The 72,089-nt window shown below is 43.6% G+C and overlaps 1 protein-coding gene across 1 annotated transcript; it reads right to left on the reverse strand.

The window, feature by feature from the left end:
* Nucleotides 1–26,533: 26,533 nt before the first annotated feature.
* LOC113021494 (actin-related protein 2/3 complex subunit 1A) lies at nt 26,534–50,801 on the reverse strand. The gene is made up of 10 exons (XM_026166252.1): nt 50,684–50,801; nt 50,130–50,260; nt 44,919–45,023; nt 31,040–31,262; nt 30,820–30,927; nt 28,630–28,836; nt 28,404–28,479; nt 27,920–28,110; nt 27,218–27,308; nt 26,534–26,699 (listed from the first exon to the last, which is right to left on the reverse strand). The coding sequence occupies exons 2-10, from the start codon at nt 50,191–50,193 to the stop codon at nt 26,694–26,696; spliced, it is 1,071 nt and encodes a 356-aa protein (XP_026022037.1). The 5' UTR covers nt 50,194–50,260; nt 50,684–50,801; the 3' UTR covers nt 26,534–26,693.
* Between the last annotated feature and the right edge of the window lie 21,288 nt (nt 50,802–72,089).

Below are 72,089 nucleotides of genomic sequence, written 5' to 3' on the forward strand. Positions count from 1 at the left end.
CCTTGAACACCGTGACAAACATGCTGCTATATGCTAAATAAATAAGCACAAATGTGTGTTAGGTTTTGTTTTATACATGCATGGATCTCCAAAAGGTAAACTGTCATGGATCACGGCATAGTTCATTTATCCATGCAGTGTGGCAAAGAACTCGTGGCACTGTGGGAGTGTTATTGATATTGATTACAGCCTTTGACTTGTCTGTATATCAAATTCAAATTTTATTTGTCACGTACACAGTCATACACAGTACGATATGTAGTGAAATGCTTGGACAACTGCTCGTGACCTAAAGAAAACAAAAAAGGAAAAGGCTATGAATAAGATAGGAAATAAATATGAAAAATTAAAAAGGGTAAATTTAACTAGGAAGGAATAAAATATAAATTAAGGTTAAAAATGAAATAACTGTACAACACAAATTAGAATGAAGGGTAAATTTAACTGGGAAGAATAAGATAAAATATATAAATTAAAGTTGAAAATAAAATAACTGTACAACAAAATACACAATACACAATATAGAACTATATAAGAATGTATGAAGAAATCTAAATATAAATAAATATATACACAATAACAGCAGCTGTACAAGTATTAACTGGAAATGAAGAATATAGTGACCAGTGTTGTGCAAAACCAAAGTCCAGAAAGTCCAGTGTGTGTGTAAGAACTGCATGTGTGGGTCAGTACTGTGTGGTGGTGTGATTGAGAGACCGTATCGCCTGCGGGAAGAAGCTCCTCCTCAGTCTCTCTGTGTTGGTCTTCAGGGAGCGGAATCGCTTTCCTGACCTCAGCAGAGAGAACACTCTGTTGTTGGGATGGCTGAGGTCCTTCACGATCTTCCTGGCCTTGGTCCAGCACCGCCTGCTGTAGATTGAGTGCAGGTCAGGGAGCTCGGAGCGGATGGTGCGCTCAGCTGACCGCACAACCCTCTGTAGAGCTCGTCTGTCCTGCATGGTGCTGTTCCCGAACCAGGTTAAGATGTTTCCCGCCAGGATGCTCTCTATGGTGCACGAGTAAAAGTTCCTGAGCACCTTGGAGGGCAGTTGGAAGTCTCTCAAGCGTCTGAGGTGGTAGAGACGCTGTCGGGCCTTTTTCACCACGGTGTTGATGTGACAGGACCATGACAGGTCCTGCGTGATGTGAACTCCGAGGTATTTGAAGCTGTCCACTCTCTCCACTGGGCACTCGTTGATGACGGGGGTCTGGTAGTTCCTCTCCTGCTTAGTGCTGAAGTCCACTATCAGCTCCTTTGTCTTACTGACGTTTAGAAGGAGGTTGTTCCTCTGGCACCAGTTCTCCAGATTCCTAATCTCCTTCACGTAGGCCGTCTCGTTGTTATCAGAGATCAGGCCCACCATGACGGTGTCGTCAGCAAACTTGATGATGGTGGTGGAGCTGGTAGTGGCCACACAGTCATATGTGTACAAAGAGTACAGCAGGGGGCTCAGAACACACCCCTGGGGGGCTCCAGTGCTGAGAGTGGTGGAGGCTGAGACATGTCCGCCCATCCTTACTGCCTGTGGTCTGCCAGTTAGGAAGTTGGAGATCCACTGACACATAGATGAGCTGAGTCCCAGATGCTCCAGCTTGGTGGTGAGTGTGGAGGGAATTATGGTGTTAAATGCAGAGCTGTAGTCTATGAAGAGCATTTTAACATAATTCCCCCTTCTAGTGTCCAAGTGAGTGAGTGATGTGTGGAGGAGATGAGAGATGGCATCGTCTGTGGAACGATTTGGACGGTAAGCGAACTGTAGTGGGTCCAGTGTGTCTGGTAGTGAAGAAATGATGAAGTCTCTGACCAGGCGTTCAAAGCACTTCATCACTACTGAGGTGAGGGCTACAGGGCGATAGTCATTGAGAGAAGCAGGGTGGGGTTTCTTCGAGACAGGAACAATGATGGACTCTTTGAAGCATGTGGGGATCACCGACTGAGATAAAGAGATGTTGAATATCTCAGTGAACACAGGAGCTAGCTGGTATGCGCAGTCTCTTAGGATACGACCTGGGATGCCGTCTGGTCCTGCTGCTTTCCTGGTGTTCACTCTCTTGAAGGCTCTCCTTACTTCATGCTCGGAGATGACGAGCACGTTTCCGGTGCTGGCAGTATCTTCCTGTCTGCAGCCGTTAGCGCCGCTAACACTAGCATTGTTGGAGACCTTAGCTGCAGCCTCGAAGCGAGCATAGAAAGTGTTCAGCTCGTCTGCCAAAGTCACGGCCGCGTTCGTCATACCGGTTGTTGGTGTTTTATAGTCCGTTATTGTCCTTAGTCCCCGCCACAGGCTCCTAGAGTCACTCTGTTGGAGTTGTGACTCTAGTTTCCTCCCGTAGCGCTGCTTTGCCTCTTTCACCGCCCTCCGCACGTTATATGACGTTATATGACGCGGCTTTGTATATTGGCATTTGTGCTTCCCATCTTCCTCTTCACAATACCTCATAGGTCTTTGATGGCATTGAGGCCAGGTGAGTTGGCAGAACATTCATAAATACTTTTGGCACCATGGGCAGGTGCTAATCCTGCTGGCATCTCCATAAATCCTGTCAGCAGATGGAAGTGCTGACCAATCACTACCAACACAAGCAAATGACATAGGACTCCAAATCATCAGAAACGTCTCACTGGACTTCAAAGATCTTGGATTCCACTCTTTGTCCAGACTCTAAGGCATAGGTGTCAAACTCTGGCCCGCGGGCCAAATTTAGCCCGCGGCCTAATTACATTTGGCCCACGAAGCCATACCAAATTACTATTAGAGCTGGCCTACTGGTATTATACAGCTACTATTGTTTAGTATTAAGCTTTGCTTGTTCCATATTCAGTTTTTCAGCAAAACGTGTCCATAAGAAAAGATTCATTCTTATATCTGGAGGAATAAATATATTTAATAAATATTAATGTTAGCCCGCGACCTTGTTCCAGTTTTGAATTTTGGCCCACTGTGTATTTGAGTTTGACACCCCTGCTCTAAGGCCTTGATTTAAAAATGCACAGTAGTACAAAGTCTTGCTTATCTGTTTTTTCTGTTTGCCTTCATGTTCAGCTCTCTTCAAAACCATGAGTCCCATCGTGGCACCAATTAATCCACATAATACCATGTGAATACACATGGTAGTTTTCTAAACGAGACCTGTCCACCTTCACTAAAAATGTGCTCCCAAAAAGCAAACAGGCATTGGTTAATTCTCCACAGAGTAGCTCCACTGAGCTAATGAGTTTACCTTAGTGGGATAAGCCAGCTGTCAGATAAGCTTATCTGCTGATGCTTTAGGAGGTATGTTTTTAAATGTGTTTTTGATTTGACCCAGTCAGTTTTTGTGGTCTACTTTATACTCTATATTCTATATTTTCATTGTGTTCTTCATAAAAGGATAATTATTGCATGCTCTTTGGATTACACTGCTGTTGTTATCTAGAATAAAACTGACAAAGTGAGTTTTATTGCTATCATTCATCATCCTCAGATGACAGTTAAGGCAAGTCTGAAGTCCGTGACTTGTCATCTAAAGAACATTTCAAGCTCAAGTGTCAGTCATTACATGATCACACAGCCATTTTCAGAGGAGGCAACAACTCACAGGAGAAAACTTTTTCTAGTCGTCCAAACTAACAACAGGCCCTGTGGCAAACTCATGGTCTGGAATAACTGTCTTTCCTCGTTTGTTGACTGTGACCATAAAGGTACCTGTTTCTTTATAATCTCTCTCTGTTTGCTGTCTTCATACAGCTCTCTCCATTTCTCTCACTCTCTATTGTCCCCTCTCAGTCTTTGTGCTGTCGAATTAAGTATGTCAAGACATAATTTCAGACACCATCCCAAATGTGTCCTCAATCTGCAAACATATTTTAAGATGAAATCTTTAGAGCACAGACTGTCTGCAGGCTGGATTTAAAACATTACTAACACATACATACATACATACATACATGCATACATACTGTTATGGCCCGTCTAGGTGCAGCCAGACCACAACATAAAGGGTGATCCATCCCCGTCCAGCCCCAAGCAGCACGTCACACACTTAATATTTTGTGACAGTGATTTATTTACAATAAGTGCAGTTAAACAAAGGAAGGGAGCATCATAACTTCAGGGTGAACCCAAGGCCAAAACAACAAACAAAAGTAACCTATCTCAGGAATAAACACAACTTACCTTCTCAAAAGAACTAAACCAAACAACAATCACTTTCCTCCCTGCCTAACAAAAACAGGAGAAAACTGATCAAACAAAAAGGCGGCCCACCCCTACATGCTCTTACATTAACCAACATGGTAACATAGTGACACAGTGAAGGGTCTGCTGGTTGGGTTGGGCTGAGGATGAATGAAGTGGCAGTCCCCGGCGCTCTCTTCTTATCCGCTGCCTCCCGGTCCTCAGCCAATCGGTGCGAGCCATCCACCCTGGATGCACCAACCACGGAGGAGCGCCTGCACACTCAAATTTACATATGATTATGATCACAGTCGTAACATGCCCTTTCCCAAGAATTAACATTACCCCCAAAATGTTTCATTCAAGGAGAAAGCCTCTAGACAGAGTATCAGCCAACACATTCTCTTTCCCTTTCTTGTAATTGATCTCCAAGTTAAAATGTTGCAATAACAAGGACCAGCGCATAAGTCTTTGGTTGGAGTTGCACATTTGGGAAAGAAACACTAGTGGGTTGTGATCGATAAACACCTGCACAGGCAGCACACTTGACCCGACATAGACCTCAAAATGCAAGGAGTAAGGCAAGAGCCTCTTTTTCAATGGTGTTATAATGGGCCTGGTGTCTGTTAAATTTTTTTGAAAAGTAGCAGACGGGATGATCTACGCCGTGACCATCTTCCTGTAACAGAACAGCGCCTGCACCACACGAGCTGGCATCAACTTCTAGTTTAAAAGGGCGCTCAAAATTCGGCGCAGCTAGCACTGGTGCACTGCACAACAATGCTTTGGCAGATTCGAATGCCACCTGACACGCTGGAGACCAAATAAAAGGCTTTAAGGGGCTAACAAGATCAGTTAGGGGACTAACCACATCAGAAAAATTTCTGCAAAACCCTCAATAAAAACCGGCCATTCCTAAAAAACGACGCAGAGCTCTTTTTGTCTGCGGGACAGGAAAATCAACAATGGCCTGTACTTTCGCAGCAACAGGGCGCACTTGCCCCTGTCCGACCTGTTTCCCTAAATAAATAATGGTGGCTTTACCAAACTCACACTTAGAGAGGTTTAATGTGAGAGAAGATTCACAAAAACATCTGAACACCTCAGAGAGCGTTTCCAGATGTTCTGACCATGTTGGAGAATAAATGACAATGTCATCCAAGTATGCCTCACAGTTCTTCACTCCAAACAATACCTTCTGCATCAGACGTTGAAATGTTGCAGGTGCGTTTCACAACCCGAAGGGCATTACAGTGTATTGGAGGAAATGATCTGGAGTTACAAACACGGAGACTTCAGAAGCTCTGGGGGTTAACGGGACTTGTCAATACCCTTTTAACAGGTCTAATGTAGTGACGTATGTAGCTGAGCCGACACGATCAATGCAGTCCTCCATTCTGGGGAGAGGGAAAGAATCCGGTTTTGTGACTGCATTAACCTTTCTGAAATCGGTACAGAAACGTGGGGTGTCATCTGGTTTAGGCACCAAAATACAGGGTGAACTCCACACACTGTTACTGGGCTCAGCTAACCCATGTTTATCCAGGTATTCGACTTCCTGTTGCATTAAAATCTGCTTGGTTGGATTTACTCAATAAGCATGTTGCTTTATTGGCTTATCAACTTCCACAACGACATCATGAAAGAGCGCAGATGATCTGCTGAGGATGGTCAGAGAAAAGCAGCAAATTAGCTTCAATCAGATCAAGGATATCTTTGCGGGCGGAGTCTGACAGATGCGACAGAAACGATTCTAAGTTCTCTAACACTTCTGAGTTTTGCAAACGGGCCAACGGCATACAACTGCTCTTGTCAATCAAGTCATCATCTTGCAAAACATACAATGGTGGTGCCGAACACACAGAGACAGGCGCAATGGGAGAGGTTTTTTCAGCTGCCACATCCTCTCTGGAAACATAGCCTTTAAGCATGTTAAAGTGGCAAACACTCAGTTTTCTCTTTCATCAGGAGTTTTTATTGCATAGCTAGTGTCACTTATCTTTTTGTCCACCTCAAAGGGACCGGAAAACTGAGCATGGAGGCTAGACCCAACTAAAGGAAGAAACACCAGAACTTTTTCACCAGGAGCAAAATGTCGGACCACCATCTTTTTATCTTTTTGTCATACTGGGCTTTCATGTTGCCTTGAGTTTGTTCCAAATTGTCATGGGCCAACTGACATGCACGGAAAAGACGCTCTCTAAAACTGCAAACATAATCTAACACGTTATGTTCGGCTTGCTGCAACTTGGATAACCACTTTTCTTTAAGCAGTCGCAGGGGACCGCGCACAGTGTGTCCAAAAACTAAGTCAGCCGGACTAAATCCAAGGGATTCCTGAGTGGTTTCTCTAACAGCAAAAAGCAAAAGTGGAAGTCCCTCATCCCATTCTTTACCGGATTCAAGGCAGTATTTGCGCAACATGGTGTTTAGGGTTTGATGAAATCGTTCCAGTGCACCTTGACTCTCTGGGTGATAAAGGCTGGACGTTTGACGTTTAATTTTTAACTCCTTCAAAACCTGGGCAAACACCTTTGACATAAAGTTTGTTCCCTAATCAGTTTGAACAACTCTGGGTAACCAAAGGTTGAAAAGAATTTTGTGAGGGCTTTCACAACGTTCTTTGCCTTTAATGTACGTAATGGAATTGCCTCTGGAAAACGAGTGGAAGCGCACATTACCGTTAACATGTACTGGTGGCCTGATTTTGTTTTTGGCAACGGGCCCACACAGTCCAACAGAACTCTCTCAAACAGCTCACCCAGCGCTGGAATCGGGTGAAGAGGCGCATGCATGCATACATGCATACATGCATACATACATACATGCATACATACATGCATACATACGTGCATACGTGCATACATGCATACATGCATGCATGCATACATACATGTGTCAGGGTTCCTGGATCGGTGACCCAGTGTTTTCAGTTTTGTTCATGTTCAGTTTATTTTTCCACTTCCATGTTCTCACTTCCTGCTTTACCTGTGTTAGCTCGTCTTGTGTCATTAGCCAGATTATGTTCAGCTGTGTACTCACCGGTTTCTCCCACATCTCACGGTCAACAAATTTGGCGTTGTTAGCTAAACCTGCCTTCTGGGCCCTATTTCAGGAAGCCGGTTTAGAAAACTCAGAGTTAAAAATGATACACGGGGTTGAGTAACCCCGAACTGTCCAACTCGTAATATTCGGTTTCAGAAAGGCTGATAACAATTAGTTCAGTCAACGCGGAGTTGCTTTAACCCCAAATTAAGCGCGCGCACGAGGATACATAAAGCCCTGATTAGTGGAGCACAGATTAAGCGAGTCACCATGGAGACGGAGGGAAAGAAGGCGCGGTCAATGTATCTTACAGCGCTTGAGGCTGAAATTCTGATGGCAGCATATGCTGATAACATGCAAATTTTGCGGAAAAAAAGTAACACAGCCTCAGCTGCAAAAGAAAGAGAGCATGCATGGCAAAACATAGCCAACAGAGTCAATGCGTGAGTGTTAATTTAAACATTGATCGAGGGATTTCCACCCATTTAACACGTTATTTTATTATATTTTATTTTTTATTTTATACATTTTATTTTGTGCTGTGATTTGAGCGCAGGTGCAACCCAACAGGCCCCAAACGTTCCTGGCAGCAAGTAAAAATGAAATATAAAAACTAGAGATGGACCGATCCGATATTACGTATCGGTATCGGTCCGATACTGACCTAAATTACTGAATCGGATATCGGAGAAAAATAAAAAATGTAATCCGATCCATTAAATATCACGAAAGCACCTCACAAAACTTGCAACACGCCGTAACTCGCCTCAGAACGTTAGCACGTCGGAGCAGTATGCATCACGTGATAGAGCGGCTGTGGCATGCGGGACCTGTCGGTGGTCTGGATAGCATGTGGAGCTTCGCTAGCAACCCGGCATTTCATCTCCGACAAAGTTATCCCGAGAGAAGTAAAGCAAGTGTGTAAGTCCATCTCTGAATGTTTGTAAAGCATTCCCACGTTAAGCTTAACAAGCGACTGCCTCTCGCTCTCCGGCTGCTACTTCAATCATGAAACTGCTTAATGATCAGCTGATCGGCTTTTCTGTCTCGAGTCCGTCTCTCTAGTTTGTTTTTGGCCCACTTTGCGCCAGAAAGAGGAAACCAGCGGCTGAACAACAGCAGCACGTTTAAGCTTGATAAGCTGTTGTTACAATTTATTTAATATTACTTTCTACACCAGGATCTTTTTCTACGTAGCTGACGCTGGTAACTGTGCAGGGGCGGATCTAGCAAAGTTTAGCCAGGGGGGCCGATAGGGCATTAACTGGGAAAAGGGGGCACAAAGACAGACTTTTCTTTCTTATTCTCATTTAAAATGTCTAGCTTTTAATAAATAATTATCTGACACCCAAAGTTTTAATTTGATGTAAAATGAATAGAAGTCAATTACTGTATATAGTGACTATTAAGTCTAATATATATACCCTAGTAAGCTATAGTACTTTTTCCTTTGGGAAGGTACCATCTGTGCAGTCTGCAATTTTGTTGAAGAAAGATGTTGAATCTATTTAATATTTCTTGAAAAATAATTGATTTCTGTGCATTTTTTTCACACTGCATCAAATTAAGGTTGATTACGTTGATTAAGCATCATGAGGTGGAGCGTGAGGGGTGGTTCCCTATTTTTTATTTATTTATTTTTGTTGTTGCTGGGAGTTGGAACCCTATTAGTTAGGTTGCTTAATATTTACGCTAAGTACTCTTTAAAATACCAGAATAGGGAGGATGGTGTAGGTCTAAGTTTATTAGATTGATCAGTATTGCTGAACTATGAAATATTTTTTTTGTATACAGGTATAACAGAATAGCTTTAGTGTAGTTGTTGTTTTAAACTTGAGTATGAACTTGCAGACTTGCAAAATGCAGCAAGATATTTAAAAAACAGTTTTGTTTATCAAAAAACACTATATCGGATTCATATCGGTATCGGCAGATATCCAAATTTATGATATCGGTATCGGTATCGGACATAAAAAAGTGGTATCGTGCCATCTCTAGTCCAAACAGGTAAGGTGTAATTGTATTATGAGCCATAGTGCTTGGTCTGTTTGTCCCATGTAAATCAATTGCAGTTAGAGGCTACATTAATTTCCCCTCTGTAAGCACTTATTGAAATTATCTGAGCACATTACAAGTACATATTTGCTTACTCTGTATGCTCAAATGTGACCCGTTATAGCCAACAGAAAAAAAGTGGAGGCCCGAAAAACAGGTGGGGGTCCTCCACCACCACCACTCACAGAGCCTGGCCACTTGGCTTCCACATTTGTGATAATGTTGGCAGCATCACATATGATCTTCACAGTGCAGAGAACACAAATTAGCATCCATTACTATAATGAAATAATTTGTTAGTTTGAAATGCTACAGGGAACTATGTACCTGTACATTAATGCTGTGGAAAGACTTCCTGTTCACATAGTCTCCTTCATTTACTGAAGGAGCAATGATTGGAATGTGAGTGCCATCTATACAGCCAATCACGCCTGGGAACCCTGAGAATAAATGTAAAATTTAAGTAGTAGTTCAAATATCACCACATCATGAATTAAATTTTGGTCATCCTGATACCTGCAATTTTGTGGCATCCCTCTTTGATAAATCTTGTGGGTCTATGACCGGGGAACACCACAAACGAGTGCAGGAGACGTTTCAGTGCAACTGTAACATTCCTGACTGCCCGACAGACGGTAGCCTTGGAAACGTGCTCAGCGTCACCAATATTATACAGAAAGCTCCCGTTTGCAAAAAACCGAAGTGCAATACAAATAATATGCAATGAACTGAGAGGATGTCCGCGATGTGTCACATGAGCAATATTAGGCCTGAGGATGTTATTCAAATAAATTATAGCTTGTGCTGAAAAACGTTCCTCTAGCCCTCGTGTTATGTTATTAGGAGCTGGGGTGTGTATGTGTGGTGTTTTGTGTTTGCTTTCCTTTTTCGGCACAGTCCGGTGGGGTGATGATTCACAGGATCCCGGCACACCTGCGGTGAATCAGGTGTCATCATCAGGAGTGTTTAAGGAGCTGCGTGGCCGACGCCTGGCGTCAGAGTATTGTCACTTCCACGAGTGGTTAAGTGTTTGTAAACTCTCAAGCTTGGAGCCAACGACCTGCCCATTATTCATGATTCATTTCCTTGCCTGATTTCCTTTCCATCAACCTGCCATACTGCCCGCCCCCCTGTCTGAGCCCCTGGAGATTGTCCCCGTCCTCGGTCAGAACGGAGATCTGTCTCACCCACCTGTACCACACTCCGCCTTCGCGTTACGTGCCTCCACCTCCGATTACGGGAAACCTCCACCCGTATTTCAGTTTATGCCAAGTAAGCTTTCCAACTCTCATTTATGCAAATGTTTTCACTGTTCTGTCCTCCTCACTTAGATTGATCAAGTTCGCTGCCAGTCTTTCCAGCATGCCCCGGATCTATAAATACACTTCACTGCAACTCCCGTGCAGTGGTGCGTCTGTGTGTTCTGCTATCTGAGTCCACCTTTTTAGCTACCTAACATTTATTTGCTCAGTGTATTTCTTGAGGGGGGGTAGAGGCCCTGACATGCCGAGCCACAGTTTCCAAAACTGTCTGCCACCTTCTGGTGGTGACTTGGTTTAGATGGTAAGAGAAGATGTTGGGCAGAACGGGTGTACCCAAATGTATGTTTCCCTGTTGGTTTCAAGGGTGTGCTCCAACTATAGGCGGATCACACTTCCCAGCCTCCCCAGAAAAGTCTATGCCAGAATACTAGAGAGGAGAGAGAGTCCTTTAGTCGAATCTCAGATTTATGAGGAACATTGTGGTTTTCCAGCGTGGATTTGGAGAAGGCATGTAACTGTGTCCTGTGGGGAGGTGCTTAAGAAGTATGGGGTTCTTGCCCATTGTTATAGGCCATTCAGTCCCCACCCGTAGTACTGCCGGCAGTAACTCAGACTCATTTTATTTTTGGTTTGTAGTAAGTGTGAAGTGTCAGGAAGTCTCCCCGTCAGAGACCACAGTTCTCAGCCAGAAAAGGGAGGGGTGCCCATTCCAGGTCAGAGATAAGTAACCACTCCAAGCCTGGGACTTCAAGTGTCTCTGGGTCTTGTTCATGAGTGGGCGTAGAGTGAAATGTGAGATTGACTGATGGTGTGAAAAATGTAAGAAACTCCTAAATCCACAGTGATGTGGATACTGCACCTAATTTTTGTGAGAGAGTGCTGAACATGGAAGTGGATTTACTCGTTCCTACCATCACCTACCATCACCTGTGGTTATGAGCTCTGGGTAGTGACTAGTAGAATAAGCTGCCTCCATTTCCTCCCAAAAGAGGAAGTGGAGATAGCAGGAAGTGCATTAGTGTTTCTAAGAAAATAAAAAGTAGAATAATTCAATATTCCTTTTATGAAGTGAGAAAATATTGTCATAACTGTCTTAAGTCAGATGTAGCAGTAATTTTAATCCAAAACACACCATGTTTCATATAACTGCAGAAAACAAATCCTGACATTTATTTCATTTATTTACATTCTGGATCTGACACGTACACACCGCCCTTCATACTTTTTACTATAAAGATCTGAGTACTTTCTCCAACATTGAAAAAGTCCCACTTTGCTGATCAAGTTGTTTTAGATGGAAAGAGAAAGGGAGATCAGCCCATTCTCCCCTGTTCTCCATGTCTCAGCTGCTGCTTGCTGTCTCTTTCTAGTCCTGTTCCTGTCCCAGCAGCCCTCCCACAGATGATTTACAGCAGGGGGTTTATCAGTCTGTCCTGGACACTTGCAGTTCTCAGACAAAGGAAATCAAATATGTGACGAGTTGCGGGCAAACACAATCAATGAACTTATAATTACATGTATGTACTTTGTATTAATTATTCATAAAATCGTAACAGGAAGGACTCATCCAGGCTGGAGAAACTAATCAGGAAGGCGGGCTCTGTGGTCGCCATGAAGCTGGACACTCTGGTGACAGTGGCAGAGAAAAGGACACTAAAGAAACTGCTGGACGTTATGGACGATGCTGGGAATCCTCTGCACACGGTCGTAAACAATCAGAGGAGCCTGTTCAGCTTCTACCAAAGTCAAGAACCAACAGACTTAAAAACTCCTTTGTCCCACACACCATCAGACTGTTTAACTCCTCACTGGAGGGGAGGGGGAGGGGAGACAGGAGGACAAGGGAGGGCGGGAACAACTGAGTTGTGGTGCTTTTTTACACTGTGCAAGATTAGTTTTTTCTTATATTCGACTGTGCAATAATCACTGTGCAATATACTCACTCGAATGTGCAATCCTATTTATCCATATTATATATTCTGTTTTTATATATGTGTATATGAATGAATGAATGCTTCATTGGCCATATGCAGGTTGTCCCACAGAGGAATAGGACCTCTGTGTGTATATATGGTGTATTTGTGCGCACATCCTTACTCTCATTCCCCTTATTGTATCTGTAACATGCAACTTCTGTCGGTGCTGTGCTACTGGGGGAAGCCACCCGAGGGATTAATAAAGTTTCATCCAATGCAACAATACTTGAAAACCTTCAGACCTCAGAATTAGGGAGACATTCAAAAGGACTGTTGGGGGGGGGGGATATACATATACATACATATACAAAAAACTTGAGTTTTACAGTGTTTATTTATCGGATAAACACTTATCGGCCTCCACAATGTAGTGGGCCGGGTCCTCCGAAAGCCGGAAGTGAGCGACTGTAAAATTGGGCGGTCTAGCCTTAGGAATTACATCACGAGCTGTCTTTGGAGTGAAACTCTGCCGTCTGCTCCTGGCTATCTAAAATATGACCAGTTTATTCAGCTGTGTGAAAACCCCGGAGGAACCCTCCCGAGGGATTAATAAAGTTTTATTTAATCTAATCTAATAACTTTAATCTGCGCCAAACCGATTTATTCACAAACAAATAAAACACTGAAAAAAGCTAAAAAACAAAACAAACAAAACATTTTTATCTAAATGACTTATCATGTTTAACCTTGGGGGGTTTGAAAACGATGTGCCGGGAGTTCGCTGTTCTCACAGCTACATTCTCGCCTGAAAACATGTTAAAAGTTTATTTTGCGACCCAGAAAGAGAAATAAGACTAATGTTAAAACTAAGTAGCTGACGCCATTGTTGGAAACTGGAATTGGCTGAGCCGTGCTATGAATTCTGGGATATTGTGTTTCAATTTTGTTGTCCGGGTGGAAAATTGGGAGAAATTCAGGAGAATGGTGGCGCCGGGAGATTTTTGGGAGGGGCACTGAAATTGGGAGGGTTGGCATGTATGATCCTAACAGTCTCTGTTGGTGTACTCTTCCAGCCCTGTGCAGTCCCAGGTGTCAGAGCAGACCATACATGCCAACCCTCCCGAGAATTACGAATTTCAGTGCCCTGCCGAAAATCCCCTGTCTTGTTAATCCTGATTCGTCCCTGCTGTGTTCCCAGCTCTCTCATTATCTCAGTCTCTCTTTGTCACAGCGTTAAGTCACTTCTCCTGGTCCAGTGTTTCATACCCCTAGTTTATATACTATTGTTCTGGTTTTCAGTAAGTTGTGTTTTTCCTTTGCGTAAGCTTTTGTATTCTGCTCTTCAGCCTACATAAAAGACACCTTTCTTCCTGGTGTTTCCAAGCTAGGAATTATTTCTACAGAGACTGTTTATACCACGTTTAATGACATTATAGACTGTTTTCATCCTGCTCCTTCTTCTTTCTCTTTTCTTTTTCTTTTCTTGCCTGTCCCGTTTGGCTTTTTTGCATTAGAATTATTGTCTAAAGGCAAAGAAAGATGCCCAACGGATTTACTTTACCAAACGGACCATCCCAGCCTTGCCGCATTGGTCCATTTGATTGACCTTTGCTTTTATTGTTTATTTGATTTTATTTTCACTTGCTACACACGGGACAGACATGACAGGGGGAAAGAAAAACAGCGGGGAAGAGGAACGGTGATAAAGGGCAAAAAACAAAAACAGACAAAAAATACATCTATCAATCAGCTGGATCACCTGTTGAGAAAGAAAAAAGAGAAAACAAGCAGAAAATGAGAGCAATACAATAAACAACATAATCGCGATGATCTATGTGAATATAACAGTAAATACTAAATATTAAACATTATTGTGCAGCACGTAAGATCGACAGCGCACAGTGTGCTTTGAGGTAGGAGCCAAAAAGGGTGTGGGGGGGCCACAGCCCCGTCCTCCAGGGCATGAAGCTGGTATGGAGGAGAACAAGACTCCAGACATGCAGAGGCCCTCACAGCACAAGAGACCAAGGAAGACCAACAGAGGGGCAATCATCCTGCTCCTTCTGAGCGAGTTATCACTACAGGGACTGATTAGCAGCTCGGACGGTGTAAACAGTGTTTCGGAGAAGCAGCCTACCCAGAGGCTGAACCTGGGGCCTCTGGACCCCCGCAGGTTTTGCAGCCTGTCCAGTCATCATCTGCCACTGCTGAGAGCTCAGCAGAGCCGTCCCAGCCACCTGTCTCCACTGGGAGCTCAGGTGAGCCAACCTAGCCTCCTGCATCATCTGCTGGGAGCTCGGGCGAGCTTATCCAGCCAGCTACAGACTCCTCATTACTGTCAGTGCCTGAGAAGTATCCTGAGCCGGCTGTGCGTCCTGCACAGCTACAGCTAGCTCTGTCTGTGCCAGAGGTGTCCACATCGCGTGGTCCAGCTCCATCTCCACCAGAAGTCAGCGCACCCTGCTAGGTTCTTAGTTTGCCAGTTTCTAGCTGTTTAGGTTTTCTTTTCTTTTCCCCTGTTCGTATTATTTGAGTTTTGATATAGCATTAAAGCTGCCTCCCTGAGTTCATCCCTTTGTTGCTCGTGAGTCCTGTATTTGGGTCCTACTCCTGCCTGCCACAGCGTTATACAACAGCGAGAGCTGCCAGAGGACTGTCAGGAGCTGGGGTCACTGTCACAGTCATTTGAAATGACACAAGGAATATTCGATAAAAGTAGTGAATCTACATATTGACAATAGAAGATCATCCATGTTTCAAAGACCCCTTAAAAATATCTGCACTTTTTTTGTGCATGAAAATCTGAGTCATGAAATGCTGTTTAAATGAACTGGAACTGGCTGTACTGTAAGAAAATCCAGAGAAAGAGACCTTCTTTGTTTGAGTCCACATAATAGCGATCTCAGCTGACATACTATAGTTTCAACCAAGCCAGAGGCAGAGTTATAGCTACCAGAGGAAACCATAGAGTTCACTTCTGTGAGTGCACAGTGTACTCTGCAACAGTGGATTATTATCACAGTATCATGTGGCTTATCTTACAGTATCACAACTGCTTAGTCATACCTGTTAGAATACTATATACTACACTGTACCTAAGTTACAACACAATCTTTATTTTTATTAACAGTTCACCCTAGACCCATTAACAATGGCCTGTAATAGTATACTGTTATAATATATTTCAGGACACTCTGAGACCTCAGTCAGTATTATTTCTGAAAAGTGTCAGAAAAACAAACACAGAAAGAAGAAGGAGCAAATTCTCAGAACTTAGAGATTATTAGAGAAAACAATATTGATGCCTTTGCTCAGGTGGCCTTTGTTCTGGAAGCAAGTTCAGTTTAGGTGAATGTCCTACAAAATGCAGACAAGGACCACAGGATCACAGCATCCCCATATGACTCCTCTTACACTTAAGGACGTTGCATGAACGACATGTAATCTTTTTAAATTTAGAAATGTCAGGATTTTTTTTACAATGTATCCACATCAAAATAAAAACATATAATAGGACATTCTCTGTGAATTAAAAACAAACGTTCCACTTTATATTTATGGGGCAGTCTGGGTAATGAGCTACCAGAATTATCAGTGATTTTATATATTAATTTCTTATATTTTAAGTTCAAAGAGCAAACAGATTTCTTTCATTAACCACAGCAGCATTTCTTTATCATGCAGATAAACTGAGACATGGGGCGATCGTGGCTCAAGAGTTGGGAGTTCGCCTTGTAATCGGAAGGTTGCCGGTTCGAGCCCCGGCTTGGACAGTCTCGGTCGTTGTGTCCTTGGGCAAGATACTTCACCCATTGCCTACTGGTGGTGGTCAGAGGGCCCGGTGGCGCCAGTGTCCGGCAGCCTCGCCTCTGTCAGTGCGCCCCAGGGCGGCTGTGGCTACAATGTAGCTGCCATCACCAGTGTGTGAATGGGTGGATGACTGGATATGTAAAGCGCTTTGGGGTCCTTAGGGACTAGTAAAGCGCTATACAAATACAGGCCATTTACATATAGTTTTGTCATTGCATTTCTTATTCTCATATTGAGCTATCTGGGGATTAAATGTGCAGTTAAGCTACTTTACTGGTGCTGGCTCATCAATAGAGGGCGCTACAGCACCACTCCCTTAAAAATGTTGTGAGAAAAAAATCTGTTGCAATCAATTAATTATGAAAATACAACATACATAACAAATAAGTACATTTTGCTTATACAGAATGTGTGGTTGCCTGATTTGTGTGGATTATTAATTTGCAAGAGTTTAAGACTTAAGCATTTGTTTCAATGTGTGTTTTTTTTCCTGACCTTTGAGATGCTTTACATTGTTTGACCTGTCAGCCTGAAGAGTAGACATGGTCCCGCCCTTCTGTAGGCCTACAGGTGCAGTAGGCCTACAGAAGGGCGGCCTACTGCTGTGTCTGGTGGCCGCCAAGGGTGGAGTCCCTGGCAGACCGATCCCCACACTTCTCTACATTTCCGGACATATCCCACTGAAAGGAGGCCCTGGGGCAGACCCAGGACATACTGGAGAGGTTATATCTCTCAGCTCATCTGTAAACGCCTTGTGTTCTCCCAGATAAGCTGGAGGAGATATCTAGGATAGAAGTTGGTTCATAGACCTAGGTTCTCTGGTTGGAGTGCAGGGTTGCAAAAATTCAGTAAAGTAAGGTGGAGCCTAAATTCAATTCAATTTAATTCAATTCAATTTTATGTAAACAACGCCAAATCACAACAACAGTCGCCTCAAGGCGCTTTATACTGTACAGTAGATCCTACAATAATAGATACAGAGCAAAACCCAACAATCATATGACCCCCTATGAGCAGCACTTTGGCGACAGTGGGAAGGAAAAACTCCCTTTTAACAGGAAGAAACCTCCAGCAGAACCAGGCTCAGGGAGGGGCGGGGCCATCTGCTGTGATTGGTTGGGGTGAGAGAAGGAAGACAGGATAAAGACATGCTGTGGAAGAGAGACAGAGATTAATAACAAGTGTGATTCAATGCAGAGAGGTCTGTTAAATCTCCTAAGCCTAAACCTCTCAGATTCTTAAAAACAAGGAATAAAATGTTAAACTGTGTGTTCACATACGTGTAAATTTGACTTTTTACACTGGCTTCCAGTTCATTATAAGATACAGTTTAACATTTCCTTCCTGTGAAAAGTTGAGCTGCTTCTCTTTGTATGACCTGCATTCAACAAAGTAATGACTGAACAGAGCCAACATATAAAGAATTACAATAGTCTCTGCGAGCGGTAACAAAAAGAATGAATTACCCCAATTACAACAAAGTTTCCTTGCAACCGGGTGACAGTAAGTAACTGAAGACCAATGGTCACTGAAGAAAGGAAGAAGGAAAATAAATGTTTTAATTCAGTTCAGTTTTATTTATATACCACCAAATCACATCAAGAGGCTGTAAGGGAAAGGTGTGGAGAGAAATAGGACCCAAGTGCAGACACTGACAACAAACTTAACTGTGAATAAGCTTTCATCTGCGGTGGGGACAGAAAACAAAAACAGAACATGGCAAAAACTAAACTAAACCTAAACTGGGAGCACCTACAAATAGACACAGAGGGATAATGGGGGAATGGGAAACAATAGGGGAACATAGCAGGGAGTAATCAAACATGACGAGACCAAGACTGAAACTCTTCAAATAAGCCTCTGCAGATGATCTGTTAGCTGTTTGACAACTACTCTTTCAAGGATGTTTGATATAAAGGAAGGTTGGAGATTGGCCTATAATTAGCTAAGACTGCTGGGTCTAGAGATGCTTTTTGAGTAAAGGTTTAACTACAGCCAGCTTGAAGGCCTGTGGTACATAGCTGATCATTAGAGATAGGTTGATCATATTTAAGATGGAAGCATTAATTAATGGCAGGACTTCTTTGAGCAGTTTTGTAGGAATGGGGTCTAAAAGACACGTTGATGGTTTGGAGGAAGTAATTATTGAAGTTAACTCAGAAAGATCAATTAGAGAAAAAGAGTCTAACTTAACATCAATGGTACTGAAAGTAGCTGTAGATAATATTACATCTGTGGGATGATTACTGGTAATTTTTTCTCTAATGATAAAAATTTTATTTGTGAAGAAGTTCATGAAGTCATTACTAGTTAACGTTAAAGGGATGGTTGGCTCAAAAGAGCAACCAGAGAAACCTAGGGTTGTTCTTATTTTCTTCAATCAGTGACGAATAGTAAGATGTTCTGGCTTTGTGGAGGGCTTTCTTAGAAAGCTCTCCTGAGCCCAGACTTCTTGTTGAGAAAAGGGTGTCAATAGCATTCAGAGACCAGCTGATCAAATCCATAATTCTCTTTTAGGTTTTAGAGACCGACTGTGAGAGATTGTTCCAGGGAAAGTAAAAACACAAGACAAGACAAGGACACAAGAGGCTAAGCAGGGAAGCTAAGGGGAAGGAGGAGAGGAGAAAAGTGCGACCGCCTTCGCCGAGAGCCAAACGTGTTTCAGGGCTATTGCTGTTGCATCATCCACTGATCGATGGGGACAGTATGCAAACTGGAGGGGGTGTATAGTGTCTGGGACCATGTGATTGATGTGACGACTGGTGTGAGTGCCACTGGCCTGAAGTCATTCAGAGTGGAGGTGTCTGGTCTTTTGGGAACTGGTATGATGATAGAGGATTTAAAAATACGTGGGAAAGTGACAGGTTGAAGATGTCAGAGTACACACCAGCTAGTTGTTCCCCACAGGCCTTCAGTACTCTGGGAGGAACTCCCAGGGTCCCACAGCCTTGCAGGGATTCCCCTTATTCAGAGCTTTCAGGACCTGTGTGTGTGTCACCTGAAAGACGCTATCTGTGGGGTCACAGGAGGTCTTTGATGGAGCGTCTGTGTTCACTCTGTCAAACCTGGCACAGAAGGTGTTGAGGCTGTCTGGAAGGGTGGTGTCTCAGGGGTCTGTGGTTGTTGTGGTTCCCCTGTAGGTTGTGACAGCTTGAATTCCCTGCCACATGCTGCGTATGTTGTTGTTGAGGTATTAGCCTTTAAGCTTTTCTGAGTGGGCCTCTTTGCTGCTCTGATGGTTTTTGCAGTTAGTAGCAGGCTCTCTTTTACTCCACCTGATTTCCTGCCTTGAAGCCCTCCCTCCTCTCCCTGATTTTCAGTTTAATGTCTCCATTAAACCAGGGTTTTGGTTGGGGACCCTACGCACAGTCCTGGGAGGGGCACAAACAGACGTACACCAGTTTGTGTAGTCGCTCACAGTCTCTGTGTACTCGTGGATGTCGTTAGCTGTTCCTTTGAAGATGCTCCAGCCTGTAGCCTCTAAGCAGCCCCGCAGGCTGGCTTTTGCACTGTCAGTCCAGTTGTTAATAGTCCTGACTGTGACGGGCTTCGTCTTGAGCTTTTCGTTGTAGATGTGATTTATTTCCCCTGGTGGAAAGGTTACAAACTGATGCAGTTCAGGCATATTTTTCTGGAAATGACAACGATAAAAGTCTCCCAGAACAATTCAGCCAGGGCCAAGTCAACATGTTAATTTTCATGCTCATTTATCATGTCGTGCAGCCCCCTCATCTCAGCCTCCTTATATCCAACACTCACAATGATGCACTCCAGTTCTCCAGGCAAGTAAAAAGGCCTTAACCTCACAGTCAGAAATTCCACATTTTCAGGGCAGGATTTTGAAGTTATCTTACAGTCAGTACACCATGATTGCTTGACGAGGGCGGCAATTCCTCCGCTGCGGCTCTTGCCGGTGCCCGTACAGCTTTGGTCCACTCTGAACACCATATAGCCATCTGGTGATATTGCCGTATCAGGTGTCCTCTCCCCCGGCCAGGTTTCACAGAAACACAGTATGGAGCACTCCTGAATGTCTTTTAGCTTGGATATCCGAGCATGGAGTTTGTTCATTTTCAAGACTTAATTTTTGCAAGAAGCATGATTGATTGATTAAACCCTTTATTTGTCACTTGCAGTTGCCTGCCACAGTGAGATGATCATGGTGGTCATGTTGTTTAGGACGAACAGAATATCCATCACTGGTTCGCAGGTGTATCAATTTCCTGTTGAAGAGCCGTGAGCTACGCCAGGATCTTTCCCACATTGCGTTGCATAAGAACGGTGTTAGTACTCACAGCTCGTCCCAGCCCTTCGATCATTGCAGCTAGCCTTGTGGGGTTTTGAACAGCTGTAACTGCTTTCTTCAATTTCCGATTAGCCAGGGCCAAGCCAGTTCCAATCAGCACGAACCCAGTTATCATGGTTCAGAATAGGTAGATGTCTTTGATGTCCTCAATAGACAGTCCCGCTAGGGACACTTCTGCCACCATCCATCTGGTTAAGACATTTAATTTTTTGATCTACGCTTGTGCTTTTTGATTTCCTCACCATTTTCATAAATTCACACCTGTTGCATTTGATTTCAAGAACGGCTAACATGTATGATTCAATAGAAGAAAATGGATTCGGTATATTGTAAATGACAAAACACAGAGTGTTGAACAAAAATGTGAGATGAAGTATTTCACTGTTTTAAAAAGAGGTTATGCTGAAATGGTCATGTGAGCTAATAATAAATCTAATTGAAGTGAAATTGCATAAACTGAATGAAACACACGATATACTCATATGTACTGGAATTATTGACATGTCATTGTAACAAACCACGGCAGACCCGGTGACATTTTTATGCTTTTATGCATCGTTTATTAAATCTCACACAGTTGCTGTTCACACCACAGCTGCAGCCAACCCCCTGCCAGCTCAACATACCAACAACAACCACGACAGACAAAAAGCAAAACTTTTTATGCCGGTGAGGCGTGACTGTAGATGCCATGCAGTGGCGCCGCAGACCACGCCCTGCCAGTCATATTTAAGTACAGCATAGAAAAGACGGAAATGGAATGATATGTTAAAACTTTTCTTAAAGTGTTTATGTGAAAAAGTGGGAGAAGGAGGTGATAAGGTGTGGCTGGACCAGTGGCGTGTCTAGAAAATTTTTGTTGGGGGGGCCAGGTAGGGGCACAGATTTGGAGAAGGGTGGCAGATGTAATTGGCAGATAATGTTTAAAAAAAATTCTACCAACCGTTAACCATAATTCAATAATCCTATAAACCTAATAACCAAATGCGCTTTTAACTCTTATTAGAATGAGATTTTAACCACTATGGTGCAAAGTTTTTAGATACTGCGTTGATAAAGTACAAGAGATACAATCAGTCAGTGTTTACTCAGCATTCAAGGACAGCAATATTTGCATAGTATTTTTACTGACATATAGTGCACATATGTTTTGGGCAAAAACATTTTTGAATATTAAAATACGAACATTTGTAACAAACAAATTAGCCAATGCAAAACTTTATCTGCCTGTTAAAAAAAAGAAGATAATCTTCTCACAAACTGGTGTTTGATTTTGAAACAGGAAAAAAGTGTGGAAACAACTGAAAAGACTAACATTTGAATAAAACCTGACAGCAAGTAAATACTTTCTATGCTGCCTTATGGTAAACTTTGGTAATATTGATAAAGAACAACACTGGCTGATGATGAAATACAGTCAGCTGGCATGGTGACACTGCCAGTATAACCTGCAGGGCTGGACTGGGACAGAAAATTGGGCATTTTTACTACAGACCAGCCCACCAGGTAGTAAAGCCATAAAGACTTTGAATGAAAACAAACCCTGTTGTGACAGTGATGTACAGTCTTGTTGGTATATGTATGATTTCTATACATTTTACGTCAGATAAAAACTTTGGTTGTAAGATTTAGATAATTATTTAATAAAAACTAGGTATTTTAAATGAGAATAAGAAAGAAAAGTATTTCTTTGTGCCCCCTTTCCCTGTTAATGCCCTACCTGGCCCCCTGGCAACACTTTGCTAGACCCGCCCCTGCACAGTTACCAGCTGTCAGCTGCTTAGAAAAGGATCCTGGTGTTATTTGTCTCTCAGAAACAGTTCATAACTTCAACTCATTCATGTCACCTAAAAGGTAAACCTGTTTCTCCATCACCTGTTCAGCTCTGATGGTTCAGTAAGGACATCTCCTGGTTTCATCCTCATGGTTCCCTCTCACCACATATCTAAACCGACATCATGACCAGCAGCTTTACAGCTGTGGCTCCAGCAAACATCAGCTGATACTAGAAATTAATATTAAATACATTCTAACAACAGCTGATCAAGCTTAAACGTGCTGCAGTTGTTTAGCGCGACATCCGCTGGTTTCCTCTTTCAGCGCAAAGTGAGCGATAAACAAACGAGAGAGACGATCAGCTGATCATTGATCAGTTTCATGATTGAAGTAGCAACAGGAGAGGGAGGGGAGAGAATGAGAGAAGAGGCAGCTGTGCAGCATAAAGACAGAATAAATCCAGCTTTGTGCCTTTTTTCCATTCTAGCTGAAGTTCGGGACAAACTGCGTCTCTTCTCAGCTCAACACGAAACGTGTAATATTTTCTCTGAATGAGGGATCATTCCATTTTTTTAAGGAGCCGTTGGCAACTCTACTAACCTTATGAATAAAATAAAGTTCACTATCAGTAACATCATAGCACCCACCCAGCTGTATAAAAACTCCATCAAGCTGGCTAGAACGCAGTATGAGTTATTGCAACTGACAGTAAAAAGTCAGCAACATGAAAATAAACTCCACCTAAACTTGGTTTATATCTGACCCAGATAGACTGCAGGTCATAACTTCTTACCTGAAGTTCAGTTCACCTGACACTCGGACTGGTGGCTGCCTCGGGGCTCTCCTCCTGCCTCCCCTTCCCTCATCCACCTGTTGCCTCTGTGGAAGCCCCGTCATAGCCACCACCAAACAACGGAGTTATTTCTACACATCGACCTGCATCTGGCCAATCCACCACCTCTCATTGTTCATGCCATTACAAAAAAAATAAAAAATAAGTCAAATAAGCCCGATGGCCAGTCCAGCTATGTTAACCTGCAACCAAATCTGCAGCTCCATACAGCAATGTTACGACTTAGATTATATCTTATAACTCATAACTCTTATGTTAGCTGCCCTCAGTAGCATACTGTCTGAAATATTCCACAGCTGCAATAATTCTTTAAGTGTTATTTTTTCCTTGGGATTCTAATTTCACCGAAGTTTACTAAACTCAACAAACTTAATATTACTTACCGGGACATTTATTCTGTCCTCATTTTCTTTCACCGAAAAATTGTTTCCTGCAGTTCTTTCGCGCTTGGCTCTCCTACCTTTGCTAACGTGATGCGCATAGCGCAGAAGCGATGCTGCATTCACTTACACTCGGATATCTGAGCGTCACCGTGAAAACATAATCGGACATTTGATATTTGATTGAATTTTATTGTTTTGCCTTTGGGGTGGCACCTGGGGTGGCCAGTCTGGTTTGGGGGGTGGCCTGTGCCCCCCCATGCCACCCCGCTGGACACGCCATTGGGCTGGACATCAAGTGATTGTATGTCCAGAGAGGAGGGGGGGGGACATTCTTGTTTTTGCGATGAAGCAGAAGATTTGGCTCTGTGGTGACTGTAGCTCAGATGGTAGAGCAGGTGGTTCGATTTGCCTGCGTGCACCAGTCTCAGTGGGCAAGATACTAACCCCAACATGCTCTCTGATGCTTCTATCGGAGTATGCATGTGTGTGAATGGTACATAGAAGCACCTACATAGAAAGAGCATAGAAAAAAAAGTGCTTGAGGGAATAGGCGACTGAGGGATTGTGTAAAATGTAAAGCTCAGAGTAGAAAAGAGTTCTATAAGAACCAGTCCATTTAGCATGGACACACTTTCCTGTAGCGTCCTCTCTTGCTGCAGTTATATCTTGTCACCTCATTACTTGATTTCCAATAGTTGGGGAAGCTGGCACATCTGTAGCATGCCGTCATTCAGCAGGTGTTTGATGTAGGGTTTTGTGTGGTGATTGCTTTTACATCTTCTGCGTAATGGTCACTGGATCAGTGTCCCAGTTATTATCCACCGTCAGGTCAGTTTGCTGACTTTTAATGGCTTCAGACTGCCTTGCTGTGTTGACAGCTTTGGACTGCAGAGTTAAGTCTTTATCCAGCAGCTCAGATAGGCAGGTTTACTTCAGTCCTACCACTGTATGATGTCTGATAAATTTGTCATGCAAAGCACTATAGTTGCTGTTTTCAGCCAAGGCATACAGTCCAATAATAAAGGTGTCTAATGTCTCCATAGCTTGTTGAACTCTGTTGAATTTACAGTAGCTCTCTTATACATCACATTCTTTCAAGGTACAAATTACAACTCATATGTCTCTTTTACTGCGTTGTACTGTTGTTATTCTGCCTTTTAGAGAATTTGACCACCTAACATCATAAAATACAACAAGGTGACCTGTTTAACATTACATTACAATGACTCGTCAAGAATGTCTCATTTCTTTTAAATACCTGTTGCATTAACTCCTCTCACCTGGAGTGTCCTCATGCTTCTCCTCACACCACTGCAGGGAAGGACTAAGACTCTAAGACAGTGCATGGAAAAGACTTCTGTCTTTTTTCCATGCACTGTAAATGGTCCTCAAAGTGTGACTCAGGTAACACAGCCTTATGACATGTTAAGAAGTGTTGGAAAAGCTGGTTTGTCCTTTGGTTATAAGAATTTGAAGAACTCCAGGGGAACAGTGGTCTCCATCCTGATGTCCAGAGGCCTCCTTCTCTTCCTTGGACTTGGACTGGAGGCCTGGTCATTTGTCACCAGATGTTGGTAGGGTAGAAGAATGCTCCAATTTGGAAGAAATATGGAGCTGTTAATGTGTGGATGAGTACCCAAATCAAAGGCGATGGCTTTCTCCATTAGAAATAACTTTAATTTCAGTTTTATTGCAGGTATTTCAGAGGTCGGTCATCCAGACCATGGAGAAGAAAAACCCTCCCACAAAGACGTAAAATAAGAACAGTTCGGGGCTAAGGTCAAAGGTTTATCTGCCTCTTACTATTGGCTGATAGTGAGACTAAGATCATTGTTTGTTTTTTGACCAAGTGGACATCTAAACCAATGAAATCAACCATATATAGATAAGACACGGAAGGGGCCTGTTTGGAGGCGTGGTCCCACTCCTGAAATTCAGATAATTTATCTCCAATTAAACAGTTCTCAAATTTAACTTCATATCTGAGTGTCTCTTAGTTATAGACCTGGGCGATCGTGGCTCAAGAGTTGGGAGCTCGCCTTGTAATCGGAAGGTTGCTGGTTCGAGCCCCGGCTTGGACAGTCTCGGTCGTTGTGTCCTTGGGCAAGACACTTCACCCGTTGCCTACTGGTGGTGGTCAGAGGGCCCGGTGGCGCCAGTGTCCGGCAGCCTCGCCTCTGTCAGTGCGCCCCAGGGTGTCTGCCATCACCAGTGTGTGGATGTGTGTGTGAATGGGAATGACTGGATATGTAAAGCGCTTTGGGGTCCTTAGGGACTAGTAAAGCGCTATATAAATACAGGCTGTTTACCAAAGACCTGTCATTTAGTCTCATTCTTTTCCATGGTTAGAAATTAGTCACCAGAACATCCCCACTTGAAGGTATCCAACTAGAGTGAAGGTAATTTTCTAATCACGCGACACATGATGTGATGTCAACATTGGTGTGAGACACCCACAACACAGCAAGCTTGATGGTCCCATGCAACGAGAGTCCAGCCAGTATTATGGGGCCTTAATAACCGTATTACCTATAACTCAACAGCTTATTCACTCTCCCTGTCTGGAAACCTGTGGGCTCTCCTCAGATCCCTCCGAAGTTTCTGTTCTGGAACTCCCTCGAGTGAGATAACCAGATGTACCCAAAACAGTTTAGCAAGTCTTCCACACTTTTCCCAGTCCCAGCTACCATTGTTTCTCCTCACTCAAATGAGCTTCTGCTTTAGTTCCCACAGTCAGTTTTGCCATACCAGTCTCCTGTTTGTACTCAGTAAGTTACACTTAGTCTGTAAATAAAGCTTTTAAACTTCTGGTGTGCTGGGTCTGAATTTAAAGTCCAGTTTGCGCCAAATACATGACCGCAGGTCTAAAACCCTAAAGTCAAGGAAACCAGCCGTAACACAGGATTAGCTACACTGGCCTCCATATGTACTGGCAGAGTAAGTTATGTAAAGCACAGTGGATCCACAACAGGCAATACATTACCCATTTATTTTAGTAAACAATTAGTTTTTTGTCAAATATCACAAATCACATGTGCTAACAGCATTTCCCAGTTACTGGAAAACACAGATGAATGAATGAACCAAGGATGTGTTTGATCTCTGACTCAGCTCAAGGACAAATGTGGAGTCAGGGCTGCAAAGGAGAGCAAAAACAAAAGCATATTAGAACATATGAGCCTTTAAGATGTGAATGACACACAAGGATCATCAAATTATGTGTTTCTTGTTCCATTATAGCTGATGGCTAACACTGAGCACAGAGATCCAATACACCTGAGTGTATTATCAGTGTGGATCTCCATTAATACTCTCAGGCATGAAATTCATATTTCCCAGCCTTCTAAGGTTTATATAACTCTTAGTAACAAATTTAACAATTCAAATTTACATTCAAGTGCAGCGACAAATCACTTTGAGTGTTTTGGAGATCTGAAATCAGAAAACTGGTCTGAGCCTGTAATGTGAGATATTTAAGAAACATTGGTAAATTTGCACTAAATGTGTGCATCCTACTTTTACTTCATCGAGAAGCCCGACTTCAGTGAGCTGAGCTTGCTCAGTTTCTCATCATCAGAGCGATTCAAAAAAGATTGTTTCAAAAATAATTACTACATCCACTTCATCTTTTTGTATTTTTACTGAAGACAGTACCTTAAAATCCCAGATCACCATAGCTCCATCCAGACCCACGCTGCTGTACTGCACAACTTTGGCTTTGTCCAGTGATACAATACGCAGCTGCCTGCAGAGCACAAAGTAACAGCTAAGAAAGGAAATGACAACATAGGTGAAAATATTTGGACAGACAAAATGTCTGACGCGTACTAACAGATGCTCTTCTGTGAGCAAAGTGAGATCAACGGGTATTAATGATGGTTTTAAAATCAGTTTCCATTTTAATTTGTCAGTTCACTTGAATTGTATTTACATAGCACCAAATCACAACAACAGTCACCTCAGCACACTTTACTTTGTAAATAATAGAGAGAAACCACAACAATCATATGACCCCCTAGGAGCAAGCACTTTGGCGACAGTGGGAAGGAAAAACTCCCTTTTAACAGGAAGAAACCTCCGGCAGAACCAGGCTCAGGGAGGGCCTGTGATTGGTTTGGGAGCCAGAGATTAATAATAACTAATGATTAAACAGAGAGAGGTCTATCAACACATAGTGAGTGAAGAAGAAACACTCAGCTTTGGAAATGTTGGCAGAAAATAAAGTGGGTGAGAGCTGTAGGATGACAAATAGTATAAAATATTTAAAACATGCTTCCTTCACTCAGTTGTTTAAGAACAGAACCTCCTCAGCAAAGGTTATTGTGCCTTTTCAAATTAAAAAGCAGTATTCCTCACGTGATGCTGTTTTGATGAAGTGCGTCCAGGTCACCGATTTCCTCGTCAGTGGCCTTTTTGTCCAGGTTGCGAAAGTGTTGCATTGCTGACATATTCCCTTTGGAGGTCTGCTTTGGGATATCAAGCTTCTTCACAAACTCCAGAGAGCGTGGGCCCTTATACGTGTACTGGTAGGGGCAACAGTCATGTCCCTGGGTGCAGAAAAAGCACAAAATAATATCTGATCATTTCGGATATTCGGTTTTTCAATGTGATATTGTGTGACCAATGGCCATGGAGCAGCAAAGCTCAGACACAATTTAGTATAATTTTTTTTTGTTTTATTTGTCAAGGCTTCAGTTTTGTCTTTCTGTCTTGAACATGAACATGCCTTTCACATGACTCACAGTCATTTAATCTATTGATAATATGGAGATTTTACATCTTTACACAGTTGAATAATTTTGATTTACACAGACAAACACATGGAGCGGGGCATAGTTACCGCAGCAACAATCTCAGTAGGGCTGATATAGAGGACGCTCAGCAGTGGCAGGCTGTCACTGGTCAGCTGGATTACCCTAACAGGCGAACAGGTGAAATGATATAAGGTCATGCACCTGTGGCACTCCTATATACAAGGAAAGGTTTACAGTAATGGCTATATGTTTAAGTGAATAAAATAATACTCCTCATATTAATGAAGTAAGTGGTTCGGTAGCAATACTTACTCCTTCCCCTGTGTGGCATCAGCGACACTGATGCTGCTGTTGTGGGCCACCCAGGCCAACTGGTCTCCACTGGGAGAGAAAGAAACACTGTGTACCCACCCACCACAGTCTTTATGCTCCAGCATCATCTCCCCAAAAGGCATCTTGGCCCCCCAGGCAGTGGGCCCGGGCTTTTCCTCAATGTCCTTGATGTAGGTTGAGAAAATCCTGGGAAACACAAATATCTCTTTGTTAGTTCTTAAATAGTGAATCAGTGTGTTTTGTCTACTTTTTCATTACCCATAAAGCCTGTATGGCCCATAACCAAAATGAATAAGACATCTTTGGTTCAAGTGTACTGACATTATTTTATAACATAAAACCTTGTGGTTGCCTTTCATGCTTGACATATCTGACTTTTTACTTTTATTATTTAAACATTTTTACACAAATCAATATTAGGTTAAAGCAAATATAGTATAAAATTAAACTTAGCACAAAAACCAGATTGATGCTTGATGGCAGTTATTTATTTCTCCTTAAATGGTGCTACATCTTTAAGGAGAATGTGTGACTTATGCAGCAGAGTTGAGTATTTGGGCTGTGCCATTGAAAACTTATTCTGCTACTGACTTTTGTTTTGAGCTTCTGGTGACAATAAGGTGATTAATCGACACCAGACTAGCAACACTGGCTACAACAGTCAGTTTGCTTCTCATCCAAGTATGCCATGTTTGACTGATCAGGCAAATTCAAGCTGGTGTTCTGCAAAACCGAGCTGCAACATTATTTCGCGTGATCCCTAGTACCATCTATAAACTGATGGTCAAGCTCCATGTAATGCAGGATGTCGAAGATAGGCTGTGAAGTGGGCATGCCAAGAAGATGACACGACAAGAAGACCATTTCCTCACCCTGTCAGCCAGGCGAGCCAGGAGGTCTGCTATGGCTGCCCTTCACTGTTAGGACCAGTTGCAGTGGTGCTGGCGACACATGCACTGGACTTGAACATGTGGAGGAACATTAGCGATGAGTCCAGATTCTGCCTACAGCAGTTGGATTGTATGGTAGTGTGAAGACGCAAAGAACACTGAGCTGATTTCTTCACCAGCCAGAGATTTTGGTTGAGGCAGTGCGATGGTGGTGGCGAGGCTTCTCCTCACTGGAGGCAGTTTCAATGCTGAGAGGTATCGAGATGAGGTTGTGCCACCAGGCAATCCCATATCTCCACAGTCCGGGACCAAACTCTATTCTCCAAGATGACAGTGCTCGTCCCCACAGAGCGCAGTTTACCAGAAACCTCCAGAACTCGGGAGGAGAGTGGGTCGATTGGCCTACCTGCAGTCCTGACCACAACCACATTGAACATTTGCGGGATCAGTTTGGATGCGATGTTTGCGCAAGAGAGACAAATGCTGGTTGAAGAATGGGACGCCGATCCACAGCAGTGTGTGACCAAGCCAGTGACCAGCATTAGGAGGAGGTAACAGGCTGTTGTGGCTATGTATGGTAATTCAGACTTCAATGATCCAGTTCAATGAATGACACCAAACAACAGTCAAACTGGCACTGCCAGAGATGATTTGGCACACTTTCTTATGAAAGTAATGTGTCTTCTTTATCCTGATCATGGCTTTAAACTGAAATTCCCAACACCTGCTAACTCTAGACTTAGTCAAACTTTGTGTAAATGGACTGATTCTTATATAGCGCTTTTCTACTGTCCTGGAGTACTCAAAGCGCTCTATACAACACGCCGCATTCACCCATACTCACCCATTCACACAAGTACTCTATGCCTCTCACACTCATGCACATTCATACTCCAATGGTTGCATGGGGGTTAGTATCTTGCCCAAGGATATTTGGCATGCAGACTGGGGGAGCCAGTAATTGACCCACCAACCTTCCGATTGGCAGATGACGTGCACTACCTCCTGAGCTACAGCCACCCCTTAAGATTTACACAAAGGAAATCCTAACCCTCACTGATGAGGGCAACAGAAGACTGTAAGTGTGATTAAGTCAAAATAAATTCCACTGTATTAGTATGTGTTAATCAAGGAGCAAGATCCAGTGCAACAGTGTGGCTTGAAGATTTGTCTAAAACAAATTTATACTGAAATAAGAAGTGCAAATATGTGAGAAAGATGCAGTCATTGTGTGTCTTCATCATGCAAAGATCGACCACAGGTTTCGTTGTAGTTTCACCTGCAGTGAAGGTCTGCAGACCCTGCTGCCAGGAGAATGTTGTTGGGATGCCAGTCCAGACTCAGCACTGTAGAGCAAATTGACTTCTTGATGTGCTTACTCAGCCACCTAAAGTGGAGGAGGAATGTTAGAACCATTCCTATCATACTAACAAAAATCAACATCATCACGTCTTATGTACCAAACACAAGTCTTTTAAATGAGATCTTATATTGCTCACCAGTCATTTTCCTGCTCGAAGTAGCAGATAGAGATAAGACGGGCTCCACTGCCCAGGGCAAACTTGTTCTCCAGTGGGGACCACTTCACACATGTGGCTGCACGGTTGATGCGTACCAAGACTAAGGTAGGTTTCCAGACACCATCCTTCAGGGTCCACACATAGGCATTGCGGTCGGAGGCACATGTCACTATGCGATTAGACTGCGGGGCCCAGTCTATGCCTATGGATGACAGATATGGACACTATATATCTGAGAAACAGCTGCAAGAAGGTATAACACAGAAATATGTGCATGGAATCTTATAGTTGATAGGTATCCTCACCCATCACACACAAAACAGATTTATTGAATTGATTTATAGATAATGGTAGAAATAATTTCCTGAAGCATTCTTTATGGCAGAGGAGTTCAGTAAGTCTGAGGAAGACGGCTCTCTACTATGTCAGTAGTGTGGAATGGATCAGGTGAGATGGGCTGTACATGATAGGAAGCAGTTTGTCCATCACTGACTAAAATGATTCTGGCCAGTGATGGTTCCAGCATTGTGAATTGATCAGAAAAGTAAATGGCATTTGCGACAGACTGCTAAAAGATCTCCAAGATGTTGCTGCAGGATCTGAGCTTCCTGAGAAAATAAAATGAGGTGTACCTCAGGTACCTGTAGCTGTCCACCTCCTCACCTATGATTCTAATGGGCCTAGTCACATTCTTTTCCCCTCTCTTTACCATCTCTTTTATGTTGCTGACATTCAGAAGGAGGTGATTTCTGACTTATTGCTTCACAGACCTCCTCACCAGCTCCCTGGACTCCATCTCCTTACTCCTCCCTTAATACTCCACCTTCATTTTTTGCAACTCCCCTTTGTTCCCTGACCTAATGACCCTCTTCTTATCATTCAGTACGCCTTCAGGTCATTGCTTGATATGATGGTATACTTGCAGATATTTATATAGTCGGTGACGCCGTCTGTAATGGTATTCATGTGTTGGAATTTATGGTCTAGCAGAGGTACCAGATACTTGAACTTAGCTACTCACTGACAGTCAGTTATACTTGGCCAAAATACAGACATTTAAACCTCCCAAAAGGTGCTACATCTGTTGCAAACACATGAAACTAACATACCATGACTGGATAAGAGCTTTAAAATGTGCATTAGAATTTATCCAATTACTTTCATAAGGATTTTTTGATTTATTTAAAAACACAAATTATACCTTTGCAGTCAACTCCATTTAAAGCTCTAATATAAAATAGAAATCATACATCTCATGAAGCACATACTTTTGGTGTAATTCATCTGCAGTCAATTAGATTTTGTTTCATTGGTCTATAAACCCTTCTTATGGACTTATTAGAGGTCTTATAGGTCTTATAGGTATTCTTTAGTCCACTGGCCTTGGTTCATGGCCCAAACAATCCCCCTTTCTGACATCTTAGCAATTCACCGTGTCAGACCTACATGTTGCAGTCTTCTCTGTATAACTGAAGCAAAGACTTGCACCCTTTAACTACTATTGAGCTGCAATCTCCAGCTATCACACCTGCTGTTGACTCTCACAAACCTGTATTCTGATTCTGTTGTTGCTTTGGGTCTGCCAGACCACTTCCTGTGTGAGTTTCCCCAGTTTCTGAGTGCGTATTGGTGGAGACTGTACTCACTGACACTTTGATTTTCAGTAAACACACTTAGAATTCTAACAAAATGTTTCAGCTTTAATTTGGTAAATAAATGTTGTCTTCAACGTTATGTCCTACACAAAGAAGTTCACTGCTGTTAAAGGGTCTATGTACTGAGAGAAGTATGTCATCTGGGGAAGAAGGATTTCTTTTCTAGTGTTGCATGCTTTGTTGTGTTTTAATGTTGAGTGTATTTTAGTGTTGCGTGCTTTTATTGTATTAACTGGATCTTCTTTCAGAGAGACTCCGCCCCCTGCTTTCCCTAATTAGACACACCTGGAGGGCACAGGGGACAGAAATCAATCAGGCCTCCCTTGTTGGCAGCAGCCAATAGGAGGGCCTGGCAGGTCAAAGAAGAGAGGTGTGGCCGGACGCAGAGGAGAAGGAGAGAGCCATGGAGGAGCGTGGCGGGAGGTGCAGCCACAGGAGGTGACTGTGCGAAAGGACGCAGCCGTAGGCAGCACGAGCCGTGGAACAGTAACTGGCGGCAGGGTGGGGCCGCAGTCGCAGGAGAAGGAGAGAGGGCCTTCGGTTCATCAATGGCAGACTTTGTCCAAGTGGCAGCAAGACGCCAGCTAAAACGCTTTAGGCACAGAGCAGCGGCAGGCGGGGTTTAGAGCTCTGCACTTGTGGGGTAAGTCCCATTGTAAAAATGTATAGAGACATCCCTGGTACATTAGGATGGGTGCTCCTGCTTCACTGTGTTTAGCGGAAGCAGAGCGGAGTGGCGGAGGACACTACTGGAGGACGCTGACGGCCTGGCCCCATTGGTGGAGTTCAGTAGACTGAGACTGATTGGGACCTGTAACAGCGGATATGTAAAGCTAATTCATATACACGTAATATAATGCTTGTTCTTTTATTTTGGTAACTTCCCGTGTAACCGGAAGTGAATGATGTAACGGTAACCAACTTGATGTACAAAAAATGGCCTGCATTTTTTGTATAGCGCTTTTCCAGTCCATAGGACCCCAAAGCGCTTTACACTACATTCAGTCATCCCTCACCCATTCACACACTGGTGATGGCAGCTACATTGTAGCCACAGCTGCCCTGGGGCGCACTGACAGAGGCGAGGCTGCCGGACACTGGCGCCACCGGGCCCTCTGACCACCACCAGTAGGCAAACATGGGGTTAGTATCTTACCCAAGGATATTTGACATGCAGCCAGGAGGCAGCCTGGGATCGAACCACCGACCTTCTGATTAGTGGCTGACCTGCTCTGCCACCTGAGCTACAGCCACCCCAAAAAAGACGGAAGAAAACGGAAAACTAATGCTAACGGAGAAAAGGGAGAGAAAAACATGGTTAAATTGTACAAAAACGAATGGTTCTAGCTACAGTCGACAGGGGAACAAGGTTTGTAATGTACATGATTTAATTTGAGCAATCTGAAATGCATAATATGTATTATATAGTTTAATAGAAAACGGTTAGACCAGCGTAATGGCGGTTAAAATGGTGTTACATAAATAACATGGTAATTGTTTTATTTGTTTGTCTAGCTCTTACGTTGGTTCGTTGTCTGATACACGGCAAGGAATAATAAAGGTCATTCAACAACCATCAGTTCTGGCCTTCTCAGTTCGACTGGATGCTACAGGACTCTTAGGGGGGCTTCAGCTCCCAGACTGCAGATCTTTATTGTCTTTAGTTTTATGTTCTTTTAATGATTCTTTCCAACTCCGCCATTGCCTGGTGTCAAGTCCAGGATGAGAAAGGAGGAGGGTTGGGCGTGGGTCTAGCAACCCCATCCTCTTAAAAAAAAAAAGTCATGCTACAGAAACTGCAACAACAAATACATCCCTACAACTGCCTGGACAGGTAGACTCCTCTTCAGTGGGGCCCATGACGCGTGCCAGTGAAAGCCATTGGGAAGCCAGCTCGCTGGCAAGTCTGCAAGGGCAGTTGAACCCACTATCATCCAATGTTATGCATCCACTAATGCAGCGCGTTAGTGGGTGCATCGTCATGGGTGACTTGAACGCCAAGGTGGGAGGCGACAACACAGACAGAGAACTCATCATGGGTAGACACGGCATAGGCATCTGCAACAAGAATGGAGAGCTGTTCACTGACTTCTGTTCCTTTTATGACCTATCCATGGGTGGCACCATCTACCCACACAGGAAGATCCAAAAGACCACTCCGACTTCACCAAATGGGAAGACTGACAACCAGATCGACCACTTCACCATCGACCAGAAGTGGAGACGAAGTATGCTGGACGTCAGAGCAAGGCGCGGTGCTGATGCAGCCTCAGACCATCAGTTGCTAGTGGCAACACTGAAGACCAAATTGAGATCCTTATGCAACTCTTCAGGAAGACCACCCCACAAATTATATATATAATATAAATAAAATTGAATTGAATTGAATTGAACTGAAATTCAACATACAGTTTTTGAAAGAGGGCAAGCAAGAAAAAGAGTTCAACTGTGAAGTCAGGAACAGGTTTGAAGCCCTTGGGGATCTGGTCAAAGAGACAATAGAGAACTCCTGGACAGAAATACAGAAGACCTGGAAGGCCGTTTGCACCAAAGTCCGGGGGAAGAAGGAGAAGGGGCAGAAAGAGTGGATGACAAAAGAGACATGGGAGAAGGTAGGGAAGAGGAAGGAGGTGAGGCAGAAAATTAACAGATGTCAGGATCAACATGAGAAAACAGACCTCAGAGCACAATATTGGGAGGTGAACCGAGAAGTGAAGAAGAGTGCCAGACGGGACAAAGGACAATTTGTGCACAGTATGACAGAAGAGGCAGAAACAGCAGCCAAGCAGAACAACATGAAGAGAGTGTCCTTGTCAGGAAAGATAGGTGGAACATTTTGAAGAGATCCTGAATCCACCACCACCGCAAACAGTTCCCGACACAGGGCCTGATGGCATCCCTCCAGAAGCTCTCAAGCCAGACGCGGCAGCAGCAGGGGAGATGCTACATCCTCTCCTAGTGAAGATATGTGAACAGGAGCAAGTGCCTGCGAACTGGAAGCATGGGTACCTGATGAAGCTCCATAAGAAAGGCGACCTATCCCAGTGCAGCAACTGGTGAGGAATTATGCTGCTGTCATTCCCCAGCAAGGTGTTGACCAGAATGATCTTGCAGAGACTGACGAAGGCACTGGACAAGAGACTGAGATCAGAGCAGGCAGGATTTAGACAAGACAGATCATGTACAGACCACATCATCAAGCAGTCTATTGAATGGCAGTCTCCCTTGTACACAATCTTTGTTGACTTTGAAAAAGCCTTCGACAGCGTTGACAGGGAGACCATGTGGAAACTGACGCAGCACTACGGAATCCCGCAGAAGCTCATCAACATCATCCAACAGCTATACGAAGACTCATCCTGCCAGATCATCCTGACTCTTGGTGGCGCTGTCACTTGGTGTTCACTCGCTCTGTGGTAGAGTATCACTTCCTGTTCCTGCTCAAACACATTGTTGTTTCTGAGTAGCTTATCTGCTTAGCAATTTAATTAAAAACTTTAAATACATTCTTTTTTCATAGTATAATCTTCACATGCTTCATCCGAAGCACAATTTCTGTGTACTCACTACCTAATTTATAGCCAAAGTATTCACTCACTGTCTCTGTACTGTTTCTGTAGCTTAGCTTAGCTCGTAGCCGACTTGTTAGCACCATGGCTACTTCACCTGTCCCTCCTGCACTTTCTTGCTCATTGTGTCAGATGTTTAGTTACTCCTCGGCCTCCTTTAGCAGTAATGATATCTGTAACAAATGTAGCATATTTGCAGCTCTGGAGGCCAGGATTACTGAATTGGAGACTCGGCTTCGCACCCTTCATTCACCCGTAGCTAGCCAGGCCCCTGTAGCTGGTGCAGCCGAAGATAGCGTAGGCCCCGTTAGCTGTTCCCCGGCAGATCCCAAGCAGCAGGGGAAAGAGGGCGGCTGGGTGACAGTGAGGAGGAAGCATAGTCCTAAACAGAAGCCCCGGGTACACCACCAACCCGTTCATGTGTCTAACCGTTTTTCCCCACTCGGCGACACACCCGCCGGGGGTCAAACTCTGGTAATTGGTGATTCTGTTCTCAGACATGTGAAGCTAGAGACACCGGCAACCATAGTCAATTGTCTTCCAGGGGCCAGAGCAGGCGACATTGAAGGAAATTTAAAACTGCTGGCTAAGGGTAAACGTAAATTCAGTAAAATCATAATTCACGTCGGCAGTAATGACACCTGGTTACGCCAATCGGAGGTCACTAAAATCAATATTGAATCGATGTGTAACTTTGCCAAAACAATGTCGGACTCTGTAGTTTTCTCTGGTCCCCTCCCCAATCAGACCAGGAGTGACATGTTTAGCCACATGTTCTCCTTAAATTGCTGGCTGTCTGAGTGGTGTCCCAGAAACGATGTGGGCTTCATAGATAATTGGCAAACCTTCTGGAGGAAACCTGGTCTTGTTAGCAGAGACGGCATCCATCCCACTTTGGATGGAGCAGCTCTCATTTCTAGAAATATGGACAAATTTATTAAACCCCCCAAAATATGACTATCCAGAGTTGGGACCAGGAAGCAGAGTTGCAGTCTTACACGCCTCTCTGCAGCTTCTCTCCTCCTGCTACCGCCCCCCAAAAACCCATCTCCATAGAGACTGTGTCAGCTCCCAAACAGACAAAAAACAAACTAAAAACCAGCAACAAACAACTTAAACATAAACAATCACAAAGAAAGAACAATACAGTATCGAGGATGCCAGTGTTCACATTTTGGACAGAGACGACAGATGGTTTGAAAGAGGAGTGAAAGAAGCATCTATGTCCACTGTGAGCGACCATCTTTGAACAGAGGCGGGGTTTACGACACCAACTCTCTGCCATCTATAATCCAGTTTTGAGTTCCCTTCCCAGACGCCTTAACGCCCACTCACATCCTGGGCCATCTGACCTCAGGAATTCGCATGATAGGGTGGGGCCAGGTTTCACAATGAACACACCCGAAACCCTGGCTGATTGGGACCCACACCCAGTTTCACACCTTGGCTCAGGCGATTAGAGGATCATCAGGGGGTCCTTTTGTCTCTCTGTGGGGGGTCACTCCCACTAGGTTTATATCTGGGACTCTCCACCATTTGACCTTAGAACTGAAGAAGCTTCTCGGATGAGAGGTGAAATGTCTTCAAGTAACTTAAAGAAGTCCAGATGCTTTTCTTTGCAAGCTCCTTTGACAACAATACAGTATCCACATCAGAACCAAAGAGTAAAACAGTGAAATGTGGATTATTAAATATTAGGTCTCTCTCCTCCAAGTCTCTGTTAGTACATGAATTGATCAACAAATCGATTTACTCTGCCTTACAGAAACCTGGTTGCAGCAGGATGATTATGTTAGTTTAAATGAATCAACACCCCCGAGTCATTCTAACTACCAGAAACCTCGAAGCACAGGCCGAGGGGGAGGTGTGGCAGCAATTTTTCACACCAGCCTATTAATCAACCAAAGACCCAGACAGACTTTTAATTCATTTGAAAGCCTGATGCTTAGCCTCGTCCACCCCAGCTGTAAAACTCAGAAACCAGTCTTACTTGTTATCACCTATCGTCCACCTGGGCCTTACACAGAGTTTCTGTCTGATTTCTAAGACTCAGAAATGTAAAAGAACCCACCCACCACTTTAATCACACTCTAGATCTTGTTTTAACATATGGCATAGAAACTGAACATTTAACAGTGTTTCCTGAAAACCCTCTCCTGTCTGATCATTTCCTGATAACATTTACATTTACAATAATTGATTACACAGCAGTGGAGAGTAGACTTTATCACAGTAGATGTCTTTCTGAAAGCACTGTAACTAAGTTTAAGAATATAATCCACCGACTGTTATCATCTTCAATGCCCTGTACCAACACAGAGCAAAGCAGCTATCTGAACGCTACCCCAACAGAGGTCGATTATCTTGTTAATAATTTCACCTCCTCACTACGTACGACTCTGGATAATCTAGCTCCTTGAAAACTAAGGTCTCAAATCAGAAGTACCTGACTCCATGGTATAATTCTCAAACACGTACCCTAAAGCAGATGACTCGTAAGCTGGAGAGGAAATGGCGTGTCACAAATTTACAGGATCATCATTTAGCCTAGAGAAATAGTTTGCTGCTTTATAAGAAAGCCCTCCGCAAAGCCAGAACATCTTACTATTCATCACTGATTGAAGAAAATAAGAACAACCCCAGGTTTCTCTTCAGCTCTGTAGCCAGGCTGACAAACGGTCAGAGCTCTGTTGAGCCAACCATCCCTTTAACATTAACTAGTAATGACTTCATGAACTTCTTCACGAATAACATTAGAGAAAAAATTACCAATAATCATCCCACAGATGTAATATTATCTACAGCTACTTTCAGTACCATTGATGTTAAGTTAGACTCTTTTTCTCCAATTGATCTTTCTGAGTTAACTTCAATAATTACTTCCTCCAAACCATCAACGTGTCTTTTAGACCCCATTCCTACAAAACTGCTCAAAGAAGTCCTGCCATTAATTAATTCTTCGATCTTAAATATGATCAACCTATCTCTAATGATCAGCTATGTACCACAGGCCTTCAAGCTGGCTGTAGTTAAACCTTTACTCAAAAAGCATCTCTAGACCCAGCAGTCTTAGCTAATCATAGGCCAATCTCCAACCTTCCTTTCATATCAAACATCCTTGAAAGAGTAGTTGTCAAACAGCTAACAGATCATCTGCAGAGGAATGGTTTATTTGAAGAGTTTCAGTCAGGTTTCAGAGCTCATCACAGCACAGAAACAGCTTTAGTGAAGGTTACAAATGATCTTCTTGTGGCCTCTGACAGTGGACTCATCTCTGTGCTTGTCCTGCTAGACCTCAGTGCAGCGTTCGATACTGTCGACCATAATATCCTATTAGAGCAATTAGAACATGCTGTAGGTATTACAGGTACTGCACTGCAGTGGTTTAATAATAGACTCCAGTTTGTGCATGTAAATGGAGAGTCCTCTTCACACACTGAGGTTAATTATGGAGTTCCACAGGGTTCAGTGCTAGGACCAGTTCTGTTTACATTATACACGCTTCCCTTAGGCAGCATCATTAGAAGACATAGCATACATTTACACTGCTATGCAGATGACACCCAGCTCTATCTGTCCATGAAGCCAGATGACACACACCAATGAGTTAAACTGCAGGAATGTCTTAAAGACATAAAGACCTGGATGGCCACTAACTTTCTGCTTCTTAATTCAGATCAAACTGAGGTTATTGTACTCGGCCCTGAAAATCTTAGAAATATGGTATCTAATCAGATTCTTACTCTGGATGGCATTACCTTGGCCTCCAGTAACGCTGTGAGGAACCTTGGAGTCATTTTTGACCAGGACATGTCCTTCAACGCACATATTAAACAAATATGTAAGACTGCTTTCTTCCATTTGTGCAACATCTCTAAAGTTAGAAATATCCTGTCTCAGAGTGACGTTGAAAAACTAGTTCATACATTTATTACTTCCAGGCTGGACTACTGTAATTCATTATTATCAGGATGTCCTAAAAACTTCCCGAAAAGCCTTCAGCTGATCCAAAATGCTGCAGCAAGAGTCCTGACAGGGACTAGAAAGAGAGAGCAGATTTCTCCTGTATTGGCTTCCTGTTAAATCCAGAATTCAAAATCCTGCTCCTCACATACAAGGTCTTAAATAATCCGGCCCCATCTTATCTTAATGACCTTGTAGTACCATATCACCCTATTAGAGCACTTCGCTCTCGCTCTGCAGGCCTACTTGTTGTTCCTAGAGTATTTAAAAGTAGAATGGGAGGCAGAGCCTTCAGTTTTCAGGCCCCTCTTCTGTGGAACCAGCTTCCAGTTTGGATTCAGGAGACAGACACTATCTCTACTTTCAAGATTAGGCTTCAAACTTTCCTTTTTGCTAAAGCATATAGTTAGGGCTGGACCAGGTGACCCTGAATCCTCCCTTAGTTATGCTGCAATAGACGTAGGCTGCCAGGGATTCCCATGATGCATTGAGTTTTTCCTTTCCAGTCACCTTCCTCACTCACTATGTATTAACAGACCTCTCTGCATTGAATCATATCTGTTATTAATCTCTGTCTCTCTTCCACAGCATGTCTTTATCCTGTCTTCCTTCTCTCACCCCAACCAATCACAGCAGATGGCCCCGCCCCTCCCTGAGCCTGGTTCTGCTGGAGGTTTCTTCCTGTTAAAAGGGAGTTTTTCCTTCCCACTGTCGCCAAAGTGCTTGCTCATAGGGGGTCATATGATTGTTGGGTTTTTCTCTGTATCTATGAAGCGCCTTGAGGTGACTTTTGTTGTGATTTGGTGCTATATAAATAAAATTGAATTGAATAAAATTGAATTTAATTGATTTGAACAATGGAAAACTGACCAACTCCTTCGCAGTGAAAACTGCAATGAGGCAAGGCTCATTGCTGTCAGCAATCTTCCTGATCATCATGGACTGGATCATGAGAAGAACCACAGAGCAACACCGGTATCCAGTGGACCTTCACCAAACAGCTGGAGGACCTGGATTTTGCAGAAGGCATCAGCCTTCTGTCCCACAAGCAGCAACATGCACAGTCCAAGCTCACCCAGCTCGCTGAGGAGGCAGAAAAGACCGGCCTGAAGATCAACGTCAGAAAAACAGAGGTGATGCAGCTGAACAACCGACAAGAACATCCACTGCAGCTACTTGGTGGAAACCGACCTCTTCGTCTACCTAGGAAGCATAGTCAACAGAGATGGCGGCGCAGATGAAGACATTAGGAGCCGGATCAACAAAGCAAGGCTTGCATTCAACTCCCTGCAACCAATCTGGAACTCCAAACCCCTATCCCAGCGCAGCAAGATCCGCATCTTCAACACCAATATGAAAGCAGTCCTCCTGTATGGGTCCGAGACGTGGCAGGTGACCAACACCATTACCAGCAAGATGCAGATTTTCATCAACAAGTGCTTGCGACACAGCCTTAACATCAAATGGCCTGAGAAGATCTCGAATACAGACCTGTGGAAGAGAACCAGCCAGAACCCGGTTGGTCAAAGCATCAAGAGGAGAAAATCAGGCTGGATAGGCCACACACTCCGAAAACCATCCAACAATGTCACAAGGCAAGCACTGAACTGGAACCCACAAGGAAAAAGGAAAGTGGGGAGACCCAAACAGACATGGAGAAGATCTGTCGAGAGCGAAGTGACGGCCGCCGGAATGACGTGGACCCAGCTGAAGAGAACAGCCCAGAACAGAGTCCGTTGGCGTGGTGATGTTGCGGACCTATGCTCCACCAGGAGTCTACAGGAAAATTGATTGATCGAATGATTCCGGATACATTTTTATGCTGTAAATAAAGTATATATTTTACCAGATTTTACATTTCTTTCTGTTCCCGTGATCATCCCCTGCTGCTGTTGCCGTTTTAGAAGGGGTTCCCTTCTAACTCAATTCAATTCAATTCAATTTTATTTATATAGCGCCAAATCACAACATAAGTCGCCTCAAGGCTTACTAACTAACTTACACAAGTGACAAGTACATGACCTAATTATAATAATACACTTCACAGCACCCAAACATTTGTGCGTGTACAACATTTTTAGAGGAAGATTATTAAACCTGTAACCCCATAATTAACCCTTTGGGTTTGTTCAAAATCACCACACTTTCAGCTTGTTCGTGGCCAAAAGTGACCACCAATTGATTAGGTCTGTAATTTTTATTATTTTTATGGGGTTTTTTGCCATTTTTTCTGCATAAAGGTTTTAACTAACTTCAGGTCTTTTCATAAATGTAAAATAGTTATTACTGTTTTAAAATTTTAACCCTTTAAACATCAGTTTGTTTGTCCACTCTGCTAGGTGAAAGACACTGCGCTAGAGCTGTTGGTGGCTGTAGCTCAGGTGGTAGAGCAGATCTACTGATTGGAAGGTTGGTGGTTCGATTCCTGGCTTCCCCTAGACTGCATGACAAATATCCTTGGGCAAGATACTAACCCTAAATTGCTTTTCGATGCCTCCATCGGAGTATGAATCTGTGTGAATGTTAGTTAGAAAGCACTTAGAAAATGTGCTTAAAGAAAGAAGCACATTCCTCTGTTGCTTTGGCATGTGGGATATTGCCGTGGTAGTTTTGGTGAAGCCAAAGACAGACAACAAAATCTTCCTCTGTTGCAACTGGAGGAGCTGGGGGGGAAGCTCTGGGTTGTTTCCCCTGTGCATGTTTTCATCTGAGGAGTTCCTCTGCCAAGGTGCCCGAAGGAAAGACGTTGTCCTCGGAGCTCCTCCGTCAGTTGGAGTCTGAACCCCTTTCCCTTTTTAACTTCCTGAGAACTTCCAGTGTTGTCATCCAACATGCTATGCATTGCTTTATTCTGGTTTAGGCTCACATCTTCACTTCATCTATAATCCTCCAATCCTCACACCTTGGCTTCACGTGCAGCTTTGTAAGGGTGCACAGCAGCTAAAAGATGTCCTTTGTTATAAAAAAGTCAAAAGTAGATCTCAGGCTGCTAATGCAGGAAACTGCATACAGGCTGAGCCCTGGTTTGATACCAGTGGGTACTGGATTGTAGAGCAGTCTCTCTTCAGTGGTGGGACCCACATGGTTTTCCTTTCATGAGGGATCCACTCAGTCACCGGCTCCTCGGTTTCAGAAAATGCTCCTATGTTCTTTTCCATCAGCTGCTCGGCCTCCACCTCCATGCCCCCCAACCCCAATCTTCCCCCAAAGAAGAGGATTCAGGCACTGGCTAGTACTCTTCATCAGTGGTGATGCAGTCAGCCTCTTTGGAGATTGGCCCCTCATCTTCTGGAGAGGAAGTTTCTTCATCTTGGGCAGATGACTTTTCTTCAAGGGCAGAGGACTGCTGCTGTACTTGCTCTCTGACCAGATCATACAGACAGTGCTTGAAGCAGTGATGACCTTCTTGCCATACAGCCAGAATAAATGATCTGGAAGCTGTTAGGCTTACTTACAGCAGTAGCTCTGTCTGCACCTGCAGAAACTCCAGGACACGTTTACAGTGTTTGTTGTTGTTTGTGCTGCAGCTGCAGCTGCAGGTTTGAACTCTGCAAAATGTCCTGTGATTGGGTTTGTTTTTGTTTCTAGAGTTAATATTTTGGGTATTGTATCTTTTGATGAAAAATATTAGAGTAAAAGTGCTTTTAACATGTGCTTCAAAGCTGAGTTTGACTGGGAAACTCAAAGCTCAACAGCCTGCATCCACAGAAACTCACTGCAGCCTATGTAATGTTTGATGCATCATTATTTATTCCAGTCTATCTTGCAAATACATGTTTGTGCTGCAATGTCATGCACAAACACAAACTATTAGATCCTTAAGATCAAACCTGTGTCAAAATTGTGTCATTATTTTGGTCCATTGGAGTGAGGTAGGCCATCAAAGGCCGCTACTAGAAACTCAGAATATTACATGAAATTGCTTGTTTGGCCAAAAATGGGTAAATGATGTAATTTGGTAAAAAACATTAAAAACTACAATTTTCATGTGTTGACTTCAGAATGAAAGCAATTCTACCTAAATCGCACGATATAGTACTGTCAATAACAAGGAATCAAAAAAGGTGGTTATAATGGATTTCAATTGGCCAAAAATGGCCACGATAGAGTCAAGAGGAACAATTTGGTGTATAGTGAATATTATTGATCTTATTAAGGAGCTGATGTTGAAAATTAAAAAAATATAGACCTTTGGGAAGTTTCATTCCATTTGCATTAACAGAGCGAAAATGGTTGAAAAAAGAAAAGTGAACAAATAGCCAAGATAGAGCCCAGAGGGTTAAAGCTAAAACAATGAACATCTTTTTAATTGGGAAAAAAAATAACAACATTATGGAATAAAAATAACAAAAATAAAACTCATTAACTAAAAACACAAAAACGGGATAGAAATATTATACATATCAAATATTTATGAAAGGCTATCAAGGATGATCATTTTATAAGAAGATATTTTAAAAATGATCTAATTTCAATGGGCAGACTTTTCCACTTTTGTTTGCTAACCTTGAAATAAAGAGCAAAGCAAATGCTTAGGCACACGAGGGGTTAGGCATTAATAATTAACTGATGTACTTCTGAGCCAGCCTCTTTAATACTTTGAAAATGGGAACGTTTTGAAAGTCATAATGGATTTTAACAGATTAAATCTTTCCATTACAGATATGGTACCTGTGATTCGTCCGCTGTGCTCAGTCAGCTCATGGATCTTGACCCAGTCTTTGCCATTCTTTTCATAGATGTTCACCGCATTGTTGTTAGGACTCACAGCAATCTCTGGAAGCAAATATGTCATCACTTTGTTTCAGTAGTCAAACAATAATGAAGAAATATGAACCACAGAAAGGCATTTATGTAAGAAACATCTAAGAGAGATATAAAGAGATATATATAAATTCCTCTCTCTTGCTTCACATACATACATTGTCATATATGTATATATATATATATATATATATATATATATATATATATATGTATGTATATAATATATATATATGTATAATTATATATATATATATATAATATATATGTATATTACTATATATAATATAATATATATATATATGTATTATATATATATTATATATATATATATATATATATATATATGATTATATATATTAAAAAAAAAAAAAAAACAGCCCAGCACGCCCCTGCCGGGCGGTTTAGCCTCAAGCTCGGGGGGTCCTCTACCAGAGGGCCTGGGAGCTTGAGGGTCCTGCGCAGTATCTTAGCTGTTCCCAGGACTGCGCTCTTCTGGGACAGAGATCTCCGATGTTATTCCCGGATCTGCTGGAGCCACTCGCCTAGCTTGGAGTCACCGCACCTAGTGCTCCGATTACCACGGGACCACCGTTACCTTCACCCTCCACATCCTCTCGAGCTCTTCTCTGAGCCCTTGGTATTTCTCCAGCTTTCGTGTTCCTCTTCCTGGATATTGCTGTCATTCGGAACCGCTACATCGATCACTACGGCCGTCTTCTTCTGTTTGTCTACCACCACTATGTCCGGTTGGTTAGCCACCACCATTTTGTCCGTCTGTATCTGGAAGTCCCACAGGATCTTAGCTCGGTCATTCTCCACCACCCTTGGGGGCATCTCCCATTTTGACCTCGGGACTTCCAGGTTATACTCGGCACAGATGTTCCTGTACACTATGCCGGCCACTTGGTTATGGCGTTCCATGTATGCCTTGCCTGCTAGCATCTTGCACCCTGCTGTTATGTGCTGGATTGTCTCTGGGGCATCTTTACACAGCCTGCACCTGGGGTCTTGCCTGGTGTGATAGACCCCAGCCTCTATGGATCTTGTGCTCAGAGCTTGTTCTTGTGCTGCCATGATTAGTGCCTCTGTGCTGTCTTTCAGTCCAGCTTTGTCCAGCCACTGGTAGGATTTCTGGATATCAGCCACCTCCTCTATCTGCCGGTGGTACATACCGTGCAGGGGCCTGTCCTTCCATGATGGTTCCTCGTCTCCATCCTCTTTCTTGGGTTTCTGCTGCCTGAGGTATTCACTGAGCACTCGGTCAGTTGGGGCCATCTTCCCAATGTATTCTTGGATGTTCCTTGTCTCATCCTGGACTGTGGTGCTGACACTCACCAGTCCCCGGCCCCCTTCCTTCCGCTTAGCGTACAGCCTCAGGGTGCTGGACTTGGGGTGAAACCCTCCATGCATGGTAAGGAGCTTTCTTGTCTTTATGTCAGTGGCTTCTATCTCCTCCTTTGGCCAGCCTATTACCCCAGCAGGGTACCTGATCACGGGCAGGGCGTATGTGTTGATGGCCCGGATCTTGTTCTTACCATTCAGCTGACTCCTCAGGACTTGCCTGACCCTCTGCAGGTACTTGGTGGTTGCAGCCTTTCTAGCGGCCTCTTCATGGTTCCCATTTGCCTGCGGGATCCCCAGGTACTTGTAACTGTCCTCTATGTCTGCAATGTTGCCTTCTGGTAGTTCAATCCCCTCAGTTCTGACTACCTTCCCTCTCTTTGTTACCATCCGACTACACTTCTCCAGTCCGAACGACATTCCAATGTCATTGCTGTATAGCCTGGTAGTGTGGATCAGTGAATCGATGTCTCGTTCACTCTTGGCATACAGCTTGATGTCATCCATGTACAGGAGGTGGCTGACAACTGCTCCGTTCCGTAGTCGGTATCCGTAGCCAGTCTTGTTAATGATCTCACTGAGGGGGTTCAGGCCTATGCAGAACAGCAGTGGGGACAGAGCATCTCCTTGGTAGATCCCGCACTTGATGGTAACTTGTGCTATGGGCTTGGAGTTGGCCTCTAGTGTTGTACGCCACATCCCCATTGAGTTCCTGATGAAGGCTCTTAGGGTCCCATTGATCTTGTACAATTCTAGGCATTCCAGTATCCAGCTGTGGGGCATTGAGTCATAGGCCTTCTTGTAATCAATCCAGGCAGTGCACAGGTTGGTCAGTCTGGTCTTGCAGTCTCGGCTGATTGTTCTGTCTACCAGTAGCTGGTGTTTTGCACCTCTGGTATTCTTGCCAATTCCTTTCTGTGTCCCGCTCATGTATTGACCCATGTGCCTGTTCATCTTAGCCGATATGATGCCTGACAGGAGCTTCCATGTAGTACTGAGGCAGGTTATTGGTCGGTAGTTGGAGGGGACCGGTCCCTTCTTGGGGTCCTTGGGGATCAGGACCGTCCGGCCTTCAGTTAGCCATTCCGGGTGTCTCTCGTTAACTAGCAGCTGGTTCATTTGTGCTGCCAGACGCTCGTGGAGTGCAGTCAGCTTCTTCAGCCAGTAGGCGTGAACCATGTCGGGCCCTGGTGCTGTCCAACTCTTCATACTGGAGACCCTTTCTTGGATATCTGCCACTGTGATGGTTACTGGACCCTGTTCAGGGAGGTCGCTGTGGTCTGCCCTCAGATCCACTAGCCACTGAGCATTGCCGTTATGGGTTGCATCCTTCTCCCATATGCTCTTCCAGTATTGCTCCGTCTCCAGCCTTGGTGGTGCTGTTCTCTTATTGTTCCCTTGCCACTGAGAGTACACCTTTGCTGGTTCTGTGGAGAACAGCTGGTTTATTCTCCTGCCTTCTATCTCTCTGGTGTACCTCCTCAAGCGGCTGGCCAAGGCTGTGAGTCTTTGCTTGGCAGTTTCCAAGGCCTCAGGTATGGACAGCTTGCTGTATTTCTTAGGCACCTTATTTGTCGCACCTTTCTGCAACTCTGTTAGTTGGCTAACCTCCCTCCGTGCTACTTTGATCTTGCCCTCTAGCCTCCTTCTCCATGGAGGGTACTGCCCCTTGTGGCTGTTCAACTTGTAGCCAAGCATCTCACTGATCACTGCTGCCGTATTGTAGATCAGCTTGTTAGTGTCGGTAATCGTGGTTGTAGGTATTGCCCGTAGTGCTGCATTAACATCATCTAGCAGACCTTCTGAGGGTACTTCACGTAATCTTGGTAACCGGCTACGGGGGATCCAGGTTTCAAGCTTGGCCATGATCCTATTTTTCAGGTCAGTTCCTCTCGCACTCAACGATCCTTCTCCTATCGCACTTGGGGCTATGTACCCAATCTCGGGTGGGGGTGATGATATCTCCCCCCTGACCTGGCGTCCTGACTCCTCCTTGCCGTAGCATTTGTGTTGTACCTCGTCAATCTCTAGCTGTGAGAGCAGTCCCTTCTTTCGAATGTTGGAACACTGAGCTACTAGTTGTTTCGCCGTCATTGTGGATGTTGGGTATCGAAGAATCCATAGGTCCCTCATCCTATTCATGTAGCCCCTTCCGCCGGGGTTACTTGCGTAGTAGCATTCCAACAACGCCCTGTTTTCGTCCCTTGCCCACCGATGCCTTCTTGTTCCAGTAGCCCACTTTTCGTCAGGGTGCCCTGGTTCCTCAACACCTGACGCGGACCTTGTTGATCCGGGCGACGTCCGAGCCGGCATGCCTTCATATTTATCTGTCTCGCTCATGTCTGCGGTAGGCTTGCTTAGCATAGGGGGTCTAGCCTTAGGACCCTTACTGGATACAGACGCCCCAGGCAGGAATCGAACTTGCGATCCTCTGTTCCAAAGGCGTGTAGTTTAACCACTACGCTATCCAGCTGCTATACATATATATATATATATATATATATATATATATATATATATATATGTATATATATATACTTTTTTTTTTTTTTAATTCCCTCTCGTCCCTGCGGGCGGTTTATCCTTCAAGCTCGGGTCCTCTACCAGAGGCCTGGGAGCTTGAGGGTCCCGCACAGTATCTTAGCTGTTCCTAGGACTGCGCTCTTCTGGACAGAGATCTCCGATGTTGTTCCTGGGATCTGCTGGAGCCACTCGCTTGGGAGTCACTGCACTGAGTGCTCCGATTACCCTGGGACCACTGTTACCTTCACCCTCCACATGTTCTCCAGGCCTTGGGACCTCTCCAGCTTCTCGTGTTCCTTCTTCCTGTGCTCTTCCATGTGCTGGATTGTCTCTGGGGCATCTTTACACAGCCTGCACCTGGGGTCTTGCCTGGTGTGATAGACCCCAGCCTCTATGGATCTTGTACTCAGAGCTTGTTCTTGTGCTGCCATGATTAGTGCCTCTGTGCTGTCTTTCAGTCCAGCTTTGTCCAGCCACTGGTAGGATTTCTGGATATCAGCCACCTCCTCTATCTGCCGGTGGTACATACCGTGCAGGGGCCTGTCCTTCCATGATGGTTCCTCGTCTCCCTCCTCTTTCTTGGGTTTCTGCTGCCTGAGGTATTCACTGAGCACTCGGTCAGTTGGGGCCATCTTCCCAATGTATTCTTGGATGTTCCTTGTCTCATCCTGGACTGTGGTGCTGACACTCACCAGTCCCCGGCCCCCTTCCTTCTGTTTAGCGTACAGCCTCAGGGTGCTGGACTTGGGGTGAAACCCTCCATGCATGGTCAGGAGCTTCCTGGTCTTGATGTCAGTAGTTTCTGTCTCCCCCTTTGGCCAGCCTATTACCCCAGCAGGCTACCTGATCACGGGCAGGGCGTAGGTGTTGATAGCCTGGATCTTGTACTTGCCGTTCAGCTGACTCTTCAGGACTTGCCTGACCCTCTGCAGGTACTTGATCGTTGTATAACATGCCTCATTCACCTGTTCACACCCATTCATACAAGCAATTTCTTCTACACCCAAGTGCTTTCTATATAACATTAAAAAAAAGGTAGTGAAGTGCAATGTTATTCAAAGGCCCAGATCACCTCCAGGTGTATACATACATGTATGCATTAAAGCTCTCTGAGTCAATTTCCTGTACTGATAATAAGATTGCCAACGTTTCTCTGAACCACATTAATGCAATCCATATATGTGCATTTATGTGTGAGCTACTCTATATATGGAAATGGAGCATGACTATTTTTTCTGGTATTTCACCTACGGGTCCTATCTTTGTTCCAGGTATGGCAGGACAGCGGCTCCAGTCCAAAACTGTACAGCGACATGTCTGAACAGAGGCAAGACAGACTGCTGGAATGCTGCTGCTGTCACAGTTGTTGTAAAGATGGGCTGCTGCATGTTCCAGGATGAAAGGGAGAGAAAAAACAGGGTACACTTTGTTTGAGAAACAGTTTTCTTAAATAAAGCAGAAATGGTTCGTTGTTTATACTTTTCTCTGTTTGAGGGTTTTATTAGAAATCAGGTTTCAAGAAGGGACTCTGGAATAGCTTTAGTGTAATTAATAGTTAGTTGAATGAATAACGACTGGGAGATAACAACTTTATCAGATCTAATGCAGACAAATCTGGAGGTGAACGACAGACTTGTCAGCGTTTGTTTCTGAATACACAACAACAGACTACACTGAAAAAGTTTTAAGCCCAATAACATATCACCTAAATTCCAGCTTCTACTTTTGTTCTGTTTAAACAATCTGAAACTTAACAAGTTGCTCAGATTTGATACAAAATAATTAGGGCTGAAATTATTACTTACCCTGTGTCTGTGTGGTCAGGTAGTAGAAGAGCGTTCAGAGTTGTACTCATGAGACTGTCTGCACAACAGGAGCTGTGCACTGTGTCCTGGTGAAGAATATGACTGTGTTATTGTTGAAGGGAGTGAAAGAACAGTAGGTGTGTCTACTGATAGCTGTTGAGCAAGCTTGCCTGCTCAGAAGTTTACTGGGAGCAAATGTCTCCAATTCGCTCTCAGCACAGGCTGGTGATCAGCAGTTTGACTAAATGCTTCATACAAAAACATCTACTTCATTCATTCTTTGGGACTTACTTTGATTTTTGGGGGATGAAACTGAATGAAAACTTTCAATGTTATTTTTATATCCTGCCATTATTATAAATCTGACCATGAGTAAAGCTATTTTAAATCCATATGTCCAAATATGAATAATGGGGATCATTTACGTACACATTCATCGATTTCAGCTTTAAAAGCTCCCCTCAGCTCTTAGATCATAACCTTGTGTTTTGGCTGCAGGTCCAGGTCCATATGGGACAGCTTGTGGGTCTGGATCCAGACCGCAGTCCGCCTGTTAGTGACCTCTGGTGTATCAAATAACTGTAACTTTTTATCCCCTGTTTTGTTTGGACTTTTGATTAAGGTAAATATGTTTAACAAATAAATGAGCTAAAGTGTAAACCTCTTTGTTAGGTCCTTTGTGGTCTTTACATGTAATGCTTTATTGAGCACTTCTAAATTTGTTTATATAGTACAGAATGAATGGATGAATTATAAATATGTGCATTGACCCTCTGGGGTCCAGGGTTTCATTGACTGTTTTTCACTACTTTATATTTCAACCGATTTATCCGACTCCTGAATTAGATTCATCTTCAAAGTGAAAGAAAGCAAAGTGCCCCAGAGTCATACTTCAATGAACATACCTAAGTGGGCATGCAACCCGGAGACTGGAGCAGCCGGGGATTGGATCTCCAACCTCCTGATTAGTAGATGACTTACTCTAGTAAGTCGTGTTCTTCTTTTCAGCTCGGGATGGTAATTGGGCGATGTGTCATTTACCTATAACCTAACCCTATATTATCTAACCATATGTTACTCTGATGTATATCATTTGGTGCAACCGTCAATTCAAATCTGATGTTGTTTGGGACTCCAAGATCAGGCAGACCATCCTCAGAAACCCACTATGACCGAATGTCCCTGACACAGATAGTGGAGTGCTTGTCCACTGTACACGGCTAAAAGCATGTTAATAGCATTTATCAGGAACTCAAAGGGACTGTGGATTACAACAATGGAGGCCAACTCCAAGCCAATCACACAAGTCACCATCAAGTATGTACCAAGGTGATGCACTGTGTCCATTGCTGCTCTGTATAGGCCCCTAAGCCAGCTCATAACTAAGACTGGGACCACATTTTCATTTTAGGTTTGACAGCATTTCTAGTAAATAATGTCAGGTGGCTTGAGCATGAATTGAGACTGCGGTGTGGGGAAGGCTTCAGATGGGACTGGTGGCAGCTCTCGGGCAGATAAACAAAGAAGGCACCCCTTAGAAGAAGTACACAGCAAATTCAAAAGTGTTAAATGTTTTGGTGTTAATAGTCTCCTTGCAAAAGTAGAGTTAATTTTACTCTAAGCAGAGTCACATTCTTTTAATGTAACTCTGAGGTGTAAAATGATAGTAGTTAAAATCGAGTGTTAAAAATGAGTGTTTCTCTGTCAAATCTGGAGGTGTTACAATGGAAACATTAACTCTTGACCTCTTAACTCTGAACTCCTAGAGGGGCTATGACACCAACAGAGTAAATTCACAGACTCCGCCCCCAGCACGGCTCCAATCGAAGCTGAAGTGAAGCCGTTTCAGAGCATTTTGCTCTACATATTTGAGTTGTTTGCCCTGCTTGGTAAGTCATTTTTTCAAAGATTGGTTCAATTATTATTATTAGCTTTTACTTCTGTGGCTCTTTGGAGTTGAGACAAAGCTGTGTGAAAGGCATTAGCCATGTTGCTCGCTGATAGCATAATATTCTGTTTTAGCTAGCTGAAAGGTATTGTTTGCGGGCAAAAACCACAGCCTTGAAAAAAAGCTTGCATGTGAATTTTCAGTCAAACTTTTGGTCAAATACGCCTAAAACAATGTGTAGAATGTGAAATGTTGGTATAATGGTGCTGCTTGAAGCCTGAAAACGATCGCCCATAAAAAACACGAGCAAACAGCAGTAGCTGACGTCCTGACTGGGTTCTACGTTAGCATAGATCCCTCCAGAGTTTTGTGCACACGGTTTAGGTAAAAATGAAAAAAGTTGAGGTTTTACATTTAGTTCAGTATTACCTGTTGCCTGTGTCCTTGTCTTTTGGGAAAATACTTTACACAAGTAATGGCTCAAAGAGGATTCCTTTTTTTTTTTTTTTACTGTGCTGCAATTGTTTTGTGCCATTAATTAGTGTCAACTAATTTTTATTCAATCTCCGCACAGGATATGCTTGTGAAGATGGAATATGGGGGAGAGCAGAAGTGCGTTGAAGTTCCACAAAGTGATGAATGAAGGACATGCATATTGTATTGAAGAAATAAGTGATGAGAACGCTGTTATTTGCATTTACCATGTCAGACCTTTTGATAAACACAATTCTAATGAAAGTGAGAACATGTATACTGTTACATCTTTCAGAAAATGTTTTGAAATTGTGGTGCACAGTTCAGAATAAATGTTTTTCAAAAACCATTGCATCTTTTTAGTAAATGTTTATTTCCAAAAGAAATTTCTAGAAGTTCAGAACAGTAAAATTCCTGCTTTTTAGAATGAATTAGAAGATAACTCTTACGTAGTTAAACTAAAATACTCTTTGAGAGTTAATATATAAACTCTTAACACCAAGTGTTAAATTATCAACTCCAGACAGATTTGGTGTTTAACACTAAATCAGAGTTAACGTACCAACTCTCCAAAAAGAGTTAAATTAACACTCTCTGGTGTGGACCCATATAGACACTTTAATAGTGTTGAAATCAAATCCGACAGTGTTAATTTGGACATGCTGGATTTGCTGTGTAATAACTGTTAAAGATTGTTGTAAATATATAACCGGTAGGCAGGTGTGCAATGATGCGATCACTTTGAATTGTCTTTGTGCTGGTTTTCATCTTTGTTTTGTGCAGTTGACTTCATGTTCATACTTAAATACTAAGAGAAAATGTTAGGTTTTGTATTGTTGATTGTCATTTATGCTTAGAAATATTGAACCATATATGCTTAGAGGTGTATAATCAATTGTGTAGTGATAGGACTGTGATCTTTAGCAGGCTGCAAAGGCTTGGTGTGTATTCCACACTAGAATGCACACCCACAGTCTAGGAACATCAGAGAGGTCCTATCTTCTCTTTGTTGATATATGGTATAGCAAACACACGTATATCTCTTTAAGTATAAGAGCCTTTTGTTTAGATAGATCTGCTAGACGCCTGGCACCAGCTTTGGGGCGTCTTCACAGGGTCACATCTTGACCTCACACAAATCACACCACACACACACACACACACACACACACACACACACACACACACACACACACGCAAGGTACTCTTTGTTTGTATGTAGATGTCATATGTTAATGAACCGATGCATATTCATGTGACCTCAATAAAAGGGCAGTGTTACGGGGGAACGGACGAGAGCAACTGGGGTCAAGCGAAAGAACGGCGTTTGTCCGGTCTCTCCCGTGCACGAGAAACATGAAGAACTGTGCCTACTCGTGTCTTGCTTTGCTGTGTAATTATATTGCCTTCAACGTTCCAGCGAATAGGTTCAAGCTACAAACCTATCATTAATTGGTCCTTCGATGTCGGATCCCTGGAGTCAACATTCACCGAGAACGGGCACGCTGAAAGACTGACGTCAGCCAGGAAGTTCCTGTGGATTAACTGTCTATCTTTTCTCCTCGATGAATGACGATCGGCGGGATTCGAGGCTATATTACACGCTAAGCAACGCCGAGTAAGTTGAGAGAGCGACTCTATAACCGCAGAACTGGGTTAGTGTCCCGAAAAAGAGGTTTTGAAATTTGAAAATGGGTGAGCGTCCCACAACTGGGTCAGGGTCCCGAGAGGTCCGGTGTGAGTCCGGAGTAGGCCTATTTTGTGTTGTTTTTGTTGTCATCGTTGTTGTTGTTGTGTGGGTGTGTGCGGAGCAGAACACGTGGTCTGTGACACCGACTGTTGTTGTTATCATGGGTTTCTAAGCAACCAAGAGTGAGTCGGAGGGAGACAGACGTTTGTGCTGGACTTTGCTCCTGGCAGCACAAAGTATTTAAATAAAAATGTGAGAGAGCGGCGGCTCAAAAGCTGCACGCGTTCACGCGAGCACGGTCGCGCGGGTTTCACGCGGACCTGAGCCGTGCGGTCAATCGCAGGCTTATAAATGGAAGAGATTCAAATGTTAGAAGTTTTCAGAAAACACACCAGCCTTGAAGACCGTGTGGAGAAGGCCAGCCCACATCAGCAGCACTTGAGATGTGCTGTGGTGAATGGCTTTCCCCCCACCCCTTGCTGACACAAAATGTTTATTCTTTAGCTTGCCCTGATCGACAGCAGCCTGTGTGCCAGACCATAGATTTAATTGAGGTGGATAGTTGTTAAAAGTAATCTACATTAAGCTTGTGGTTGCTCAAATTCAGTACAATGACATATGAGGAGAAGTGATATAGGCAAATATTTAAACTAATGAAGTGCATAGAGGCACTTGACCTGTGTGAAAGACTGTCGTCTTGTTATGAGCCATTGTTGAGATATAGAGCACACCTGTGAAAACAACTAATATGCTGAATGTCACGGCGAGTGAGATGAGCCGTGTGGAAAATAAAGGAGGATCCAAACGCAGGCACTTGTATGGGTGTGAGGGTGGTTTATTAAACACAAAAAGGAAATGGACAAACGGCAAACGGAGCAATGACTAAACTAAACTGGAGACAACTAAACTACTGAATACAAACCGGAACTCAAACATGAAGCAAGGTGGACGACGGTACAAGATGGTGACGGCAGGGAAACACACAGATGACGCAGGGTGGAAACACAGACGGACCAGCAACAACGACGACTGAAGACATGACTTAAATACACAGAGAATCACAGGGGAATTACACACAGGTGGTAGACACAGCTGGGAATAATCAACAAGACGAGACAAAGGTAAAACTGAACACACTCACATGAGACGCAGACCTTCACAATAAAACAGGAACAAGCAACCATCACACTAAGACACAAACTCGACAGAGAGACAGACAGAAAATGGCACATGGAGCTAGACAAATACTAAGCAGACACAACTGAAGAACAAATCCTAAACACCACAGAAACATGAAACTCAAATAATAAACATCATAATCAACACTACAAGACAACAAGAAAACTAGAACACAATCCCTGATGCAAACTTAATCAAAACACAATAAACTCAAAATACTGGGTCCAACGGACCCAGAACCGTGACACTGAACCCTGTATGAAACATCTAAAAGTACATGATGGAGAAGCTGAATTGAATATGAAAGTGTAAGACTTTGCCACTGTGGGCAGAGCATGCAACTACTGTGTGATGTTGCGTTGCAGTCTCTTCTGGGCTGATGAGCAAGCTGCACATTATCAGATCGAGAGCTGTCTGAGAACTACTCAAAGAAAGGGAAACAGAGCTCTGATAACTGTGATAACTGGAATGTGCAGCGTTTCCGTGAGCAGTTTTCCTGCATCTTGACTCATGTGTGTAGAGTGTTCATAACATCAGCATCATGTTTTTGTTATTTGTTTTGTTGGGTCAAAAATAATTAAATAAACTTGTGATCATGCCTATGGTGTCACGGCTGCCGAGGCGAGCCGTGTGGAGTTGGAAGAAGGAGGACCCAAGATGCAGCAAACTGATGACAGAGTGATGTTTATTTACAAGGTGGTGGTGGCAAAAACAGGCAACTCAGCATGAACAATTACAAACGGAAACCTAAACTGGGAGAAACTAAAAAGCAAACCTGAGACCATACAAAAGGGGTGCGGGGCAGAGAGACGCAGAGACAGGACACCATGGAACGCAGATGAATGCAGAGACACACGGAGGAACGCAGACGAGCCGACAACGAACACAGACCGACGCCCACTATATATATATACACACACACGGTAATCGGGTGATCGCACACAGGAGGGAAGAACAGCTGATCTGAATACACGTAATGACTGGAGGACACAAGCTGAACACAATGACACAGACACAGACCTTCAGAATGGAACAGGAAATCCAGAACACGAGCCTTCAAAGTAAAACAGGAAACACAGACTGATTTACAACACTACACGGGGACATGAACAGAGCACCAAGGACAGACACAGGTAGGGCTGACAATACACCAAACTTCAGGTTAACCCCTAAACTAATACAAATCAGAATAAACACAAAACGCTGGGTCAACGACCCAGGACCATGACATATGGATTACTATGGCACATATCACCAGCCACATGATTTATTTATGCTGATGAAAAAGTGAGTGTGAATGTGTCTGACATCACAGTGTTTTTGTGTGCTGTGTAAAAGTAATTGCCTCTGATTGTGAGAGCGGTAATTCTGCAGGTCACCAGCTATTGTAAAGAAAAGAAAAAAAAGAGTGAAAAAGAGACTAAATTTACATTGTAGATGAAAAATAATTATAGGAAAAAGGTTTTGTGTTGATCAACCAAGAACAACTACAATCTTATTTTCTGCTTTTAAGAAAGGATTGTTCACACAAAAACACAGAGAGAGAGAGAGATGTGTGTTGATTAAGCAGTGATAATAATAATGAAAATGTCTTAGTTTGTCACTTTCAGGTGAAAAGCAGACCTGAATCAATTCTCCACGGGCAGCAGTTGGAAGAAAATTATAGGTTGAAATCATTAGAAAAAATTAGAAACACCCAGCCAGAATTTTTTTGGCTGAATTGTTTTGCAGCTTCCCGTCCTCATCCTGAACAAGCAAGCTCCAAGGAAACTAATCTCTCCCTGAAGACACCGAGTGCAGTTTCAGAAGCCCGAGCATGAACATCAACAGTGGACAGGAGTCCAAGAGACAATACCAGAGTTCTGAGCAGAGAGGTCCAGCAGCGCTGTGGGCAAACGGCATCAGAAAGAGAAGAACCACCATCTAGATTGGATGGATGGAGATGCGTTTCCAGCCAGCTGCAACCTCACTGTGTGTGAAGGACTTTTGAGAAGACTGTCTGAGTTTGACATTTGCCATGTTTGGAGTGAGATGGCAATAAAAGAGACAGTGGGACAAAGCTGAAGGAGAACTGCCGGCTATTGGACTGTTGAAGTGGGAGAGGACAACAGAGTGAGAGGACAACAGACAACAGAGAGGAGTGGTGAGAACACAGAGGAATGCTGTTATTTAAATGTGGGAAATCAAAGTTTGGGTTAGCAAACCTGGGAAAAAGAAAACTGACTGCTTAAGTTGGAAAATTGAGACGGAGTCTGAAACACTGCAAAAATAGAAACATATACAAAATCACACACACAAGCAGAACATGCATTAACCCTACTGACACTTCCAAACACAAGAGCTTATGAAGATTAGACAACATCTTAAGCGTGTGAGTTTGTTTATCATCTTGTCCAAATCACTTAGTGTGATGCAAAGACCAGTGGACTCATAGCACATTAGTTAAGAAATGATCAAACAATAGTAGAGAAGTGTGTAGGAAAGGCAGCTTTAAGAACATGCTCTGCTGGAGATGCAGCTCCACAGACATGCATTAAATCTGCCTAATAACACAAACACCCATGCAATGAAAATTAGCTTGTTATCTTTCATCAGTGTTAAAATAGTGTCAATTTAGCAGACACTTGTTATCAAATACTGAATTTATCCAATGCAAAAAATTGACTCTCTAGGTTGCAGGACAACAGTTTAACTTTTGTGGGAAAAAAGATTCTGGTTTGACCAACCAGTGATCAGACAATAAATTTAGTTGTTGATATAGTAAATTGAGAGATGCTTCCTGCTTGATTGATGCAGCAAGTAATTTACTGTATGAGGGAAATTCTATTTTTGTGATAACATTTTGAACATGCATTTCTGTCGTCCTGTCATCCTAGTGGGTTAATAGCTGATATGCAAATTAGTTGATCGTTGATCGTTCTTAGATTAAGGAAAGGTGACTGAATTCTAGCACGAGTGAATGAGATGTGTTGGAGTTTGTTGTGTGTTGAGTGGAGACTCTAAAACACTGAGTTTCCTGTTTTGATGTGCGAGTGAATCCTGTACCTAGATACACAACTCTGAATACGTCAGAACAAACTTCTTTTGTGAAGTGCATGACAACATGTCACATGTTTTATGATGAAGGGAAATTGATTTGTCAAAAGCATTTGACACTGTTGATCATTGTATTTTAAAACTTAGACTCTTCCAGTCAGGACTCTCTGAGAGAGCAGTGGCATGGTTCTCAAACTACCTCAGTAACAGGACTCAGTGCATTAAATCTGACGGTCTATGTTCTGACTTTGTTACAGTGCACAGCGGAGTGCCACAGGGTTCTGTATTAGGTCCCCTTCTATTTATCATTTACGTAAACAATCTTAGTCTACATGTGCCAGATGCAAACTTGCACTTCTATGCTGATGATACAGTTATTTACAGCTGTGGTTCAACTCTTGTCCAAGCCATCGACTCCTTGCAGAAAGCCTTTTCTGCTGTCCAGCACTCATTACATCAGCTTAAACTTGTTCTCAACGCAGACAAAACAAAGCTCATGTTGTTTTCTAAATCAAGGAGACGAGCCCAAACAATCCCATCAGTAACCACTCTTGAAGGTAATAAAATAGAGTTGGTTCACACCTATAAATATCTGGGAATCTTAATTGATGACTCGCTTACCTTCAAACCACATGTAGAGAATCTTGTGAAAAACCTGAAGTTAAAACTGAGATTTTATTTTCAAAATAAGTTGTGTTTCTCTTTTAATACAAAGAAGCGGCTTGTTGCTGCAACATTTTTGCCTGTGATGGATTATGGTGATATTCTATATATGAATGCTTCTGCTCAATGTCTTCAAATGGTTGATTCTGTGTATCATGCTTCTCTGAGGTTCATCACTAACTGTAAATTTCAGACTCACCACTGTGAGTTATACTCTCAGGTAGGACGGCCTGCTTTGGTAAGTCGGAGGAACTCTCATTTATACAGTTTTATATATAAGGCGATCCTTGGGTTGCTGCCTTCTTATATATGTTCCCTGCTTGTAATGAAACATGCTGGTCGGTATTCTCTTCGTCCGCATGGTTACTTGTTGCTTTCTGTTCCATTTGCCCGAACTGAACTTGGTAAAAGAGCTTTTGTCCATTTAGCACCCTCGGCCTGGAACAAACTGCAGAAGGAATGGAAAATTACTGAATTCATTTCATTAAGTGATTTTAAATCTAAACTACGAATCCTTGAGGCCAAGTCCATAACATGCAACTGTTTCAATTAGATTGATTGTCATTTTAACTGACTTTTTATTTTATTTGAATTTTATTGAATTTTATTTTTATTTTATTTGTATTCTTTCACTTATTGTTGCATGTGTGTTGTTGCTGCCTGTGTTTGAGTAATTTCTGTAACTGTGAGACATCTGCTGCTGCCTATCTTGGCCAGGTCTCCCTTGAAAATGAGGTTTTTAATCTCAATGGGATCTTCCTGGTTAAATAAAGGTTAATAAATAAATAAATAAAAAAGGAAAACTGAATAAAATAGATCTGTGGCCTAAATGAGTGAAGAGCACAGGCCTGGTGATTAAACTCATAGCTAATATGACATTAGGGTTATGTTGTGCAGCTGATGGTTGGTTTGGAGTGAATCTAGCTGAAGATTCTTCTTTTGTTGTGAAGTTGAGCCTGCCAATTAGTATGATAGTATGATGAACCATGCTACTGGTATGATTTTGTGTCATGACTTAACAAGGCCTTTTTATTTTGATACTTTCACAGTGCACTGAAAGTTTTGTTCGATAATCTCTGTCGTTTGAGCGGATCTGCACGATTAGAACAGAAAGTGCTGTACGACATGTCGTCGAGGAAATTGTTACAAGTGAGTTTCTCCACATTAAAATGGGCTCAGGAGAAAGCCGCTTATTTGGGACAATTATTAGATGAGCGTCCCTTCCTAAAACGGATTCAGCGAGGAAATCCGATCTAAAAGTTCTTCTTTTTCTTTTTGAAATGACGTCATTTTGCTGAGAGTGGAAACTAAATGCGACGACAGGTTCCACTATCAGCAAAGAAAAAATGAATGCATGAATGAATGAAAGAGGAAAAAAACTGACTGACTGGTAAAAGCTGACAAAAGTTGACAAGACTTTACTGATGTAACACGACTGTGCGAAGTTAACCCCCACTTGACAAAGGTGCAGATGAATCTATGTGTGTTTCCTTTTACAGGAGCAGAAAGATGACAGCCACATTCGAGGTTGCGTGATGATTTAACCTGTTAAATGCCACTTTCTGTGTCTGTGCATCTACCAGGGGTGTTATTCACTACCTTGTGTTGTTTACAGAGGTAACTGTGACAAAGTATGCATACGTCTGCGCAGCGCTAACATTTGCATTTCTTTTACATTCTTACAGCATGCCAGTTCTTCATGTGAATTGATGATGCGATTTATACCAGGACAACTGGTTGATGTTTTTTCCTACTACAGGATTTCTGGGTTTATGTGTGAAGAAACTGTGTTTACAGGTTATGAGTGGTGATGCTGTTACACTGTGTTTTTGGGAAAATGTGAAGGTTACTTTGATGATGTGAATAACATGTGAGAAATTTCCTGTGTTGGAAACTAGTGTCACTTCTTCCCACAGCTATAGATGGCTAACTTTATGGTCTTTTTATGGCACCTCTGGAACCTGTCGACCTGCGTCTGACCACCAATGGTCACTGTGTGTTGCTAATGTTTGTTTTTCTATGACTGCGTGTAGAGGATTCGGCAGAAGCGGACAAGTGACATGAGAAAAACAAATAGGAGATGCAGTGTTTATGGAAAAGTTGAATATGGGCTCATTAGCTGGCCACTTTTGAGCCCATAGTAATATATGAGCGGAGTGACTTTGCTTAAGAGCAGTCACCGATTACATTAATGTTGACTGAGTACATGGGATTATCCATGTCTGAGGCAAATTAGGGTAATAGTTGTAGTTTGCTGATTTGAGAAAATCTGCACATGACACTTGTCTTGCTGATGTTGAATGCTTATTGCTCTTATGATATAATTGTTTACAAGTGTGAAGTTTGATTTCACTTCCAGATTTTGCTTTCCAGGCCATGATGGTGTGTGTGCAGGCTCCTGGGAGAGCCAGGTGTTAAGCAAATTTAATATGCAAAACACACTAACATCTTTTATTGCAGGGTTACGGGGCTACTCCAGCGGAGATGCCCTGATGTTGCCTGGGATATGGTCTAGCTAACCTTTTTCTTTATGACAGGGATCCAGGTTTGATGAGTTGACTCGTGGGAGTGTCCATGAGTCAAGAGGAGGGGTCCAGGGATTAACATTAAACAATGTTTACTATTACTGTTACAGTGATTTGTGTGATTAACCGTTTATTTACAAGTATTAAACCTCATGCTATGGTAATGCCCCATAGCATGATGTTTCCACCCCCATGCTTCACAGTAGGTATGGTGTTCTTGGGATGCAACTCAGTATTCTTCTTCCTCCAAACACGACGAGTTGAGTTTATACCAAAAAGTTCTACTTTGGTTTCATCTGACCACATGACATTCTCCCAATCCTCTGCTGTATCATCCATGTGCTCTCTGGCAAACTTCAGACGGGCCTGGACATGCACTGGCTTCAGCAGCGGAACACGTCTGGCACTGCGGGATTTGATTCCCTGCCGTTGTAGTGTGTTACTGATGGTGACCTTTGTTACTTTGGTCCCAGCTCTCTGCAGGTCATTCACCAGGTCCCCCCGTGTGGTTCTGGGATCTTTGCTCACCGTTCTCATGATCATTTTGACCCCACGGGATGAGATCTTGCGTGGAGCCCCAGATCGAGGGAGATTATCAGTGGTCTTGTATGTCTTCCATTTTCTGATGATTGCTCCCACAGTTGATTTTTTCACACCAAGCTGCTTGCCTATTGTAGATTCACTCTTCCCAGTCTGGTGCAGGTCTACAATACTTTTCCTCGTGTCCTTCGAAAGCTCTTTGGTCTTGGCCATGGCGGAGTTTGGAGTCTGACTGTTTGAGGCTGTGGACAGGTGTCTTTTATACAGATGATGAGTTCAAACAGGTGCCATTCATACAGGTAACGAGTGGGGGACAGAAAAGCGTCTTACAGAAGACGTTACAGGTCTGTGAGAGCCAGAGATTTTCCTTGTTTGAGGTGACCAAATACTTATTTTCCACCCTGATTTACCAATAAATTCTTTACAAATCCTACCATGTGGATTCATGGATTTTTTTTTCACATTCTGTCTCTCACAGTTGAAGTGTACCTCTGGTGCAAATTACTGACCTCTGTCATCATTTTAAGTGGGGGAACTTGCACAATCGGTGGCTGACTAAATACTTTTTTGCCCCACTGTACATCCTTTGCTAACACCTCACCGTCCATGGTCCCACATCGCCTTGGACTTTATCACTGGGCTCCCTGATTCCTCGGGGAACACGGTAATTCTCACTATTATAGACATATTCTCTAAGATAGCCCATTTTGTGGCACTGAAAAAGCTTCCCACAGTGTCAGAGACCTTTAAACTTTTGGTGGAACATGTTTTTAGACTTCACGGAATTCCCACGGATATAGTGTCAGACAGAGGTCCTCAGTTTACTTCACAAGTTTGGAGGGCTTTTTGTACTGCCCTAGGGGCTAAACCATCATTGAGTTCAGGCTACCACCCTCAATCTGATGGACAGACTGAGTGTTTAAACCAAGAGTTAGAATCCACACTTCGCTGCGTTACCTCCCACATTCCATCCACCTGGGCCTCCTACTTACCTTGGTTTGAGTACGCACATAATACCTTGACTTCCTCTGCCACTGGTTTGTCTCCATTTGAAGCCTCAGTGGGATATCAGCCTCCATTGTTCCCTGAGCAGGAGGCAGAGCTGGCAGTGCCTTCGGTACGACACCATCTCCAACGTTGCCGGCGGACTTGGAGTAGGACTCAGGAGGCGTTGACGAGGACGCCTGTTCGCCAGCAGTACTACGCCAATCAGCGACGGACTCCGGCCCCGGTGTACACCGCTGGTCAGGAGGCTTGGCTTACTGCCAAGGACATTCCCCTTCAGGCGGTTTCTCATAAGCTATCTCCTCATTACATCGGGCCATTCAAGATCACAGAGGTACTCAGTTCTACTGCTCTCAAACTTTCATTGCTGCCTGCCTTACGTGTCCATCCGGTGTCCCATGTGTCTCAGGTGAAGCCGGTTTGGCTCAGCTCTCTGGCAGGATTTGTTCTCTGAGGACCTTTTGGATTATTAGGCTGGATCGCTTCTACCACTTCCACGCTCACCTGCCTGCCTCCCTGTCCAGCTACTCCACTGCCCCCCTCTGGCTTAGCCCCGCTCATGCTAAAGTAAGACTGTGGCATTATCCTGTGAGTTTGTAGACATTTACTTGAACAATCCGCTAATCAGTACTCTCTCCCTGCTCTTCATAGTGACACTTCCTTACCTCTTTCCCTCTTCCCCGGAGTTCCTGCACTGGAACATACCCAGTGTCGGGTTCTCCTCCCCGACTGCGACAGCCCCAAGGCTCCCTCTCGGACCCCTTCCAGTACTCAGTAAAACTGGTTGTTTCACTTGTTTCAGACTGTTAAGTTTTAGTGTGTTTTGCTCGCATCGCGCAGGATCTTGTCCTCGTAGTGTGGTTCACCCTATTCGTGTTCATTACCCTCATCATAGTAACGTTTTCTTTTGTTTATTGTGCTCAGGGAGAGTTGTTATTTCAAATTAAGTGTTTGTGTTTTAAGGCTATGCCGGAGAGTTAACAGAAAACTTCTGAAGATGGAGGTCTCTGTGCGGTGGCTGAAGTCTGTGGTGTAGACAGTGAAGAGGAAGGGGGAGAGGACAGTCCCTTGTGGTGCCCCTGTGTTGCTGATTACCTTTTCAGACACACACTGTGGAAGATGCACGTATTGTGGTCTTCCTGTCAGGTAATCAACAATCCAGGACACCAGAGACGCATCCACTTGCATCACTGTTAGCTTATCACCCAGGAAGGTCGGCCTGATGGTGTTTAATACAGTGGGAAAGTAAGAGAACATGACCCTCACAGTGCTCGCCGGCTGGTCCAGATGGGTGTAGATACGATTGAGCAGGTGGCATCCTCAGCTCCGAGGCAGAGCTGGTAAGCAAACTGAAGGAGAACCTGATGTGGTCTGACTATGGGTTGGAGCTATTCCAGGATGAGTCTTTTCAGAGTCTTCATGACGTGGGATATCAGTCCCACAGGCCTGTAATCTAGGGGGCCGTGGGACGTGGTGTCTTTGGTACAGGAATGACGCATGACGTCTTCCACAGCACTGGGACCCTCTGCAGACTCAGACTAAACATCTGACCAAGTAGTGCAGCAACAACTACCTGTCCCTGAATGTAGAGAAAACAAAGGAGATCATCACAGATTTCAGAACTCACACCCTGCAAACCCCACTAACCAAAGCCCTCTGCATTACAGGTGACTCCACTCATCCGTCCAACAGCTTCTTCAGTTTGCTGCTATCAGGAAGGAGACTGAAGAGCCTCTGGGCCAGAACCAGCAGACTGAGAGACAGCTTTATCCATCAGGCTGCCAGGATGCTGAATTCACTCCCTGCTCTCACACACACCAACTCCAGACCTGCATTCATCTCTACCCTCTGAACCCCCCAACCCCTAATCATACAAAACTCTGAACCGCCACTATTGCCTTTTCACTGACTGCCCCAACCCCACCAGCACATGAACTGGATTGTGTTGTACAACCAGTGGGGAGTAGCAGGGAGAAGAATCCCCCTTAATAACAATGTCCCAGAGGGATCAAGGCCCTAAGCCCCAGGCCTAGCCACACACACACACACATACCCTCTGTGGGGTGAAGGCAGATTTCTTATTATGTTGCCCTGAGTGAGGCTCTTCTGCTCTTCTACCTGGTGCTGGTGGGTGTGGACCTCCAAGGTAGGCAGTAGCTTTGCTGTTTCAGGTGCTATCTTTGCTTCTGCACGATGTTTGAATATGTGAGTTTTAAGAAGCTAAATACAGTTAGAATAGCTGTGAAATAAAATGACTCTCTTTTGCGTGCCCCTTTGTAGAAGGGCTACAGTCCAATCTGAATCCTTAACGGAAAAAATATTTACAGAAGTCCTGACCGAACAGATGAGAACGAACAGACTATAGAGACGGGATGGACAGAGAACTTGAAGGGGTGTGTATGAAGGTGTGGTCTCCTTCCTGAATTTCAGATATTATCTCCAGTTTTGGACTGGAAAATGCAGCCAATTGGTTGCAAAGTGAGAGAAGGTGATCCAGGAGGTGATCTGGTGCCACTCAGAATAGCTACCATTACCTGGGTATTCTCATAGGCCACAAGCATTAGCCACAGCCACATAACCAGAAGGCAAGACAGGTGCTGAGAACTCAGCTCAACAGTAGGAATGAGCTATCAATACATCTGCCCTCCTGGTCATATACAGATACAGATAATAAAATGGCCACAGAAGGACATACACTACCAGTCAAAAGTTTTAGAACACCCCAATTTTCCAGTTTTTTATTGAAAACTATGCAGTTTAATGTCTTGTTGCAATCTGAAATGAAAGCATAGTACAAATAACAAACTCGAGTTAAAAAAGAATTAATGGAATCATGGACCAAAATGTATTCTAAACTTTGACCCATCAAAGTCGCCCCCTTTGGCAGATATAACAGCTGAACACAGCCGTGGCATTCTTTCTAAAATAGAAATCAAGTATTCTCCCATATCTGTAGCAGAAGTTCCATAAATGTGGACCTTGTAGTTTGCTTTGCTTTCACTCTTCTGTCCAGTTTATCCCAAACCAGCGCGATGGGGTTTAAGTCTGGAGACTGTGCTGGACACTCCATGTTTTCAAGCTCACCATTTGTTCTTTTTTCCCGAGGTAGTTCTGGCATAACTCTGACTTATGTTTGGGGTCATTATCTTGCGGTAGGATGAACCCCTGACCAAGCAGAGGGCACTGCATGGTGCTGCAGAATGCTGTCATAGTTGTTTTGGTTCAGGTTACCTGACTGTGTACGAGTCATCGACCCTGGATCCAACAAACAGCCCCAGACCATCACACTTCCTCCTCCACGTTTGACAGTTTTTTCCCTTACTTTTGGACCATTTCCAGCTATTCGTTGGACTTGACTGGGGTGTTCTAAACTTTTAAGTGGTAGTGTAGATGCCAGTGATGCAACAACATGAAAACTACTCACAGAGCACAGAGCCTTACATCCAAAGTTTCTGTGTGCGGACTCGTCGTTATTCGTGGATCAGACCAATGACTGTGATGTCATCTGCGAACTTCAGGAGTTCTACAGATGGTTCCCCTGACGTGGGGAGGAAGTGTAGAGGAAGAAGAGCAGTGGGGAGAGAACAAATCCCTGTGGTAGGCTGATGCTGATGGTCTGTGTGTGGGGGAGAGCGAAGTACCGAGGCAGCCATTTGGGGCCCCATCTAGGAGGAAAGAAGTAGCACCCATGAAAACATCAGGAAGATGGCATCTCAGAGATGATCTCCTCCAAGAGGGCCTCAAGAAGTGGAAGACAGATGATGATGAGGAAGAGGAAACGTCATGGAAGGCCAAGCTGTTGCATGGGCTGTTTAGCTTATGCCTAAGTTCAGTAAGGAAGATCGGTAATCACTCATCTGCCTGCTTTCTTTGGTGTTCATCTGCTTTTTTGTTTAACATGTCTACCACATGTCTACCCACGCTGTAAGTCTCAGTACTGACTTCATTACTCTTGTCCAGTCATCTTTTTGCTTGGCTTCTTCTAGCCAATCAGCCTCAGCTTTGCATGGTGTACAGTGGGGCAAAAAAGTATTTAGTCAGCCACCGATTGTGCAAGTTCCCCCACTTAAAATGATGACAGAGGTCAGTAATTTGCACCAGAGGTACACTTCAACTGTGAGAGACAGAATGTGAAAAAAAATCCATGAATCCACATGGTAGGATTTGTAAAGAATTTATTCGTAAATTAGGGTGGAAAATAAGTATTTGGTCACCTCAAACATGGAAAATCTCTGGCTCTCACAGACCTGTAACGTCTTCTGTAAGAAGCTTTTCTGTCCCCCACTCGTTACCTGTATGAATGGCACCTGTTTGAACTCATCATCTGTATAAAAGACACCTGTCCACAGCCTCAAACAGTCAGACTCCAAACTCCGCCATGGCCAAGGCCAAAGAGCTTTCGAAGGACACCAGGAAAAGTATTGTAGACCTGCACCAGACTGGGAAGAGTGAATCTACAATAGGCAAGCAGCTTGGTGTGAAAAAATCAACTGTGGGAGCAATCATCAGAAAATGGAAGACATACAAGACCACTGATAATCTCCCTCGATCTGGGGCTCCACGCAAGATCTCATCCCGTGGGGTCAAAATGATCATGAGAACGGTGAGCAAAGATCCCAGAACCACACGGGGGGACCTGGTGAATGACCTGCAGAGAGCTGGGACCAAAGTAACAAAGGTCACCATCAGTAACACACTACAACGGCAGGGAATCAAATCCCGCAGTGCCAGACGTGTTCCGCTGCTGAAGCCAGTGCATGTCCAGGCCCGTCTGAAGTTTGCCAGAGAGCACATGGATGATACAGCAGAGGATTGGGAGAATGTCATGTGGTCAGATGAAACCAAAGTAGAACTTTTTGGTAGAAACTCAACTCGTCGTGTTTGGAGGAAGAAGAATACTGAGTTGCATCCCAAGAACACCATACCTACTGTGAAGCATGGGGGTGGAAACATCATGCTATGGGGCTGTTTTTCTGCCAAGGGGACAGGACGACTGATCCGTGTTAAGGACAGAATGAATGGGGCCATGTATCGTGAGATTTTGAGCCAAAACCTCCTTCCATCAGTGAGAACTTTGAAGATGAAACGAGGCTGGGTCTTCCAACATGACAATGATCCAAAACACACCGCCCGGGCAACAAAGGAGTGGCTCCGTAAGAAGCATTTGAAAGTCCTGGAGTGGCCTAGCCAGTCTCCAGACCTCAACCCCATAGAAAATCTGTGGCGGGAGTTGAAAGTCCGTGTTGCTCGGCGACAGCCCCAAAACATCACTGCTCTCGAGAAGATCTGCATGGAGGAATGGGCCAAAATACCAGCTACTGTGTGTGCAAACCTGGTAAAGACCTATAGTAAACGTTTAACCTCTGTTATTTTTTTTATTTATTTTTTTGCCTGTCCCGTTTGGCTCTTTTGCCATCAGAATTGTTGTCTAAAGGCAAAGAAAGATGCCCAACGGATTTACTTTACCAAATTGACCATCCCAGCCTTGCCGTAATGGTCCATTTGATTCACCTTTTATTGTTTATTTTATTTTCACTTACTGAATACGGGACAGACTTGACTGGGGGAAAGAAGGGGAGAAAGAAAGAGGGAAAGAGAAACACCTGAGAAGAGGGACGGGGGAGAAGGGCAAAAGACAAAAACCAACAGAACGGGCAGAGAAAAAAAAATGCATCTATCGATCACCTGGATCACCTGCTGAGAAAGAAAAAAGAAAACAAGCAGAAGAGAACAAGAGTAATAGAATAAACAACATCACAATGATCTATGGGAATATGACAGTAAATACTAAATATTAAACATTATTGTGCAGCACATAAGATCAACAGAACACAGTGTGCTTTGAGGTAGGAGCCAAAAAGGGTGTAGTTTGTGGGTGTGATCACCCGTGTGTACACCTGTGAGCATGGACGCTTGTTTTTAAAAGGTTCCTCCATGTAATAATCTGCTAGAGGGTGTGGGGGGGGCCACAGCCCCGTCCTCCAGGGCATGAAGCAGGTATGGAGGAGATCAAAACTCCAGACATCCAGAGGCCCCCAGAACACAAGAGACCAAGGAAGACCAACAGAGGGGCAGCCGCGCCACTGTCCCAGAAAGAGCTGAGGAGAGTCCCAGATGAGGGCTCACTCAGCAGCCGCGGAGCAGAAACCAGGGGGAGTTGCAGTGACGCGCCCGTGAGCTCCGCCGGCAGCCAGCCGTGCCTGAGTGACTGAGCCCCAGGCCGAGACGCCGGGGGCACCCCACCTCCGAAGTGGCCCGAGCGAGCCCCAGGCTCCAGGCCCCGATAAGCGGCCGCCAAGGAGTGAGCCGGTGTGTAACTGGACGCCCATCCCCGGACACAAAGAACCACCAACGCACCGATGTCTGAGGGAGTCCGCCACTGGCAGGGGGAGCGGTGGTGGGAGGAGATAGCCCTCCAAACCTTGGAGGGCCTGAGATGTCCCCAGAGAGGTGGCGTCTGACACCCAACCTGACATATAGACACAGACATACAGGCACACACAGATACAAACATCCATTCCCACCCTCATGCTCTCATATGCACTGACCTCTGTTATTGCCAACAAAGGTTATGTTACAAAGTATTGAGTTGTATTTTTGTTAATGACCAAATACTTATTTTCCACCCTCATTTACGAATAAATTCTTTACAAATCCTACCATGTGGATTCATGGATTTTTTTTTCACATTCTGTCTCTCACAGTTGAAGTGTACCTCTGGTGCAAATTACTGACCTCTGTCATCATTTTAAGTGGGGGAACTTGCACAATCGGTGGCTGACTAAATACTTTTTTGCCCCACTGTAAATCTGTGCTCTCCGTCCTTCATGTAACCTACCTCCTCCCCATCTCCACCTCAGGCACCTTAGCTAGAGCTCTGTTCAAGGTTCAGGCTTCATCTTCACCACCACCACCTGTCATGGGCTGGGTGAGTGGGTGACCTTAAATACCGCTGGTAATCAACCAGCGGTATTTAAGGCCAGGGTTGTCAACTATTCTTCACCAGTTCGTCCAATAACCTCTGTTAGTATAGGCCGCCTTAACTCTCCATGCTTTGTTTCTTTTTCCTCACCTTGTTTTCCTTGTGCTCCTAGTATCTCTTCGGATTCATCATACTCAACGTTTGCAGTTTGCCTTTTGCTCACCTGAATGCTGGCCGCACTGGAGATTACATTTGGGAGTCTCTCGTGGCAGGAATCATTTGGCTATCTTCTTCTCCAGTTGAGGCTGAATTCTTGTTCTTAGGGAAGAAGGATGTATTGATTATCTAGGCCTAAACGACATCACTGTAAAAACATATATATCCTTTGACACTAATAAACTCAGCTTTTGAACCCATCCACTACGCTACCATGTTCACAAACTTGATCTTCACATTGCTTACCACCTCGTCCACATTCACGAAGAGGACGAGTGTTAAACTGCATACGACACGCCTCTTGGTCACTTCAAGTACTTGGTAGCACCTTTTGGGTTAACGAGCAGCCCTGCTGTTTTACAAGCCATAGTGAATGATGTGTTAAGGGATTTTTTAAGCTGCTGAAATAGAAGTGAATGTAAGAAAGACACCAAACAACACAGAACAACATCATGTTAAGAGACTTGCACATTAAATAAAGATTTAGCATTAGGTCTACACTTAGCTAGCTAAGGAGAAACTTTTAAAACATGTAGCACGTGACTGCAAATATTGCTTTCAGTATCATATCATATGCTCCGGCGAGAAAACAACATTGTGCCTCCAAGAATGAAAATGGAAATGTTTCTGTGCACAAATGCAAAACAGAAACCTCAACACGTTCTCACTCCTAAAGCGTAACATTTTTAGCTAGGTGACAAATCATCATTATATTACGCCTCGGGAGTGAGAACGGGCTGGAAACATATGTAGTTTAAACTGGGGTCGTCATCGTCTGCTTTGTGCTTTCTCTTTTCTCTCTGTGTAGATGTGTAACTTTAAACTACACATGGCTTAAACAAAGAATGAACTCAGCAAAACTAAACAAAATGTCACGTCAGGGAGGAACCTGGCTTCCTAGGGCCGTCACAGATTTTTCGTAGCATCTAAGACGTTTTTTACCTTTGAGAAGAAAATGTCTCAGCCAGTCTCTGAGGATAGCAGTCTATAAACATCACATTTCTCCAGATTTATTCACTCCTTTAAGCAATGCTCATTTTTTGACAGTTGCACAGTTGCAGGGAAGTGTCCTATGCTGTTCTTCAGATACACGCATTATATACCAGTTGCTTCAAAAATATCACTTTTTTCCTATTTTCCTTCTATTGGTCAAGAATTATAAAGATGACTGGCAAAAATGTAATCTATAAATGAATAAATGATGACACTGATACATCATTTGAATGTGAGGATCCATAATTACTCCCTCTCCAAAACATTTTAATGTT

Source organism: Astatotilapia calliptera, chromosome 4 (genome assembly GCF_900246225.1).
Source record: "Astatotilapia calliptera chromosome 4, fAstCal1.2, whole genome shotgun sequence".
Lineage (NCBI taxonomy): Eukaryota > Metazoa > Chordata > Actinopteri > Cichliformes > Cichlidae > Astatotilapia > Astatotilapia calliptera.

Bases quoted from the DNA above. Each gene is read 5' to 3' on its own strand.
- LOC113021494 (XM_026166252.1), bottom strand. From the start codon at position 50,193: ATGTCGCTGTACAGTTTTGGACTGGAGCCGCTGTCCTGCCATACCTGG. The intron at 45,024-50,129 runs GTAGGTGAAATA...ATTTGCTTCCAG, and splicing joins CTGGAACAAAGATAGGACCC to AGATTGCTGTGAGTCCTAAC. The intron at 28,111-28,403 runs GTAACTATGCCC...TTCTGCACCCAG, and splicing joins CTACTGAGATTGTTGCTGCG to GGACATGACTGTTGCCCCTA.